This window comes from Pseudonaja textilis, chromosome Z (assembly GCF_049901715.1).
Source record: "Pseudonaja textilis isolate UNSWEBS1 chromosome Z, rPseTex1.2, whole genome shotgun sequence".
NCBI classification, from domain to species: domain Eukaryota; kingdom Metazoa; phylum Chordata; class Lepidosauria; order Squamata; family Elapidae; genus Pseudonaja; species Pseudonaja textilis.
In genome coordinates this window covers 76,741,214-76,813,302 of record NC_142008.1, presented here as the reverse complement: position 1 = coordinate 76,813,302, position 72,089 = coordinate 76,741,214, and the positions used below count along the sequence as shown (strand labels likewise).

At 37.5% G+C, this 72,089-nt stretch overlaps 1 long non-coding RNA gene across 1 annotated transcript; it reads left to right on the top strand.

The window, feature by feature from the left end:
• Positions 1 to 36,854: 36,854 nt before the first annotated feature.
• LOC148124100 (uncharacterized) lies at positions 36,855 to 47,489 on the top strand. Its single transcript, XR_015740088.1, has 3 exons — positions 36,855 to 36,982; positions 46,301 to 46,387; positions 46,494 to 47,489. It is a non-coding gene; the product is annotated as an uncharacterized LOC148124100 (long non-coding RNA).
• Positions 47,490 to 72,089: the final 24,600 nt, after the last annotated feature.

The following is a 72,089-nucleotide window of genomic DNA, read 5'->3' as shown; positions in this document are numbered from 1 at the left end:
ACTGGAGGCTAAAACATACAACGAACGATTGCAGGAACTGGGCTTGGCTAGTCTAGTAAAGATAAGGACCAGGGGAGACATGATAGCAGTCTTCCAATATTTGAGGGGCTGCCACAGGGAGGAAGGAGTCAAGCTATTTTCTAAAGCTCCTGTAGGCCAGACAAGGAATAAATGATGGAAACTGAACAAGGAGAGATTTAACCTGGAAATAAGGAGAAACTTTCTGACAGTGAGAACAATCAACCAATGGAACACCTTTCCCTCGGAAGTTGTGGGAGTGCCATCACTTGAGACTTTCAAGGAGAGATTGGGCTGCCATTTGTCAGAAACGGTGTAGGATCTCCCGCTTGGGCAGGGGGTTGGACTAGATGACCTACAAGGTCCCCTCCAACTTTGATTTTCTGTTAAATCTGTTAAATAAATATTTCTTTCAGAGTATTAAAAGTTTGAAGTATTAAAATAATTAAAACTATAAGATAAATAATCAAAGGTAAAAATTATAATTAAAAGATGGGGAGGGAAGGAGCAGGAGGTGCAGGGAAAGGTGGAATTGCCTCTTAAGTCATCAGCGCTTGTAGTGTGATATATACTTGTGCCCTTCTAAGTTCTGAATAATTAACATTTCAAGAATAATTCATTGAAGAATTAACAGATCCCCTCAAATTTTTTATTTTAATGTATTTTATATTTTAATAATAACTCTATGACAGAAATTCCTAATTCATAAGTTACTATGTTGTCATTTCAATTTGACTTAGATCTTTTAATGTTCTCCATATTTATTTCTTATTTTAAATCTAGTGAGACCCAGGTAAGTTTGACAGGCATCTATATCTTCAATACTTCATGATGTGGAATATATTATTCTGGCATACACAGCCAGAATAGATGTCCTAACTCATAATCTTAATAGACATCCTCAGTACTCATTCCTATCAGGATTTGTGACAATTGGCCTCAGATGCCTGGTCCCCCACTTCATCCTGGCCACCTTCCCCAGTTCACCTATTGTGGTGATCCCTCTTTTGCCATTCTTCCCCCTCTGCTCCTCCCTTTCTGCTTCACCCCAGGTGATTCACTTCAGGATAAATTTCCCTGGCTGATTCACCGCATGAAATAATTAGCCGCATGTCCTGGTGGGAAGCCTCTGCTTCCCATTAGATGCGGTATATAGAGAGGGCAACAAATGGGGTGGGCAATGCCATGTTTTTCCTTTATTCAAAATATTCAAAATTGTTTTGGATTATGCTTCCTCAGCTTTGATTTGTGCCTTTATCTTGCTTCAAGGACTGCTTTTTTAGCTTTGCTTTGAGGACACTAAAAACATATGAAGAATGGTTAGAGGAGCTGGGCATGGCTAGTTTAGTGTAGAGAAGGACCAGGGAGACGTGATAGCATTATTCCAATATTTGAGGGGCTGCCACAGAGAGGAAGGGGTCAAGCTATTTTCTGAAGCACCCAAAGGCCAGGCAAGGAATAATGGATATAAGCTGAACAAGTTTAACCTGGAAATAAGGAGAAACTTTCTGTCAGTGAGAGCAATCAACAAATGGAACAGCTTGCCCTCAGAAGTTTTGGGAGCACCATCACTTGAGACTTTCAAGAAGAGATTGGATTCCCATCTGTCAGAAATGGTGTAGGGTTTCCTGCTTGGGCAGACGGTTGGACTACAACCTACAAGGTCTCTTCCAACTGTTATCTCTCTTGCCTTAGCCTTGTGGATTGCTTTACTTTACTTTCAGAACTGCCTTTGTTATGTACCTCATCAAAGTTATGCATTCTGCCTGATACTCTTATTCTGATATTCTTCCTGATTCCTTTTGGAATCCAGTTTATTTTGTGAATTCATGGCCCAATTTTGAACATAATCTCCCAACGTTTGTTTATTCTTTCCCCACCCTCTCTGACACACACTTTTTCATTCCACCACTAAATCCATAAGTGTTCACCTTTTAAAAATACATAAATAAATAAAGAAGAACACCCAAAGAATTTTCCTCTTTTATAAACTATTTAGTTTCATAAAGTATTTTTTTTCCTATTTGGAATAATAATGATCCACAGTTGTAAAAAACAAAAGTAGAATGATCCAGGGATAGATCATTATGATTTGGAAACCATTCTTCTATTACCATGTAGGCATGAGAAGAAATTTTATGCCATGAATATAACTTTTCTGCAGCAAAAGAATGTTGCAGCTTGTAAAAATGCCAAATAGAACCCATTAGAAACACCCAATCTAACTTGCCCTGGCATGAAAAATGTTTAATTCAAGTTGTTCTTGTCTGAGCAAGATGGATGTTTCCTTTGATCTCCTTCCTCCTATTACAAGACAGTTACTTCACTACCAATTTTCTTTTAAGAAAACTATTTTATGTTTTACTTGCATTCAAATGCTAGATATAAGATTCGAAACAGAAGAAAAATAACTTTAAAATTTCTCTGTATGGAACAGAACCTGGATTGGAACAGAATAGTTTCAATTTAGATTAGTTTTTGTTTAGATATTATAATCAACACTTGTTATTTTAAGCATTTTAGCAGCAGGTGGCAACTGCTGATTTGATACAATATATTATTCTTGCTTGATTTTTAGCACATGCTTAAACATGTAGGTCTGTTACAGTACTTGCCTAAAGGAAGGAGTTTGAAGGCCTAGGTTTTGTATTACATGGAAAAGCTGATGGTGACGAGGAAACAAGTTAGATGAACTATTATACATGGGCAAGCCTTTACCATTCCATTGAAATGAATACAACACCAAATAAATGAATTATTTAATTAAATTTATCACAGGGGTCTATAAAAAGTCAATATTGCACATATAATCCAGTGCTAAGTACTAAATTACAGTAAAAGCAAGTCCACTTGGCACAAATCTGCCCTCAGTCATAGGAGTTCATAAAATGGACTATCAGCCTAAATCTCAGAGTGGTGTTGAGAAAATTAAAGAAGTCTCTTCAGTGCATATTAATTTTTGAAGAGACATATAAGTGGAATAAATAAATAAAGTGATATATTTTAATGCATAAATAGTAATTCTATTAATTTATCCTTGGTTTCTAAATATGTATACATAGCATAGATTAATATTACTGCTTTATATTTATACTATAAAATCTTTAGTTAAAATTATCTTTAAAGTAGATATCTTAAAGATATCTTATATTTTTATTTAATTTTATAGAATATCCCTCTTATATTTAGATTCAATTATTTTAATGGCATTCCCCCCTTTTACTATTTTAACTTCTGGAAAGATGTGTTTGTGCAATCACATGTCAACTCCACTTTGATCTTTGTGACCATAGTAAGTTAATATTTTGGGGGAAACTAACTTGAAAACATCTTGGCAATCCTTTTGTTAGAAAATGTAGGTGGTGAGTAGAGTTGGTATGCCTTAAATGACTTAACAGAATCAGATGAGGGAGTTTTGTTATATGAAGAATTGCCATATCATTTGTCAAAAAGTGTAGATTGATGGCAAATCTTATGAAAACATATCTTGATGTTTTCCCCTAACTGCTGCAGAATCTCCCTTAAAGTAGAAATGGGAAACTATTAGAAAATTACTATGGGTAATTTTAGTTTCTACCCAGCACACTCTCAGTCTTTCCATGCATGTAGTAGATAAGCGCAAACAGGCACATCACTCAGTTCTATTGGCAAAAACATAACCTGAAGTTTATTTATTGAACATCACAAACATCAAAAATAATTAACTTGCAAAAAGAATAAAAGGAAGGTTAAAGCAGGGAACAAAGAGAAGAAATAAAAAGATCATCTATGTTAATATTAACAATCCACATTCTCTAAATATTTGTATCTCTCTTAAGCATCAATTTTCCAGAGTCCCTGGAAACACTAATTGTGGTTAATTGGCATGGATAAGGAATTGATTATTTCAACTTTAACATTTTTGGGAAAAGATGAAGACTGCAAACATGATGGAGTTACATTGTACAAGTGAACACAGTTTAGTTTTGTGGAAAGGTGCCTTTTTTTACTATTTTATTTGCTTTTTAATTGCAGCTTACTTATGTTAGAGTTTATATTATAACTTTGAATCTGCCCCCCAACTGATGATGGTGGAAAAATATGACAGTAATTTTCAGCAGTGAATGGGAATGTTATTTTAAAATTGCAAAAAGATGCCATGTATAGAATTGAACACAATATAGTTTGTATAAAATGATGAATTAGTTTATAAACAGTTATACCAAATTAATTGTTGCAGAATAAGGAACTGGAATAGCCATTATATAAATATAGCAATATTCATGTCTTTTTAAATAGGCATGGTAATAGTGATTAATGCAAGAAAAAATATTGTTTCAGGTGAATTGGATACCTAGAGGTTTTGGAATTAAAGTAATAGATTGTCAAATACTGGAGAAACAGTACTCAAAATACAGCTCCTGTTTATATGATATGGTCCTATGAAAATGTTTTCATGAAACAAGGAAAGCTGAAGCCAGAAAACAATTTGAGGGTTTTTTTCCAGTGGAACCAAGAATGTATAAATAGCTTTTCTTTGGATATTAAGCAGTCCTAGATGACCTCCTGAAAAAGAAGACTATTCTGAAAAGTCCTCAGTAATTAAATGCAAATTGTTGTTGTTAAATCCCTTTGTGAAATCATTTTAATGATTGCTGTATTAATTTATGGTTCTAACAACACGTTATAGTTTCTTATAGTGTAATTATGGATATTTTACAATTTACTACAGACATTTTAATGTGTATAGAGGTTTTAAAAATAAGTCATGATGGAATTAAATAATTATAAATTTGCTTAATAAATAATAAATTTAAAATGCCATAGAGAGAAGGCTGAAGCTGGTGTACCAGGAATCCATGATTCTCGGGGTATAGGGTAGCATTATGGAAGTAAATGTCCCCTAAGGACATTTCCTTCAAGGCAGGAAAAGAGTAACCAATCTCTCCTTCTCTCCCTCTCCCTTCCTCCCTCCCTCTCTCCCTCTCTCCCCTCCCCATCCCTCCCTCTCTCTCACACACACATACAGACACACACAGTTGATTTGATATCATTGTTCTGCAGCAACAGATCTTCTGCATATATGATTTCAGAGTTATCAATGAACACATTGTTGGAAGACCTGAAAGGTCAAGTCTAAGATAGATCATCCTGGAGAAAGTTTATCTATCTTATCAGTTAGAGCTCGCACCCACTTGATACTACATAATCAGTCAAAGCAACTTTTTCAGCAGGGTCAAAAAGTTTCCACTCTTACTGAATATTGAGTTTCTGAATTAGCTTTGTAGTACTAAATGTTGAAACATAGATGATTAGTGTTGATTATTATTATTTTATTATTATTGATCATTGCACGGTCAGCCAGATATTCAGGCTGGATTTGGCATTTTGTATTGAGGACCTGGGATAGGTGGATCTGGATGATTGATGGAATACAAATTAAAGACCCCTTTTCCAACAGTGACCAGAGCATGATTGACATTTGTCTAAACATACATCCACACAAAAATCAACACAACAATGTGATCCCCAATTATAACTTCAAAAAAGGCAACTGTGATCTCTCCACCCACGCTTTCTACAATTTTGTAAACAACAAACTAAAAGAGTCAAGGTCCATCCCACCCCTGAAAGGACCTAATGGTAAAGACTGCAATGATGTCACTATTAAAGCCAACCTCTTTAACACATTCTTCGGCTCAGTATTTGTAAACAGCAATGGATCATGCCCAGTATTTCCTAGTTGAACCACAGACAACTACAATGATCTAATACATATTGATTTTACAGAAGACAATGTTGAAAAAGCACTATGCAATCTAAAATCATCTCTATCTATTGGACCGGATGGAATATGTGCCTACTTCTTAAAAAAGCTATCCACTGCCATAGCCGAACCTCTAAGCATAATCTTTGAAAAATCTTTCAGGACCAGTTCCTTGCCTAACCTACGGTCACAAGCCATGGTCATCCCCATCTTCAAAAAGGGAGACCCCAGCCTAGTTGAAAATCCCTTTATGCTGCATCACCTGTAAAGTCATGGAATCAATTATTAACCAATCCATTATCCTCCACTTAGAGACAAACAATCTACTCTCCAATAAACAATTTGGTTTCAGGGAAAAACTATCCTGTCATCTGCAACTCTTACACTGCAAAAACATATAGACTACACAACTCAATCAGGGCAGAGCAATAGACACAATCTACATAGACTTCTGTAAAGCCTTTGATTCAGTGGTACACGACAAACTATTCCTAAAACTAAAATCTTATGGTATCTCTGGACAACTGCATAACTGGATAGAAGCTTTCCTGTCAAACAGACAACAAATGGTCAAAATTGGGAGCATCCTATCAAATTCTATACTTGTCAACAGTGGTGTCCCCCAAGGCAGTGTTCTAGGACCAACTCTCTTCATACTCTACATAAATGACCTCTGTGATCATATTAAGAGCAACTGTGTTCTCTTTGCAGATGATGTAGTTATTTAACACCACAGACAATACTGCTACCCTTCAAAAAGACCTCAACTGTGTATCAGAATGGTCACACAAATGGCAACTTCAAATCTCAACAAATAAATGCTCTGTCTTACATATTGGCAAAAAAAATCAGAAAATTAAAATAAAATGAATAGTCAAGACCTTGTTGATGATCCAAGCTCTGTCAAGGATCTTGGAGTACTCATCTCTAATGATCTAAGTGCTAGAGCCCACTGTAACTACAGTACATATCCAAAAAGGCATTAAGAGTTGTTAACCTAATTTTACATAGCTTTTTCTCTGGTAATATTACACTACTAACTAGAGCATACAAAACATTTGCAGGACCAATACTCGAATACAGTTCATCAGTCTGGAACCCACATTACATATCTGATATTAACACAATTGAGAAAGTCCAGAAATATTTCACAAGAAGAGTTCTCCACTCCTCTACTTGTTGCAGAATAGCTTATGCCACCAGACTTGAAATTATAGACCTAGAAAACCTAGAACTACGCCGCCTTCGGTCCGATCTAAGTATAGTATATAAAATCATACCTGTCTTACCTGTCAATAAATACTTCTGCTTCAACCATAACAATACAAGAGCAAACAATAGATACAAACTCAAGGTAAACCGCACCAAAGTTGATTGCAGGAAATACAACTTCAGCAACAGAGTGGTCAATGTCTGGAATACTCTGCCTGACTCTGTGGTTTCTTCCCCAAAGTCCAAAAATTTAACCTTAGACTGTCTACTATTGACCTCATCCCTTTCCTAAGAGGTCTGTAGGGAGCATGCATAAGCACACCCACGTGCCTACTGTCCCTGTCCTATTGTTTCTTTTATTTTTCTTATATGTATCCATATATTCATAACTATGTTTTTACTTATATCTATTATCTTGTAAGCAATTGACAAACCAAATAAAACAAAAACAGATATCATTGCAAGATGGAAGCTGTTCCAGTAATGACTCCTTTTACAATTAACTTGTGGTGAATTTGTCAGTGCCAATGGTGTTCAAGTGGTGCTCCAGTGGTTTTTGGATTGTACCCAAGATGCCTCTTATTATTAGTACTATCCTTGCTTGGCTTTGCCACAGTCATTCTATTTCTATTTATAGGTCTTTATATTTTGTTACCTTCTCCACTTCTTTCTTTTCTCATCTGCTATCTCCAAGTACTGCCACATTCAGTAACCAGTCTTTTTTTGTCTTTCTGATCAATGTTTGTTAAGTCTGGGGTGTTATATGGCAGGTGCCTGTCTGTTTCACTTCTAAAGTCCCAGACCAGCCATATTCTGATGTTTTTGTACTGTTTTAGATGCTTAGTTATTTTTTATTTCAATTCTTTTACTTCTTTAGCTAGAGAGCTTTGTTCTTCCTAAGGCAGCAGAGCAGGTGCCTGGCTTCCAAAGGAAAACAATTGTATATCTCTGCTGGATTCGTCTACCTCCAACTCCCCCATTTTGCCTCTACATTCATGATAAATTCAGAATTTCCAGTTATCTTTGCAGCCCTTTGGGTATTGCTATTATTGGTATAACCATTGAATTCTTCCTCCACAATTGCTCAACCTCAATTTGCAAATTGTGGTGTTTCATTCATTTTTCTAGTTGTTTCTCTTCAATTTGTGCATCACCTGTTATAGCAATATAAATGAACTAGACTTTTTTTCTTTATTATCAGGCTTGATGTGGACCAGATAGCTGTCTTTTTGGATTCAAAAGTCCTACAAGTTATTACATACCTTATAAGCAACTGGGTCCTCTTCATTGATGATGTAAAACTATTCATCACCATCGACAATACTGTCCTTCAAAGCAATCTTGATTATGTGTCTGAATGGTCAAACAATTGGCAACTCCAAATCTCAACCAACAATACTCTGTCCTACACATTGATAAAAAACATCAGTGCACCAAATGCAAACTAGGCAGATTTGATCTCCTTGACAACCCTCACTCTGCCAACGACCTTGGAGTATTCATATCAAACAACCAAAGCACCAGAGTTCACTGCAACAGCACTGCCAAAAAGGCTTTAGGAGTTGTAAATCTAATCTTATGAAGCTTATCTGGTAATACTGAATTGCTAACTAGGGCATACAAAACCTTTGCTAGACCAATATTTGAATACAGCTCAGCTGTCTGGAATCCACACCTTATATTGTACATTAATTACAATTGAGTGAATCCAGAAATATTTCAAGACAAGAGTACTATATTCCTCTGCTCACAACAGAATACCCTACATCATCAGGCTTAAGATTTTGGGCTTGGACAACCTAGAACTACGCCACCTACATTTGGACTTAAGTGTAGTACACAAAATTATCTGCTACAATGTCCTACCAGTCAATGGCTACTTCAGCTTCAACTGCAACAGTATAAGACCACACAACAGATACAAACTCAATGTAAACTGCTCCAAACTTGATTGCAGAAAGTAGACTTCAGCAACAGAATGGTCAATGCTTAGAATGTACTACCTGACTCTGTTATTACATCCTCAAACCCCCACTCCTTTACCCTTAAACTATCCACTATTGACCTCACTCCATTCCTAACAGGTCTGTAAGGGGCATGAATAAGCGACAATCGTGCCTACCATCCCTGTCCTATTGTCCCCATTTATTCGTACCTATTTCCTTTATTCATACTCATGTTTATTCTTATACCTATTATATTGTAAGCAATTGATGAATCAAATAAACAAATAAAATAATATCTTGACCTATTCATTTTCAAGAACTTTGTCAATTTGGTATTCCCAGTAATTTTTGCTACATTCAAACCCAAACCTCTGGCGAAGCTTCCAATGTATGATCTTGGCAATTCGATCATGACATGGTAGATAATCCGCTTGTGAGATTTTATTGCAGCAACCAATAAGGTGATCCAATGTTTCATTACTCTTTTTGCATAAACAGCATTTGCTGTTGTTACTGACATGTTGAATTTTTGATTTTGTGGAATTGCTCTGCAGGGCTTGTTCTTGGTCAGCCACACTGAAGCCTTCAGTTTCTTTCTTCAGGACCCCTGATCTCAACCATTTCCATATTAGCTTTGTGTCTACCTTTCCTTCATTTTCCTTCAACTATTGACCATGCATAGGTTTCTTTTCCAATTAGAAACTTGATGCTCAATTGTTTCCTTTTGATATTTTGCTTTCAGTCTTGCTGTTTTCAAGATGTTATCCTTGTTGACCTCCTTCAGCAGAGGCTATTTTGCCCTTTTAATGTAGTTATTTTAGCCATGTTTTTCTTGTTCCACAGTTTGTTTCACCTGTAAGAGTCCTCTGCTACCCTTATATGTAGGCAAATACAATCAATCAATATCACTGTATCATATTACAGGCATGGCCCAGATGTTAATTGCCTTTATGATATTTCCTTCATTTAGCTTTGATCTCTAGATTTCCTGGACTGCTTTATGTAGTTTGTTGAAATAGCTTTCTTGACTTGGTTGTACAACAGGTCCGAGGCTTCCAAAACTCCTAAGTACTTGTATCCTTCTTCTGGTTTTACTGCTTTTATCAACTCTTCATTATCAAGTTTGAATCAATTATCTTCAACAATTTTTCCTGCCTTAACAGCAATTGTTGCACATTTGTCAATTCCAAATTGCCTTTCAATGTATCTGCTAAACTCCTCAGTGACTTTTCAATAGTGAGCTTAACTTAGCTTTTGTTTTTCTGAACAGTTTTAAAATCATCCAACAAATTTTCAACTCTTTTTTCATAGCCAGAGTTTGTTTTGTTCAAAATGCTTGTTAGTGGTGCCACCAGTAATATAAATCACTGAGGTAACAATGAGTCACCTTGGAAGATTCTTCATTTGATTTCAACTTTACCAAGTTCTTCTCTACAGGCCATCAACTTACGCTTGCCATAGCATCATGGAAGTCTTCAGGAATTTCTGGCTGTTGCTACAAATTCCAAAAACATCTAAGCATTTCTCAATCCAGCTGTGTAGAACAGAATCAAATGTTTTCTTATAATCAATCCAGGTCAATGAACAAATTTTTCATCTTTTCTTTGAATTCTTTATTAGTTTATTAATCATCAGTTGGTCTTTGGTTCCTCTTGAATTTCTGCAGCACCCTTTCTGTTCTACAAGCAATAAATCCTTGTTTTTTAGAGATCCGTAACTTTGGTTGGCAATCATGCCTGTAAGCAGTTTGTATGCTGTTGGCAGGCAAGTGACTGGCCTATATTTTTCAGGTTTATTTCCCTTTTCTATATCCTTCTGAATCAAAAATTATTCCAGTTCTTCATTTTTCACTTTCTATTGTTTCCAGAACCTGATTCATTTCGTTTTCTAATCTTGCATGCAAACTTGTTAGTGATTTCAGCCGGAATCCATACAGCTTATCTAAATCAGGGGCATTCCAGTTCTTGACCTTCTTTCCTTGTTTTTGCACCATTTCTTTTGTTATGTGAACATCGTCCATTCTAGTCACTTTTACAGTGCTTTCAACCTGCTTGATGCGCTTTGCATTCCCATTATGCTTCTTGTTGTTTTTCCACAAGTTCTTTCAAAATATCAGGGTATTTTCTTTGTTAGGTTTTTCACTTATGGTAGTACCATGTCCACTTTCAAGGATCTTTTAGAAATGTTGCTTGTTTGCTCAGAAGTGTGAATGTTGCTGAAACTGCCTTATTCAGGTATCATATTTCTTTATTTTCTCTGCAATAGCTACAACTCTTTGTTTCAGTTCTTCAACCACAACTGCAATTTCCTTGTTTTACAGGTCATATTAATTGTCAGGTTAATTCTGATTTGTTTATTCTTCAAGTTTCCTTGCCTTAAATTTTTCAAATTACTTAAATCCAATCAAATTATCTTTATTTTTAATTCCAGATGGATTTTTCCACTTTGGTTTTCCCTTCTTAATTGCTTTGTTCTTTCCAATTTTGAAGCCTTTCTTCAACAGTAGCATAAGCATATATTAGCTGGTTTGTTTGAACCAGTATTTCTGTTGGAATAGTCTAGGCAACTTCATTTTCATTCTTCAGATTTAGTCAGACTTCTCTTACTAATTTGATTCAGTTTTGGCAATCGCATTATTTCCATGTTTTTCATCTGAGTCTTAATTTTTACAGTAAGGTTGGCTCAGGCTGTTGGTTCTTCAAGATCAAATCCAGCTCTTGCTTCTTGTTCCTCGTCCACTTCTCTGATTTTCTTCCTTTTCTCTATTTCTTGTTGCTCTCCTTCTAAATTATCTCTGTTATCAGTTACACTTGAGCCTTGATCTGGCACTTCCAGCTGACGTTATGATGTTATTGCTATGACATAATACCTCTAAAAGCCTGAAAGAAACCAAATCCAGCATAAAGAAAAAGTCCATGAAAAAAAAATACTGCATTTTAAAACTTAAAAAAAAATATTTAATGCAATTCTATGAGAAGAATTGTTTGGTCAGTCATATGATCCAGACTGGTGTTATTATTAAGAAAATTATAAAATAATTCTAGAAGCCAAGTGTTTCCTATCATTTTGCCTATTATAAAAAGGATTAATACATGGTAGTAATCTGGTTGTAAGTATATGACTATATGTGTGGAACCTATTTGGGGAATTTTTTAGTCTTTTATTGCTTTTCTTTTTCATATAATAAACAAGAATAGATGAAGCATATTGTCAGTCCTGCCGTCTTCAGCATACTCTGCTTTGCTGACATTCTGCCACAAAACGCAAGGGAGAGGGAGGCAATTGGGTAAGCAATGGGGAAATGAAGAGAGAGCATGGGAACAGGCAAAGAAAGAGGATGGATGGGGATGATAGATGATAGGAACCAGAGGTGTCAAACTGGAATGCACCAGCTGATCAAGGACAGAACCTCAAAGCCATTCCCAAAACATAAAAAACAAACACAATTGGTCATTGATGGAGTGGTCAAGGAGGGAGGGGCTAGGAAAAATGGGAAAATGCAAGGTTTGGATGGGAGTACTCAGATCCAGCTTTGCTTTGCTTTGCTTTGCTTTGCTTTGCTTTGCTTTGCTTTGCTTTGCTTTGCTTTGCTTTGCTTTGCTTTGCTTTGCTTTGCTTTGCTTTGCTGTAACCACTTGACTTTAGTAAAGAACCCTTCACTTCAAAGAATGGAGTTGAGGGTCTTTCTTTCTTAAATGTCTGAGTTGGGACAAGTTTGACATATATGGAATTATTCAATGAGAAGGTGGTACTTAGGTTAGGTTGAATCTAAACAGTTAGACCTTCTAAGGTCTTCATCAGTATTCTGAATTGTTTTGAAAAATAACTGGCTATCAGTATATCTTCAGGAAAGGAATAATATAACCCTACAGGAGAATGCTCAACATTGCATACTGGATCAGCAGAAATTTCCCAAGATTCTTCAAAAATACTCATATTCATATGTTAAGGAGAGTTCAACAATCTATTCTAGACATAGTCAAGGCATATATTACCTAAGCATATTTTTGCTTAACAGACCCACTGGGCAAATCAGAGTTTGAAGGGAGCTTGGAGGTTTTCTAGTCTAACCCACTGCTCAAACAGGAGATTATATTCCATTTCACATGAAAGGCTTTCCAAACTTAAAAACTCCCAGTGATGGAGCACTCACAACTTTTGGAGGCAAGCCATTCCACTAGTACTAGTTAATTGTTGTCATTGTCAGTAAATTTCTCCTTAGATCTAGGCTTAGTTCCCTTGATTAGTTTCCATTCATTTCTTCTTATCCTGCTTTCAGGAGCTTTGGAGAATATCTTGACCCCCTCTTTTTTCAAGCAGCCCCTCAAATATTGGGACACTGCTAAATCTTTCACCTACTGTTGCATTCAGTCTCTATATAATCATCTTTGTTATTAATTGCTTTACCCAGCATTGAATTCCATTATTTCTTTGTGAAGACGTTAAACTAATAGACATTTGTGGTAGGAAATTCCATATGATATATTGGAATTGCATAAGAAAGTGAATTCTTCTGTTTACTCTGTAGAATTCATCTCTTATTGAATATCAGATCTGAATACTATGATTTAAAAAACCACTAGGTTGCACTGGTAAGGGTGGTCTTGTTTAGCAGCCACAATTAGAAGCAGCAATTGGATTGTGAAACAAATTGGTCACTAAGTAAAACTGCAGCTGTGCTGGCGATCTCATTTCAGTTCTCCTTTACAGAACTGCAAACATCATAAATCTACTTACTTAATAAATTTTGTTTATTTTTCTAGTTTATACAGCATCCTGATTAAAGTAGTTTGTATAGATCCTAAAAAAACACAAAAATATGGGATTTTTCAAGATGCTCATTTAGCTCTGAGGTGAAAAGTTCTTCATATCCTTTGTATAACTAAGATATTTACACACCTACTTTGTTGGGTTTTTTTTTTTACAAACTAGTTGATTACTATACTACTTACTGGTTGTAGTATCAATCTAACAAGTTTAATAACTGGTCCCCAAATAAGGTTGCTGACAATCTTAATTAAAAATGTACATTAGCAACATAGATTCTTGCCTTACTGCTTGATCGATCAAAGAAACTAAGGACACTTATTCTACTTGTAATTAGAATAGAACAGAGCTGGAAGGGACTTGGACGTCTTCTAATCCAGCCTCTTGCTCAAGCAGGAGAAACTGTACCATTTTAGATAAGTGGCTGTCCAGTCTCTTCTTAAAAAGAGACCTATTTCTCTCCATTTTCTTAATATTTTGTTAATTTCATGATGATATTGCTGTTATTCTGTGCTTCCAAATCATTTCCATTGTAAAAATCACTGGATCTGCCCTCTGGTTTAGTTTTCCCTCTTTTCCCTCTGCTGGTTCTTCTTATCTTCCTTTCGGCTGCTCTACTTTCTATCTTGGCTTCCTTCCTTTCATTCCTTTCCTTTTTCTCCTCCTTCATTATACATAAACTGACCCTTGCCTGAACTGACCTAAACCCTATCCATTCTAAGTCCCTCCCATTTTCTACTTCTATATTCCAAAGTTCTAAAGCTGTATAAACATTATAAATATTTATTTAAATTGCACCCAGTGTTGCTGCTCAAAAATTGATTATTTGTGCAATTTTGGAATTATACATGGACTTAAGTTAAAACATTTGCTTGGCTAGCAGCATGAAGACATCTGGTGTTTTGTTCAGTTTCCTTTTTACAGATTAATATCCAGGAAATGCTGCTAATGATAATGTTCAGCAAATTCAGCAAAGCAGGTAATATCATTGCATATTAGCAATATTTCATTTCCCTGAAGTCCTATTTCAAGCTTTCACTTATTTAATGTACTTCATAATTAAAATGCATTTTAATTTATTTTCATAAAATACTGCAAATATATTCCCTTTATTTAATTTTCAATTTTCAAGCCACATTTTTAATTTGGATAGATTTTTCATAAAACAGACATATTACCTATGTAAAGTCTGAAACTATGTAAATACTTTTCATACAAAATACAGTATTTTACTGTATTTCATACAATGTCTTCCATAGAAGAAAGGAAAACAGCTATTGTTGGCTCACCATTGTTATATGTTACAATGAATATTTAATATCAGTGTTGAAACTGTTTTGATTTTATTGGAGTATATATGAATTAAAAGATAATCTGTTACAGGATTATTTTAAAATGAAATACACTTGATCAGGAAATGTACTTTGTTCTCAATATGATGACCACTTAAACTTCCTGTTTTCCTAGAAGCTTTCATCTGTGGAAACACATAGAAACTAAAAATTTCCAAAGTCTAGGCTTGGTCCACTGCTTAAATTTTGACCTGCATTTGTGTCAACATGCTACTTTTCTTTACCCATCAAATACGTTTGTTTTCTTCTTCCATTTCTTCTCCCAATATCTAGGTTTCATTGCACCATCCCAGCTTATTTTGCTAATTGGGGATGGGGTGGGGCAAATTACAATTCATTTACTGGCAAATCATCTGCATGGACAAAACAAATTTGGGATTCTTCCTTGATTCTCACATTTTGCTCAGCTCAGCCAGCATGGCTTTTAACCTGACTCATTTGATATGCCAACTGAACCTGTTCATGGACTAGGAATCCCTTCTCACAATTACACCTTGAAAACTACCTGGAAATTGTAGCTGGTCCAGAATGTGGTGGTAGAAGCAATTATGAATGTGCCTTAAATACTCATGTAACAGCTGTGGTTGTATGACCTGCACTGGTTAAATTCAAGTTGCAATTCAAATTCTGATTGTTAACTTAAAAGCCCATCTTGTTAAGAGTCTGATTATCGGTTTTTGGTCCAATTAGTAAGCATATAGCACTTCTAAGACAGCATTGATTGTGATCTTGGGTGATCTTTGGTAGACCCCAGAATGGGATGGTATAACCTAGCTTTGATAGATTTCTCAGTAGCCTTTGATACCATCAATCATAGTTGGTCGAGGGGTATAGAATCAGATGCAATGTCCTTTAGTGAGTTTCCTGCTATTTTTGTTGGTTCCTGTTTTGTGGGATGCTACAGGGCTTGACTCTCTTCCTGCACCTATTTAACTTGCACATGAAACAACTCAGCTTGGATTAAGTACAATCAATATGCTGATGATACTCAATTGTACATCTCTACACTGGGCTTCTCAAGTGATACTGTCAAGGTGCTTCTCTAGGGCCTAGACACAATACAGGCATAGATGTGGAAGAGTTGGTTTCAGCCAAACTGTGACAATACTAAGTGGCTAACTGTGGCTAACTGTGACAAGACTAAGGTTACTTGTATTTACTAATTTGCCATCTTTAACTCTGATTGAGTGACATTACCCCAGCCACCTGAAAATCTGAAGGTGTTCCTGGACTCTGGATTTCTGCTCAAAAAGTGGGTGGCAAGTGTTGCCAAGGGGACCTTTGCACAGATATAGTTGTTCCTTTTCTACATTGAAGAGGGCCACCACTCTTGGTCATTCATGCTTTAACCATCTCCCAATTGGACTATTGCAATTCAGTCTGTATAGGACTGCCTTTGAAGAGCTTTGGTAGCTATAGCTGGTTCATAACGCAATCACCTGGGTAGTAGTGGGCACACTGGAACAACTATGTAACAGCACAATTACATGAGCTGCATGGGTCCTGCTAACTTCCAGAGACAATTCAGGATACTGGTTGCCACTTTTAAAACCCCACATGGGATGGATCAGATTACTTTTATTTAGTTTACAATTAAAATACTGAAACTCTGTTCCCTAGAGCGACCTTGCAAGTATATATTCAATTGAACAGCTTGGTTTATGGACAGCCTCCTCCCTAAGATATGAATGACTTTGAGCCTGTTGCAGGGGTGGGATTCTACCTGTTCTATCTGGTTCTATAGAACCCCTTGTTAATTTTCTAAGCAGTTCAGAGAACTGGTAGTTAGAAGTAATCTCCTTTTGTTTTTTTCCCACCCTTATTACATGCTTGGCAGAAAGCCTAGACTTACTGTCTCAGGAGCTTTGGGGCTTGGCTTTTTTAAAGGGGAAAGGTTGTTTTAAGATTTTTACACTGCTGTGGGGGAGAAATACTTCCCTGGACAATTATCACTTTGAAGAAATAATTGAATAATGAAGCAAAGCTTTTAGTGACAGGGAACCAAGATGAGTGACATTCAGCAAGGCTTCTTGGCTAATTAGAAAGATTGACATTCAAACATGAGTTTACATACCCTTTCTGACCCTTTTTCTAAAACTGGTGTTTGGTGAAGGTTAATTCTATGCTTGGTGACGTTTAATCCTGTGTTTATTGATGGGATAATTTTCCCTATTCAGCTTCAACAAGCAACAGCTAGTGTTGTGATTTAATTATTTGTATTGTGTTTGAATTTTTTCTTGCTTCATGGTTTATTTTTCTATTTGGGGAGGGGGTCTTCCTTCACTGCTTTAAAACTATCTGGCACTGTCCTTTTGGGGTATACTTCCAAGAGGCAGGATGCAAGCTTGGCACTGATTTTTTTCATTGCCTTTCTGGGGGGGCATGTGACCTTCCCTTAAATCTGGATGATTTCCTTAAGATATGTTGTGAGGTGAGAGAGACCAACTTTAAGTGGTGCAAATGGATCTAAGGATTGCTTTTCCTGGGTCTGCTTTTTCTGGAGAGCTTAAATGACCTCTCTGCTAAAGGGTTTCACTTTTATGAGCAAGAGTTGGCTACTTGATAGTTATCACTGCATTTTAACTATTTTCATTCCTCAAGGTGCTCTGGCACTCTGCCTGATTTGTAACTTTGGCTTGCAGGTATTTTTAATCTAATGATTGGTATTTAGGGCAGCTTTTTGCAAGCAAAGAAGCTTTTTGTATTTTTGTACAGGTAATCCTTGACTTACAACAGTTCATTTAGTGACCTTTCAAAGTTACAATGGCACTGAAAAAAGTGACTTATGACCATTTTTCACTATTGCAGCATCCCCACTGTCATGAGAGGTCAGGCAAGGAGAAGCACTTCTTGACATGAGTGATGTCAAGCTGGCCATGCCCACCCAGTTACATGACCATCAAGCCATACCCACCAACTAAGCCACGCCCACAGAATCGGTTGTTAAAAAAACTGACTCCCATCCCTGGCCTGTTGCCTTTCACCTAACACTGAAGATCTGGCTTTTCCCCAACAAATTGAGACCAGGATATTAATAGAGCTAGCATACAGGGCTTTTTTTCAGTTTATTACAGTCATAAACCAGAGACCAGAACAAATAAAAACACAGTAAACATACAATTAAAAATTCTAGAATAAAATAATAAATAAAAATTAAAATCTATGATAAATCCAATCTGTCAATTATACATGGTCTAACTATACTAAAATTACAATCCATAAAGTGTGTGGCCGATTGTCAGTTTAATACTAAAAGGGAAAGGAATAAGCAGAGCAAAGATTTGCCACATTAATTATATAACATAACTATGGTGGATTAGACATGTGTTTCCAATGAATCTCCACTGCTGTTGTGCAGAATCTAGCCAACTGCATTATAGTTATAGACTGTTCATCCTTTAGCAGCCTCTGGAGATAAGCAGTGTCAGAATGGCCAGGATACCTAGCAATTATTGGTAGAATATGTTTTTTCTGACTCTCTGTATAAACATCTCCACCTCTTGGTTGAGCTTTGCCGTGTGGCGGAAGCCATGTGCATGCGCAGAAGCCATGTTGCATGGCAAAATCGTGTGCATGTGGTGTGTGCACACACACAAGCATGGAAGTTGTGTGTGCGGAAGCCACGCACATGCACGTGCGCACCCTCACATCTTCAGCAACTGGGTGGTAAGATTTTTTTGAAAATGACCACTGGTCGCAAGGTTTGTTTTTCTTGTAGTCCATCTTGAGTATTGAATCTGGGGAGAAGCCTAGTTTTGCAAGGTTGGACTCAACAACTTTGATCCATGATGAGGAGAATTTGTCTTGGAGGATTAATGGAGCAAGACCTTGTGGAAAGAAGTTAAGCTTTAGTCAGAGATTTAAAGATGTTATACAGATTCTTGCTTCGACTTTTGTCAATCCTGCCTCCAGGTGCAGAAGTGCATTTGAGACACAACACAGCATCTGGAGAATTGATCTAATGAATTTGGATTGATATTTTTCCAATGATGAAAAACACAAAGCTGAAGGTCCAATCAAGGTCCCATAAAGAAGCTGTCCTAGAGCCTTGGCCAGAAAAAAGCTTAATTGTGGCAGAGACAAAATAATATCCTCCCTTTGTGCAGAAAAAATTAAGGATGGTGCTAGTTGATCTTTGGACCAAGGCAGCTACATATTCGCCATGTACTTTTCTTGAACCAGTGGCCTGGATGACCATCCCCAGGTATCGTTTAGATACCATGAATAGAGTTTTGGCCTTTTAACAAAATCCCTAATCTTTGTTTTCTCATAATTTATGACCAATTTATTGCAATTACAATACTGGAGGAGGGCTTGCAAGCTTGCGGGGCCTCCTGGTGTCCTGGAAAAGATCACAGTATCATCTGCATGGAGAAAAAGGGAGATGCCTTGATCACCTATTTGGGGGGTTGGTAATTTGGTTTATTTAACCATTTTACCATGTCATTTATGTAGAAGTTGAAAAGCAAGGGGGGCCAGATACACTACTGTTAACCCCCTTTTATGTTTTTACTGACTGAGGAACCCCCTGCATATCACACCTCACCTTGAGGGATGTTTTAATATGCAGGGCTGAGGCAACTTTCAGCTTCTCCCATAACTTAATCCTGGTAACCATGTCAAAGGCTGCCTTGAGATCTATAAAACTGGCGTATAATAATACAGGTCTTTTTGATACATATTTTTTAACCAGATGATGAAGAACTAAGCACTGGTCTATGGTGCCTCTCCCCTCTCTAAACCCAGTTTGCTCTTCAGCAATCAAGATCCAGCCACTCCTTTAAGCAATTTATCTTGCAGGTGTTTGACATAGTTTGTTGAATATATTTAGCAGATTTATTGGTCTGTAATTCAGGGGTCCCCAACCACCGGTCCCTGGACCGGTCCCGGTCCGTGGAACAATTTCTACTGGGCCGCCGGTTTGCTGGGTGCTGCCATCTTGTTTTGATGAAAAAGTGCTTCCGGTGAGCTTTTCCAGGTAGAAAGCGGCGTTTGGGTGCTGAAAGAATCCTCGTGCCTTAGTTTCATCGAGAGGGGGCGGCTTTGAACAAAAGTAAGGCACGAGGATTCTTTCAGCATGCATGGTGTTGGGTATATGGATACACCAACTAGATTTGGGTGAATAAATATATAAACCTAGGTTTAAGTGTTTGTAGCTTTAAGCACCAAACTGCAATGTAATTAGATAATTAAGGGTGCGGTTGCAAGCAGCAATATAAGGCAGTAAGAGAAACGTAACACCTCCTGGTTACTGATTTCTGGTCTCTGGTCTCTGGTCGCTGGTCTCTCTGCTGCCTGCTGTTTACTCCTGTATGAGACGTCTGCTTCTTTGCTACTGTGCTGGATACCGTTTCTACTGAACAAAAGGACTGTTTACTTGGTGAGCTGATATCCTGTGCATACTCAGCGTTGTCTTCGAGAGAAAGGTATCGGGAAGGAGAAGATTTACAAGCAGATAAAGACATTGTACTGATTAGTTAATGGACTAGGTTACTGGATGGATATATTGGAAAATGACATATGGACTGAATGACAATGCTTAAATTCTAAATGAATTAAATAACTATTTAAAACTACAAACAGTGTTTTTGTCTCCAGTGTGTGTATACTCTTGGGCCCAGCCTCTCTCTCATTTGGCTGCCTGGCTTGACTGCTGCTGTGCACTCTGATTGGGGGTTTGTCCCCAAACACTAACATTGGTTATGGGCCCAGCAGTGAGCACAGTCTAATTAACCAGGTTATAGCAGTGAGAGTTTTGGGGTGAGTTGCACATTACTGTACAAACTGTTTGTTGAATAGTTATTTATCTGAGGAGCAATGGCACAAGTAAATTTGCCAAGTCTGTCCATGATATCCAGACTAGATGGAACAAACTATGTTTCATGGTCAATGAAATGTAGTTTACTGCTACGAAGAGAAGGTTTGTGGGACATAATAACAAACCCACCAGATGTATCTAACTTAGATCCTAATGTTGAAGAGGATGCCAAAAAGATACAAGACTATGAACGTAAGAATGAGCAGGCTTTATGCATCATAGGTCTGACTCTCTCTGACCAGCAACTCATCCATATCCGTGGAGAGGAAAATGCTGCTAACTGCTGGGAGAGTCTCAAGAAGATTTATGTTCGAGACAGTGTAGGAGCTCATATATATCTTACACGGAAGCTGTTTAGAACACATCTTGAGAAGAATGGAGACATGTTAACTCATTTAAATTGTATGAAAAGCATTTTTCAGGAATTACAAGAAAAAGAGCTTATATTTAATGAGTTGCAACAAGTATACATCATACTGTCTTCATTGGATCGAAGCTATGATGATTTTGTGACTGCTTTAGAGGTATTGCCAAAAGACAGTTTATCAGTAACTGAGATTACCGGCAGGCTATTAGAAGAAGCCAGAAGAAGGTGTGAACGTGACCAGCTGAGAGAAGATAAGCCTAATAAAGAAGAGAAATTATCTTCAAAGCTTGAAAGAAACCAGCTACGTAAAGTAAAGCACCCGGAAGAAGAGAATTTATCTTCAACGGCATACACAATTAAAAAGTGTTTTAATTGTGGAGGCAGAGGACATTTGGCAAGATTCTGCAGAAAAGGAAAAAGCCAGAATGTAAAAAAGCCAAAGAAATCCTTTGAACTAGCCATGTTTAACAACTGTGATGTGAAGAATGATTTATGGGTGGTGGACAGTGGAGCATCCCACTGCATCACGAGAGATAAGACAAAATTTATAAAAATGTCTACAAGCTCTCAACGTATATCACTCGCAAACGGCTGGAACCTCAAGGCCAAGGGTGAAGGTATTGCATATTGTCCATGCTTAAAACAGAATATAAAAATGTTATATGTACCACAGTTAAAGATGAACTTACTTTCTGTAAGAGTATTAGATAAACTAGGTTATGTAGTTACATTTAAGAATAATAAGTGCATACTTGAAAGAGATAACAAAAGGGTAACTGCAGCTTTAAATGGAACATTGTATGTTTTACATGATAGTAAGAAAGTGGAGGCACAGACTGTATTTAACAATATAAAGCCTCATAATGAATGTATCCATTTATTGCATAGGCATTTGGGGCATGTAAATTTTAAAATGCTAAAACGTACAGTAGAGTTATCTGAAGGAATAAGGTTAAAACCTTGTGATAAATATTTGCGTTGTAATGTCTGCTGTGAAGATAAGAGTAAAATATTGCCTGCAAATAGGCTAAATGGTTTCAAAACTAAAGAACCTTTAGAAGTAGTATTTGCAGACATTATAGGTCCAAAGAAACCCAGTATGGGGGTGCTCGATATATACTGAGCATTATGGACCATTACTCTAGATATGGGTTTTGCTACCTAATGAAAAGCAAAACTGAAACATATCAACATTTCTTCAACTGGTTGAAGTTTGCAGAAAGAAAGACTAAACGGCAACTGATAACCCTGGTGACAGATAATGGCACGGAATTTGTTAACAGCAAATTCCAGAATAGATTAAAGGTAGCTGGAATAGAGCACAAGAAATCTGCACCATACAGACCACAACACAACGCATTTATAGAGAGAAGAGGCCAAACACTACAGGCAATGGTTAGAACAATGTTAACTGATTCTGGATTACCTGATTCTTTGTGGGGGGGAGGCTGCAATGTGTGCTAATAACTTATTGAACAACGTGGTTAACTCAACTACTGGTGAAATACCATTCACCATGTGGCATGGCAGGAAGCCTGATCTGAGTTACCTGCACACATTTGGTGCACCAGCATGGGTGCATATCCCTACACAACTCAGGCGTAAAGGGCAACACAGAGCTAAACAATTCTTCTTCGTTGGTTACCAAGCTAACCATAGGGCATATAGATTTTGGGAGAAAGGCACATCTAAGGTGTTATGTAGTGCCAATGCCCAATTTCTAGAGCACGTAGGATGGGATAAGTTAGAGCAGGATAACAATAAAGAAGTGATTATTGAATCCTATAGAAATCCCATTAAGTATCCCTGTAACTTTAAAAATAAAGTAAAGACAGAAATACAGGATGAGATAGAGCCCATAAAGGAAGAAATAGCTGAGCAAGCTGAGGAACATGAACAGGTAGTAATTCAAAAAAGTCCTCATACAAGCCCTGTAATTCCCAGAAGAACTACACGAATATCTAGACCGCCTGATAGATACCAGGCTAACACAGTGTGCCATGAAAATAGGGTTCCATATACTGTGGATGAGATAAAAAAGTATCCTCCTAAAGATAAGGAAAGTTGATATGCAGCAATGAATAAGGAATTGAAATCCTTGAAAGATATGAAAGTATATGAAAATGTCAGATTACCTGTTGATATAAAACCCATTGGCTGCAAATGGATTTTTAAGATAAAAACTGATAAGGATGGAAATATAATCCATAAGGCAAGATTAGTAGCCCAAGGTTTTAGACAAAGTGCCAATGACTATGATGAAGTATTTGCACCTAGTCTTAAAGCAGCTACATTAAGGGCAGCCTTAGTGTGGGCAGCAAGCAAGAAATATATAGTTAACCATTTAGATGTGGAAACTGCTTACTTGTACGCTCCACTAAGACATACTGTATATATGAAAAAACCTAGTGGATTTAAAGGTGAAAATAATAATGATTGTTGGTTGTTAAAGAAGAGCCTCTATGGTCTTAAACAATTGGGCTATGAATGGAACCAGTATATTGTAAAGGAACTGAACAATATAGGGTTTAAAGCTGGTTTAGCCGATCCATGTCTGTTTAAAAGGGAGACAAATGGTAAAATATCATTATTATTGTTATTCACTGATGATATTGCCTTGATTACTGAGACTAATGATGAAGCAAATAAAATTATAGCATCATTAGGTAAGAAAATAAAAATCAAGCAATTAGGGGAGATAAAGAAATATCTAGGTTTGAATATACTGAAAACACAGAAAGGTTTTAAGATATCTCAGGAGGATAAGATATCTAAATTGCTAATAGAGTATAAGATGGAACTTTGTAAGCCTGCAAAGACTCCAATGAGTCAGGATATTTGCAAAATGGATGCTCAAAGTCCCAAGTTTGATAAGGCAATATATCAATCTTTGATTGGTAGCTTATCATATATTAGCAATTGGTCAAGGCCAGATATAGCTTATAGTATTGATCAATTGGCACGACATAATAATGATCCACTTCAATGTCATTGGATAGCATTGAAGAGAATCTTAAGATATCTTAAAGGAACATTACACCATGCACTGTATTTAGAACCAAAAGGTGATCTCATACTGAGTGCTTATGCAGACGCTAGTTTTGCATCAGAAAGAGACACAAGAAAGTCGACTTCAGGAACAGCCATAATGCTGGGTAAGACATTAATAGGTTGGAAGTCAATTAGACAACAGCATATAAGTTTGTCTACTATGGAGGCAGAATTCTCCTGTTTATCACTATTATGTACTGAGTTAATCATGTATAAACAAATGATGAATGATATGGGTATAACTGTAAATTATCCTATAATTGTACATGAAGATAATCAGGCAGCAATTCAAATGGCCACAAATATTGCAGTAAAAACTAGGAGCAAGCATACAGATTTAAGGTATCTAAACGTTAGACAATCTGTACAGAGTAAAATGATACAGCTGGAGTACTGCATGTCGGAGGACAATATAGCTGATAATTTTACTAAAGCCCAAGGTGCCATTAAGCACCTAGAGAGTTGTGAAAATATGGGTTAAGATTGTAAGGGTATTATATATTTATATCACCCAAAAGGGGAGAATGTTGGGTATATGGATACACCAACTAGATTTGGGTGAATAAATATATAAACCTAGGTTTAAGTGTTTGTAGCTTTAAGCACCAAACTGCAATGTAATTAGATAATTAAGGGTGCGGTTGCAAGCAGCAATATAAGGCAGTAAGAGAAACGTAACACCTCCTGGTTACTGATTTCTGGTCTCTGGTCTCTGGTCTGGTCTCTGGTCGCTGGTCTCTCTGCTGCCTGCTGTTTACTCCTGTATGAGACGTCTGCTTCTTTGCTACTGTGCTGGATACCGTTTCTACTGAACAAAAGGACTGTTTACTTGGTGAGCTGATATCCTGTGCATACTCAGCGTTGTCTTCGAGAGAAAGGTATCGGGAAGGAGAAGATTTACAAGCAGATAAAGACATTGTACTGATTAGTTAATGGACTAGGTTACTGGATGGATATATTGGAAAATGACATATGGACTGAATGACAATGCTTAAATTCTAAATGAATTAAATAACTATTTAAAACTACAAACAGTGTTTTTGTCTCCAGTGTGTGTATACTCTTGGGCCCAGCCTCTCTCTCATTTGGCTGCCTGGCTTGACTGCTGCTGTGCACTCTGATTGGGGGTTTGTCCCCAAACACTAACACATGGCAAGGCGAGCCGAGGGACCGCCCCGAAGCCGTCGCGAAGCCCATCGACACAGGTACAAAGGAGGAGTTGAAGGTGGCGGGGAGAAGCAGGGGACGGCTGGCTGGCCGGTCGCTCGGCTCGCCTTGCCATGCATGCTGATGCCGGTACCGGGCCGCGGATGATTTTGTGATGATGGTACAGGGCCGCGGATGATTTTGTGATGCCGGTACCGGGCCACGGCACAAAAAAGGTTGGGGGCCACTGCTGTAATTGACAGGGTCATATCTCTTTCCCTTTTTAAAAAGTGGGACAACAATTGCCAAGCCCTAATTTTCTGGGACATGGCCAGTGGTGTCAATATAAGTGAACAGCACTGCCAGAACTGGTATCCACCACCCCAAATTGTTCTTTAATAATTCAGCAGAAATGAACTAAGCTCCTTCCCAATCCTGAATTGGCCAATGAGCAATTTAATTTCGGACTCTGAAACTGGAGGCCATTCAGGTTAATCCTTCATTGTATACCTTATACTCTCAAAGGGAGCCTGTGTTAATGCTTGGAGTACCTTAGGGAGATCCCAAGTTGGAAACCTATGGACCCCTGGAAGTCTGATATTGGATGCTCCCTTTAGGAACCTGCAAATAGTCTGATTGAGGGACAAGGATCCTTTTCTGTGAACAGGAAATATGGAAGAGAGGGCCACCACTTGCCTACAAAGGGTGTTGACTGTCCAGGCCATCCTGCAGGAACACTAAGATATTGGCTATTGAGGCAGTCATAGGGTGAATACCGTCACACCACTCACAAAAGGTCTTCCAGGTAACATCATAAATGCGATTAGTGGAAGGTTTCCTCGCCACTAGAATCATGTGGATAACCCTCTCTGAAATGTTCTGCTGTCTCAGAGTGCCCCGCTCAATTGCCATGTGGTCAGCTGTAACCACTGAGGCTCTGGATGAACTAGGGCCCCCTGGTGCAATGATATCTTGTCTGGAGGGAACTTTCATGGATTGGCGACGGAGAGATTCACCAGGGATGTCAGGGCCAATAAGGAGCAAGAAGTATGATCTCTGCTCCCTCCTCCAGTATCTTTCTGTTGATTGCTGGCAGGAAGAGGAGGGAAGGCATACAGGATGTCCTGAGGCCACCTGCTCCTGAGAACGTTGGTCCCTTCTGCCCCTGGAGCCATGAGCCTGGTGAAAAACCTGGGTAGCATTGCTTGGAAAAGCAAACATGTCCACTACCAGCTGGCTGGCCCTCTGTGTCAGCTCCTGAAATAGAAGAGGATGAATACTCCACTCTGAATGGTCATTCTTGCCCTGCTAAGCCAATCAGTTTGCACATTGTCAACACTCAATATATGTTCTGCCTGAATGGACAATTGATTTTGCTCTGCTCTGCCCAGAGGCCCAGGTAGTGTGCCTCCAACATCAAGAACCTGGACTGGTCCCACCCTGCCTGTTTATGTGGGTCATTATCTGTCATAATCAAGACATGGGATCCTTGTATCAAGGAACTAAACCATTTGAGAGCTAATAGTACTGCTCTCAACTCCAACCAATTAATATTCCTCTTTTGTTCTAGTGCCGACTATTGGCCTTGTGCCATCTGTGACTGAAGATGAGCCCCCCTCCATCCAAAGAGACTGGCATTAGTAGTGATGATAAGTTGAGGGGGGCTCTTTAAATAGGTGTCCCTTGTTAATTGCTTGGGATTGCCACTACTTAAAGGATTTCACTGACCTGGGAACCCTGGCCTTACATGAAGAGTAGCTCCTGCCCACCTTCTGATAAGGCAAGAGGAACCACTGCAGTGTCCTAGAATGCAGCTGTGCCGAAGGCAAGATGGAGATAAAAGACACCATCTTCCTCAGGAGCTGAGATAAGAGGGCCAAAGGTGTTGTATCTGCCCTCTGAATGTTGTCTGTCAATGCCTGCAAACTGTCTCAGCAATCCTGGGAGAGAAAAACTTTACAAGAGACTGTGTCAATATTGGCCCCCAGATGTACTAAACACCTAGTGGGTATGAAGTGACTCTTTTTGGTATTGATTGAAAAGCCATGTTCCTGTAATAGAGAAACTGTCAGTTGTGGGTCTGTCAAGGCCTTGGTCTCTGAGGAGAATTGAATTAAAATATCATCCAGGTAGCATTGCACCCTTAGTGGAATAGCCTGTAAATGGACAGCTAGTGCTGCCAGTATTTTAGTAAAGACCCTGGGGGCAGAAGAAAGCCCCAAAAGCATGGCCCTGTATTGATAATATCTCCCAGAATAAATAAAATGCAGGAAACATCTCTGTGACTGACAAATCCTGATGTGAAGGTATGCTTTGGTTTGTTTGATTAGATTAATTGAAGTGAGGAAATCACCCTCCCGGACGCTCTCCAAAATCATTTGCAGTAATTGCACCTTGACCTGCTTGTAGAACAAGTATTTATTAAGCCTTTTAAGATCTAGAATGGCACACCACCACCCCGAGGCTTTGGGAATGAGAAAAAGCCCGGAGTAAAATCCCTTTCCTTACTGACTCAAAGGAACTGGTTGAATGGCTCTAATATTCAACAAATGCTGCATAACCTTTTCCATAAGTTCCCTTCATGATGCCTCCCTGGATACAAGACAAGGCACATAAAACCTGGGGAGTTGGGATCTAAATTTCAAGAAAGGGCCAGATCTAACTGTATCAAGTACACAAGCATCAGATGTTGTAGCCTCCCACTGGTTGACAAAACAAGATAATCTTCCCCCAAACTATCACTACATTTAGTGAGAACATTGGAAAAGTGACTTCCTCTCTCTCGAAAGGGCCACTTGCCTGAGTACTGGATTTGGTCCTTGGCAGCTTGTTCTTGTGGCCGCTCCTGGTGAGGGAAATCTTGCCTCTGCGACCCTTGTGCCCCCAGGCTGGCTTCTGGTCTGAAAGAAGATCTACAGGAGTATGGAGCTGCCCTGTAAACAGAACGCCTAGACAGAGAAGGGAAGATCTTCCTCTTGTCCCTAGTCTCAATTAGGTGAGAATCCAAAGACTCCCCAAACAACTTATTCCCATGAATTGGGGCAGACCCCACCTTCACTTGCACCTGCCATCTGCCTGCCAATTCTTTAGTCAGGGGTGGGCCACCACTGACAGGGGTGGGCCACCACTGACGTCACTATGGCCTTAGTGGTGAATCTGGCACTATTTAAGGTGGCATCTGCCATGAGCTCCACTGCTGCTACCAGTTTGTTGATGTCCTGATGGGCCCTGATATCAATAATGGGGATCCTATCCTGCAGCTGCCTGAGCCAATGCAAGGAAGCTCTGGTAAAGAAGGATGCAGCAGATGAAGCCTTGACTGCCCACACAGCTGCTTGATGCGTTCTCTGAAGGCATTGCTCTATTCATTTATCTTCTGCTTTGAGGCCTCTTCTGGATCTGCTGGATTTGAGGAAAAGGACACCAAGGCTGCCACTGGGCTGTCTACTGTTGGCACCTGCAGAGATCTGGTAAGCTCAGATCCATAGTAAAATAGCAACACTCTTTAGCAGAAAACATGGGCGCTGTCCCAGGGATTCTAATTGTTTATGTACTACATTCAAAAATAGTCTTGGGGCCAGAACTATCTCTGTGTGTAGGGTTGGCTCAGAGAAGAACTGATCCGGAGCGGCTGGTGTATCTCCCCAATATCTGCCTCTGGTCCCAACTGAGCTGTGTTCTTAGCCTTGAATAACAAGGAGTGAAACTGAGTAAGCTTGAACAGGCCAGGGAAGGCTAGTCGATCTGGAATCATTCCTTTATCTTCAGAGAGATCTGACTCTCTCTTGTCTTCTTCTGCAGCCATAGAAGAATGGCTGTGCAAGGATGGATCAGACAAAACCTAATCCAGCAAGGCCTGTCTACCTCTGAGGTGAAGAGATGGGTCAGGATCTGACATGATAGAATGATCAGAAGCCGCCGATTCAGGCCTTCTTAACTTCTGTAGGCTTTTCACAATGCCTTTCTTTTTTTTTTTTTGAACAAATTTTATTGATTTTCCAAAACAATACACAGACAAACAAAACATAAAATATAATGACATAAGAGTTTTTTTTCTTAAAAGGCCAATACAACATCTTATTTAAAGACAGAATTATTCCAAGTTATCACATTTCCAAACAAGCACAATTTAATATATCTATTTACCTTATCTGTTCATCTTCATATCTTATCCCAAACTTCTCTTTATTACTTCCTTTCCTTCTATTTATTCAAATTATATCTCTTTAACTTTAGATTGTGTGCATTTTTTATATCCATCTGTCTTATACATTTTCATTATTCTCTTCCAATAAAAAAAAAACAAACAAGACATAAAACATAAAAACATAAACATCTTTTCTGAAAGTTGCTTGATCCCGGTTAAAACTCATCGTACAGACACCTCTTCAAAAATCATGTTCCTTTTATATATCATTCCACATCTTATTACCGTTTCCCATTTTCTATATAGCTTCTTCCTTTTTAAACTCTCTTAGTTTTATTCTACTTATCTCAGTTCAAGTCATAATATTTAACATTCTTTGTCTGTTCTCAGCTATCCATTCATTTTTTCTCTTTAAACAAAACCTCTCCTGTACACTAATTAGAGTATGACGCCTTTAACTCTTTCCCCTAACCTAATAATACTTAATATCACACATAACTTATATTGGGATTCTGTTTAGCACATCCTAAAGTCACACCATATATTATATAAAAGAAAAAGAAAAAAAAGAAAGAACGACAACAACAAAGAAATTTATAGATATATAATATAGGTAGTACCCCTGTCAAAACCATTTTAATCGTACCTATTGATACTTATTTATATATTTATATCTTAAACATTTTATTCTATAAATGCCTATAATAACACAATCTTATGTACTTTACAGAATCCCTTTTTCAATTAAATTTACCCATTGTCTCTGAATAAATTTTGTTTCCTCAGATCTTGCTTCCCATCATTGAGACTTCTCACCCCTTCCTTTCTCCCTTGCTTATTCTTTTCCTTAACCTTTTTCCCCCTTTGTCTTTCCACCTCCCTTTTCTTCTTGTGCTTTCCCCCTTCCTGTTGTTTTCCAACCTTATATCTACCCTTCAACTCATTTTTATGTTTTTTGGTTGTTTTTTTTAGGTTTTAAAATCCCCTTTTCCTCTTCCTCCTTTTTCTCCCCCAATAGGGTCACATGTTCATCAAAAATGGTTTCTTCTTTGTCCCAATTATCCTGCTGCACAATCAATTCTCCATAGGAACGCACCGCCATTTCTAGAGATTGAAAAAGAATGTCCAAAGTATCTTCCCAGTCTTGTTCTTCCTTTTTATATTTTGGATATTCAGTTTTAGATTCATCCAAGGATGATGCCATTATAAAGAGGAAAAAATTTTCCCAAAACAACCACCGAGTGTTTTTAAACAAAGAAAAAAATTTCCCAAAAGATCCAAAGTCACCAAACAATCCAGATAGACTATTTCTTTTAGCACTTTTCCCTTCTTCCATTTCTTTTTCTGGGGTTGCTATTAAATCACAAAATTCCAATTAAAATATATCTTTTTGAAGTCTTATTAATGTTCAAATGGCTCTTTAAAATTCTAGGCAGTCTGCTCCTTATTTTCAATTTCTACTTCAATTTTTTTTCCTCTCCCTTCCCACTCACAGCAGAAAAAAAATTTTCTTTAAATATTTAGAAATCCATATCCCTTTGGCATTAGCATAGTCTTTAGCATTTAGCATACCTTCAATGCGGGTTTCCGATTTCTCTCAAAGCTGTTCCGTTTGGAAGGAGAGTGAAAAGAAAAAAAGTTTTCCCTTTGATATCCATTCGCTGCTTACTCAGTCTGGGAGCAATGTGTCTTTAGTAGGTGTTAAATACCAGGATACTTTCACTGTTCCTTTGTCCCGGTCAGCAAAATCAGTTTCATTTCTTCACAAACCCCTCCAGCACATTCCTTTCCCCGGCTGGGCTCTTCTAAATGGTGGCCAGAGACCGCCGTTCAGTTGCCATCGGAGAGGGAGATTTAGCCGGCTAGGGAAGAGAGATGCGATGTCTCTCATCCCTGCCAGAACCCCCCAGTCTTCACCACCTTCTACAAAGGTGGCTTAGCCCCGAAGCCAAATGGCTCGAGGCACTCAGGCAGTGAACACAGGCAGAAACCGTGCAGAGCCACGGAATCCTGCCTGCACCGAAGAACCACAAGCCGGAAGTGTCCCACAATGCCTTTCCTGATAGCCTTAGAGATAATTGCCTCCATGTGAGCAAGCACTTCCTGCTCATAAACCTCAGGATCATGCAGGCCTGCAGCAGTGGGTATAAATGTGTCCTCCACCCTGGTCTGGGCCTTCTAGGGGATTGCTCCCACGATTCACCTTGAAAGGCTACCTGAGGTGCCCTTTCATAATCTCTACCCACTGCCATTAATTGTAGATCTGCAGATTCCAATGTCTCATCAGGGGACCAGGCTTGCAAGCAAGGGCTACATGCAGAGGCAGCCCCAGGCTCTACTTGCAATACAGGGTCCTGTGCAGAGAAGCTGATTCATCCAGGGGAGGTGATCTGAGGCTCCTCCCACCAGCAGCACACTGGCTCTTTCTATCTGTTTCTCCAGGGCTCTTTGTCTCGTCATGGCATCCTATTCTTTAACTTTGGAAGGCTTTTGGGGAGCAGGGGCCTTCCTTGACTGTCTGCCCTTGGACCTGCCCTTGGAAGAGGAAGAACTGTGACCTCCTTCCTTCTGTGTGTCTGCCATTTTGTCCTGAACGATAGGGACAGTTGTGTCACCAGAGGGAGAGACTGTTAACTGGGGGGAGCGGGTAATGGCCTCAATTAAGCCCTCTTTTCTTGATCCCCAGGCCCCTTGTTTTTATCATGGTCTCTCTTAAATCTATCCGGCTGAAGCAGGCCTTCCTAGCCTTAATGCTGGGCTGCAAGCATTCCCTGCCGGTTTTCCCCTACCTTCAGGCCAAGGGCGGGCTCGTGACTACTTCTATGCCTGAAGCAACCTCCAACCTGTCTTGTTGCAGGGGGTCCTGGGAATGCCACTCAATTCTCTGTCTCAACGTTTGGTGTCCTACCTCAGCGCTGGCACCCGTGGCCGATCTCGCACACAACAGCTGATTTGGGGGGCAATTTTCCCACCAATTGGCTGGACTGCTACCATGTGGTAATGGCCTTCATGCTAGGGCCACTGTCCTTAGCACTCCACCTTGGCTGGGAGTGCTGGAAACCCCTATTGGCCAAGCCGTTGGACCGTTCCTGGGGAACGGTGGCCTCTGGCACTTTTTTCTTTCTTTTAATCACTGGTTTTGATCCTTTTTAAAAATGAAATAAGTCCACTTCAGTAAACTGAAAGTGGAGCCCTCCTGAACATGTCCGTCCTGGCTGGGACTGAATTGAAAGCTGGGGCTAGCCAATGGCGCAAGGTGGAGCTAAATTCAATTAGGCAGACTCAGCCCAATCAGCGAGGGCAGGAGTCATCCCCACTCTCTCTGGACTCTCATAGCCACAGAAAGGAGAACTTCTCACTGGTCCCACCCATCTATTCTCTGCCTCCGAGTCCCAGCTGATCGGCTAGGTCTTTTTTTGTTGCCCTGCACAGGAGAACGGAGCTGGAAAGCAGGTTAGTGGGGGTGGGGAGGGAATGGGGATTTTGCAGTAACCTTCCCCTGCCATGCCCACCAATCCACATCCACCAAGCCATGCCAACCTACTACGCCACACCCACAGAACTGGTAGTAAAAAAAATTTGAATCTTTGATTCAAAGTCTAGTTAGATTTTTTGCATTTTTGCATTGGTTTGGCTTGATCAGTTCTAACAGCTCATATTCCCAAAGCAGAAATCCAGATCCAGAGACTGAGTCAAAATAGCATTGTTGCATAGCATAGCATAACATAGCATAGCTGTGGGTTAATCACATGCTGTGCTACATTTCCACTTTTCCTTTAATTTGTTCGTTTTCTGACTGTGGTTTTATTATGATGTTCTTCTGGGAATTTTCTTTGGCTCTTTGAGGGGGAAGAAAGATATATGAACAATTATTATTTTTTATTATTTTTTAAACTTCTCTATTTAAATTTGAAGAATGTATAGCTTAAAAGAACAAAGATTCTGTACTATACCTTTCAAAATTTGCAGGTCATTTAAGATAACAGGAAATTGTAATCTTTCCCTTCCTTTCCCTTCTTCCAAGTTATTCTTATATTTTATACAAATATGAATCATAAAAATTGAGCAAGATCTATTTTAGCCCTTTCAAAGCTTTTCTGTAGTGTTTAGAGTTCATCTTTGGTGCCAGTCCAGTGATCTTTCCTCCTCCTATGGGAACATTTTCTTATAAGAAACTAATTCACTCACCTTTTATTATAAGGTCGCAGGCATACAGCATTTGTTTGGGAAACTGTACAGATAGAGTGTAGATAGGATGGATATAATGAGATTCAGATGAAGGTAAGTAAACAGGTGATCGGATAATTGTTAGTAAGCCATTCTCACATCAGGGCAAGGAGGCTGTATGAGTTTGCCCAAATATAATAATGGTAGTTGTTAGATTTTCAATGGTTATTTACATAACAATAGATTCAAATGTAATCAATTCATATGCACTTACATTTATTTTAATTAATAAATATTAATTTAATGTAATGTAAATAATTTTTTCATTGCCAAAGTCACAATATGTGAAATACAACATAAATGACATATACAAATTATAATACATGAAACTGATACAAACATTGGGTCCCTGGTTCTGGATAGCATTTATAACCAGATCAAAATATATTGAATTGTTGTCTAAAATGTTGAAATGATCCTGGAATCTGGATTGGTAATATATTTGTTTACACATCACAAGCAAGTAAGGAACATTAAAATATTTGTAGTTCTAGTTCTACTTCTTCCTCTGCTTCCTGGATACCAGGCAAGCACAATGAAGGAACAAGTCTTGTAGCAGTGAAACAAAGACCTTTTTCACAAAATGTTATGTGATGCAGATGTGATGATATTATTACCCTTCTCTCAACACCCTGAAAATATAATTAGCTCAGAGTCTTACAGAGGTTTACATATATCAAATGTTTCTGAGTAAAAGAAGGACAGGGGGAGTGAATTATCATGGACTACTGTAATTAGTCCATAGTCTAATATTTTTTCCTATACTGTCTCTTAATGTTATTTCCCAGACTATGTGAAACCTAGCAGCATATGTCATATGGGCAAGATTCCAAAATTGATGTCATTACACCGGACATCCTGCCTTGCCACAGCAAGAACTTGTTAAGCCAGCTGGCCTTGCCATGTATCGCCTACTGAAAATGGCAAGTGTCCTTACACAATCTCTCTGCTCACAGAATAAAGCAATCAGATCCTCTTTTCCATCCCTAGGGACAATTTTGAGAATTGAGGAGGAATTATGCTGACAGATAAAAAAAAGAAACCATGTGACAAAATGCAGCATTTCTGAAATCTTAGTAGTATACTATAGTGATAGTTGAATTAATCCAAAATAATATGCTCCTTGAAACAAGAATATCCCACTCACCTTAAGTATTATATATTAATACTCATTTTACATAGTGAAATCAAGAAATCTAGCAGCTAAATTATATGTCCAGCCTGGCAATGGGCAATATTTTTTTGCCGCACATAAGACAACCGATTGACTCAGAGACACAACACTTCTGAGCAGTGGGCACATTGCCATGCCTAAGAAAAAGGGGAATGGTACCCTGTTTGCAGAAATTAACTTTCCATTTGGGAACTGCCAGGACTGTTCTCCATTTCTGGATTTCATATTGCACAAACATTACAGAAAGAGCATTAAAAATAAGGTTTTTTTAAATATATAGCTGTGTTACATTAGATTGTTGATTTTGCTATTTAATTTTAAGAACATGTAAAAGCAAATGTTTGAGACTTACTACAGAATCTGTTCTTTCCTTTGTGCTTTCTTTCTTTCTCTTTTTTCAAAATTTGAAATATGCCAGTGATTGCAGGGAGTTTTACTCAAAGGAAATAGAATAGTCTCTCATGCAGGAAACTTCTCCTCTGACCACAACCTGACTTCTATATATGGACAATTTGTTGTTACTAAATGAATGAGAAGGGCATCTCATCCATCCTCCCCACCACCAGCACTTCTTTCACCCCAGTGTAAAGAAGGAAAGCACTCTGTTACTTTATGCTTATTTTGGTAATTTCTCCCTTGCCCAAGTTTCTGTTCCTGCTTCACCCACATTTTTCAAATAGCAGCAGAAGTGGTCTTCTTCTCCCCCGCTCCCCCCAATTTTTAACATTTGCAGCTGCTATCAAAGTATTGCCTAAAGAAGCATAAGGTCTGAACTCCAAGTGGGTCCATCTGACATGGGTGGTGGAGTGTCTCAGCTAGTAGCTTTACTACCTATCAATGCCTGTTAGTGACAGGAAGAACATGAGAATGGCTAAAGAATGAGTCAGAAAAAAATTGTGGCATTTTCAGTTTTCAGCCTTGTAAGAAGCATTGGTGGCAAGGAATCCTTTAGTTGCCTGAATGCCCATTTGAAGAACTGGTTTTGTTACAGTAATCAGTATTGTCTAATAAACCAATGAATTGCATAAGGTATTTTAACATAAATTAGACAAATTAATTAGATAAATCAATACTGTGTTGTCTATTTTGTTTTTATTTTTCCTCTTTTTTTCTAATACAGAAGAAAGATGAAAGTAGTACCGGGAAAGCACTAAAATTACAAAATGATTTCATTAATTTATTTAACTCCATGAAGATACATTGTTACACAACACAAGCCTCATCTGTTGTTGTTTGTTCAATATGAAAATGTAAAATAAAAAAAGGATACATCTTCTGGACAGAATGGAAGCACAGATGTCTGTAATAGTTAGATCAAAACATTCAAAATTGCAGATTGCAAGTGTGCAATCAAAATGATGCCCTATTTTTATGTGCATCATATGGTAACATATCAGGGGCATGGCTTTGATCACATGGTGAGAATACCTTCTTAATTTTTCAAACCCAATCTTGGATGTCTCAAAGTAAAAGCAACAACTGGTCTCTTTTCACCTAACAGAAAGAGCATTTTGGTTCTAAGAAAGGCAGTTGGACTTTAATCATATTTTTCTAATACCTTTTAATAGTGAGAATGATTACTGTTTCTAATAAATTATTATCATATTGTAAGACAAACTAACCATTTTCAGAAGTTTCTAGCTTTCAGAAGTACAACAAGCATCAATCAGAGTTCCTAGGAGACTAAGATTTGACCACTTTTTCATAATGAAAATAATCTCTCTACCTTTGCTTTTACTCTCATATTACTTTGTAGCCATACTCTGAGAGTATATTTATGCAGTTAGTTTCTGTTCCCTGTCAAACTAGTTTGACAGGCAATATTTGGGTCAACTGAGGTAAGTTTAGCATTGCCTGAAACATTTACCTCAATATCTATATCCTGTATAGCATTACCTCCTTTTAAAAAGAAGTTATTTCTGTAGCCTCCAGCAAATTATGGTAGCTAATAATCACAGCAGAGGAATGAACATATACACCCTCTTGTCAGACGTCTGTTGATAACCATAAGGTAATTATGAGATAATATTGTGTAATGAATTGACAACTTCAGTGACTTTTAATCAGCAGACATTTTATGCACTACTTAAGTTCATAATTAGCAGTTTTGTTTTGCTTTAAAAAGATGTAAATAGAATAGTTAAATGGCTTTAAGATCTTAATTGGTAAATTCAATTCATAATTCATCTTATGTTTTAAATTTGGGTACCAGAATTTAACAACCATTTAAAATACATTATATGTAAATACATTATATGTAAAAATGTGCACTGAAAGTCCTAATCACTACAACTTTATTGCAATGCTAGAATTAGAAAAGATATATTTAAATTTATCCAAGTATCATTCTTGATGGCAAAAATAAAAAACAACACCTTCAGAATGCAGTAGCCATCCACATTTGCTTCCTTTATAAAATACACATTTCCGTTCTTGATCCCCAATAATCTCAACCGCCTCTTTCTTCCTTGAAGACTGTCTTAAAGTACAAAACTTAAGATAATCTTGGCAACACTAAAAGATTAATGGTTCTCTGCCACTAAAATCAGACAAATGCAATCCAGCAATAAAATAGTATGATGTAAACATTTAAGGAGAAAACATTGTCAGTAGAACCGGAGTTTTTTCCATATGTCAAAAAAAATTACAAACTGAAAGTTACTAACAAAACACAACTTAAAAACTATTTTCAAACCAATGAGAAAAATCCATCAATTTGATTAGTTAAAACTGGCAAAAGTCCACTGTTTGTTATCATCATAGTTTGGTGCCCAGAAAAGATATTCAGAATAAAGAGAGTTTAAAGATTAACACCTGGTTTCTAGTTTTACTTCAAAATAAAAGACTTTAATTAACAAACCATTTAGAACTCTCACTTGACAAATTATAAGCAGCAGTATGTTTCAAAGAAAGTCAATAAAAGCTAGTCCTCTGGAACTTCTTTAAATCAGATCAATTACAAATTTATTGGGATGAAGAACCAACCAGAAACCAGTATTTCAAAATTCTGATGACATGGTCCAATTGATTATTAGTTCTACTATAAATAAAAAGACAGTTCATTTCTGCTTTTTTTCCTGTGAATTGCCAAAAAGTATATCACAGAGCAAACAACATTCATCTTTGAAGATACCCACTACAGTTGTGGGTGAAATGTCGGAATATGAGTCAAGAGGCTCATCACTATTGTAGTATATTTTTTATTATATACAGTATGTATGCTTTATAAGAACAACAAATAATGTTTAGAAAAATTAATCACAGAATTTTTATTTAATGAGAACCTTCTATTTTTCAGCATAAAGCTAAATCTATATATATAAAACCGAAATACCACACACGCATCATCATAAAATCTCCAGAACCATAAAGCCTACAAACTTGAAATTTGGCACGTATGTTCCTCTTGGGTTCTAGGTGCTCACTAAGAAAGGATTTTTCGAAATGATCATCAGAGCATTAGTATTTCATATATTATTATTAATACACTCTGATGCTAAGGAATTCTACTCTCCCTCCCCACCTGAAAAGAAATATGTTCCAAATGCAAAACACAAGCAAAGGAGAAGAGTTTCAGTTTCAGAGCACCAAGCAGCTTTAGTACAGAACAATTGAGCTAAACCACGCCCAGGTTCCTTGCTGTCTCCTTGCTCATACAGCAAATACTGTTTCAGTTTCCAAACAGCCTCAACTTTCTCACTCACTGACAGGACGCTAGCCAGATGAATACTGATGGATGCTGGTAGGAAGAGGCACAATTGTTCCCTTTATTTTCTTCCCAGAAAACTAAGCCCGATCATATAGTTTCATAGTGAACCACGGTATGGAGCTAGTATATAATAAATATTATCATACCATTTCTGCAATGCTTTGTCCTATGCCTCTTTTAACAATTAAATGCTCTTTATTGTTCTATTAGTGCTGTAGTTTCAATTGAATATAAATAACAAGGGTAAATGAATTAGATACACTCTACTACTACTAGTAGTAGTACTATTACTATCACCAATAAGCCAGAAAATCACTTATCCCAGCAATTTGTTACTCATGCCAGTATCCACAAACATATGTTTATAATTATGTAATTATACAGGAGGAAGTGTAAACGATTTTTCTCCCTCTTAGATGACTATTTCTCATATTAAGACGTCTTCCTTCTCCTTAAAAATGGTTCTTCCTTGAACTATTATGGTAGTTAAATAATTAGTAATAATTGAACTCTGCTGACCTTGCCCACTTTCATAGTTGATTATGTTTTGGTGTGCCCAGGTTTTTTCTTGAAAATAATTGTAGAGATGGTATGCATTTATCTACTAGTCTGTACTTTGCTAATATTGTTGCATTCACTCAATGCTTCAAGTCAGTTAATCTCTTTGTTTTATTTATTTTATTTATTTATTTGATTTGTCAATTGTTTACAAGATAATAGGTATAAGTAAATACATAGTTATGAATACATGAAATGGGTACCTATAAGAAAAAGAAAAGAAACAATAGGACAGCGATGGTAGACACGTTGGTGTACTTATGCATGCCCCCTACAGACCTCTTAGGAAAGGGGTAAGGTCAATAACAGACAGTCTAAGGTTAAAGTTTTGGGGGTTTGGGGAAGAAACCACAGAGTCAACCACTCTGTTGCTGAAGTCGTATTTCCTGCAATCAAGTTTGGTGCAGTTAACCTTGAGTTTGTATCTATTGTGTGCTCTTGTGTTGTTATGGTTGAAGCTGAAGTATTCATTGATGGGTAGGACATTGCAATGTATGATTTTATATACCATACTTAGATCAGACTGAAGATGGTGTAATTCAAGGTTTTATAGGTTTAGAATTTCAAGTCTGGTGGCATAAGGTATTCTACAACGAGTAGAGGAGTGGAGAAGTCTTCTTGTGAAATATTTCTGGACTTTCTCAACTGTGCTAATATCAGATACATAATGTGGGTCCCAGACTGATGAGCTGTATTCAAGTATTAGTCTAGCAAATGTTTTGTATGCTCTAGTTAGTAGTGTGATATTACCAGAGAAAAGGCTACGTAGGATTAGGTTAACAAATCTTAATGCCTTTTTGGTTATGTAGTTACAGTGGGCTCTAGCACTTAAATCATTTGAGATGAGTATTCCAAGTTCCTTTACAGAGCTTGGATCATCAACAAGATCTTGACTATTCAGCTCGTATTTTATTTTCTGATGTTTTTTGCCAATATATAAGACAGAGCATTTATTTGTTGAGATTTGAAGTTGCCATTTGTTTGACCATTCTGATACATAGTCAAGATCTTTTTGAAGGGTAGCAGTATTGTCTGTGGTATTGAACAGCTTTACATCATCAGCGAAAAGAACGCAGTTGCTCTTAATATGATCTCAGAGGTCATTTATGTAGAGTATGAAGACAGTTGGTCCTAGAACACTGCCTTGGGGGACACCGCTGTTGACAGGTACAGAATTTGATAGGACACTCCCAATTTTGACCATTTGTTGTCTGTTTGACAGGAAAGCTTCTATCCAGTTATGCAGTTGTCCAGAGATACCATAAGATTTTAGTTTTAGGAATAGTTTGTCGTGTACCACTGAATCAAAGGCTTTACAGAAGTCTATGTAGATTGTGTCTATTGCTCTGCCCTGTTCGAGTTGTGTAGTCCATATGTTTTTGCAGTGTAAGAGTTGCAGATGACAGGATAGTTTTTCCCTGAAACCAAATTGTTTATTGGAGAGTAGGTTGTTTGTCTCTAAGTGGAGGATAATGGATTGGTTAATAATTGATTCCATGACTTTACAGGTGACGCAGCATAAGGAGATTAGTCTGTAATTTTCAACTAGGCTGGGGTCTCCCTTTTTGAAGATGGGGATGACCGTGGCTTGTGACCGTAGGTTAGGCAAGGAACTGGTCCTGAAAGATTTTTCAAAGATTATGCTTAGAGGTTCGGCTATGGCAGTGGATAGCTTTTTTAAGAAGTAGGCACATATTCCATCCGGTCCAATAGATAGAGATGGTTTTAGATTGCGTAGTGCTTTTTCAACATTGTCTTCTGTAAAATCGATATGTATTAGATCATTGTAGTTGTCTGTGGTTCAGCTAGAAAATACTGGGCATGATCCATTGCTGTTTACAAATACTGAGCTGAAGAATGTGTTAAAGAGGTTGGCTTTAATGGTGTCGTCATTGCAGTCTTTACCATTAGGTCCTATCAGGGGTGGGATGGACCTTGACTCTTTTTGTTTGTTGTTTACAAAATTGTAAAAAGCGTGGGTGGAATTGGTGCATAGAAGGTTTTCCTCTTGTTTAATGTGATAATTGGTGCATTCAGTCTTTATCTGGTGGCATAAATTTTTGTATCGGCTTTTGAAATTGGCAACGTGACCAGATTTGTTTTTTCACCAGAGTGATCTCTTTTTGGACCGAAGTTTCCTTATTGTTATGGTAATCTGTTTCTTTTTTGTTTTGGGAGTTGTTGTTGGTACATATAGTTTGATGACTCTTTTGACTTCAAGTAAAAATATGTTGTAATGGTCTTCAACAGTATTGCATCCAGTGAATAATGATTGCCAATCAAGGGATGAGAGATCGTTGTCTATAAGATCATAGTTGCCTTTGTTGAAGTTATAATTGGGGATTATGTCATTGTGATGATTTTTGTGATTTTGTCTTATAAAGTTCATTTCCACAACAAGTAAAGCAAAATACTGGTGCATGTATTTGAAAAACTAAATGCAGTATACCCAAGAATCTGTTTATGTTATTTGATATGAAGTTTTTCCTGACTGATCAATCTTGAAAAGTAATCTTTTTCTATTGATCAAATTTAAAAAACACCATTAGAGTCAGAAGTATCTTTTTCTGTTGCTTACTTTATTGAAACTTCCAGAAAAATTAATGCCAATGAGTATACAGGAATTATAATTTATATAGGTAGACAAGATAACAGAATAACCCAATATTGGATCACAGGTAAGCTTAACAATCAAGAATGACAATAACCAATATACTGCAGGTTTATCAACAGAAGTTGATGTACAATATTCATAGCTTTTTGACACTTAAAGAAGACACTTACTACTTGGCTTAAAAATGATTCTAGAATAGAATGGCAGTTACACTGTAATGATCAAAATAAATTAAAACTTTCTATCATTTAATTTATTAAATATATATGTTATCTGCTTCCGAGATACCCTGGATGGTATTTGTATTCAATAATATAAGAAAATATTCTTTAAAATGGTTTTGGAGTTCAGTTGATTTATGAAATATATACATCACACCAGTCCAAGTAGCCAAGTAGGAATAGCTAGCTTGTTAGCTTCCATAGATGGAGGTACAATATTAACTATACCAGATAAGAAAATAATATATATTATAAATCTAAAATCTAAAAGTTTAGATAGGGCTTTCTGTTGCAAGAGTAGTGCAGGTCTTTCCCCTGAATTCAGATTGTGAAAAAACATTGGGGAGTGGGAGGAGATTCTCATAGGATCCCAGCTCTCATTTAAAAAAAAAATGGTGTAAGAAGAGAAGCTACAGGTGAATGCAGCCTTTGTTATCTTGAAACACAGAATCTGATCTTGATTTCAAGAGCAAATTTCCCAGAGAATCTTATTCAGCTTGTACAGAATTCATTTTAGGCAAATCTACTGACTAACCTTTCACCAACAGGGACACCCTATGGATTGATTCGCCTTCTTATAAAAAAACAACCTCATTTCTAGTTATGAACTTCTTGCAACTGATATTATTAGGAAACATCTTACATCCACAAGAGCAATGTAACAAGGTACATTGTTAGTATAATAATATGAATATCACTAAGGTAGTATAATAATATGAATATCACTAAGCCACTGAAAATATGAACAAATCTCTCTGGGTCCTGTGATAGTGGAGAGGGACTCCCTTAGCATTAGAACTAGGCATCTTCTTTCACACAGGTATACTGCATATCAAAACCATTTTATGTATTCAAATAATTTCACCCTTTCTTCTTTTGTACAAAGTAATTATTGCTAAAAGTCTCATGTGTTGTAATGGTCTGTGGGATTGATTTTGGGAAGCAAGTGTAAGAGATGCTGCCTAGGGGAGGATCAGATAAAAAGGTGTGGGAGAGGAGAGAATAATGAACAGAGAAAGAAACTTATCATCATATATGATATGATCAGCCCTGTGAAAAGAGACCATGGTAGATTTGTACTTTCTGACTTGCATTATAATAGAATTATCATGTTATGTTTCATGTCTGGTCTACTTAGAAGGTTGACAGGTTCCATTACTTCCATTACTGCTAAGTTCCTTCTCTGACATAGGTCTGCAATCTTTCTAGTTTGTTTTAATTTTCCTTGTAACCCTAGAAAGCTCAGTTCTCCACCCAAATCCCATGATCAATTCTCTCAAAGGTGAAACATTTAGTTTTTTAATGGTCTTTATGATTAAACTGCCAATCAAAAAAGTTAATTTTTTGCAAGCCATCCTTCACATTCTTACTGCCTTTTTGTTGTTGTTGTTAGGTGCAGGATATGAAATTCATCTCAACAAAAGATTGCTGGGAAGAAAAGAAAACTAACTTACTCTTATTCTTTATTCCTAAGTAGCCTTCCTCCCTTTTGCTGGTTTCTAACAGTTTTCTTTTCTTCTTTCCCTCTTCCTTCTTTTGCTCTATCACACCCAAATTGGGATTTTCTATGTAATTCTGAACTAGCTTTTCTATTCCCAAAACTGAATATTTTCATTCAGACCCCCTTCTATATTGATCTCCAAGTAAGCCATAATTCAGAAAGTGTCCATCCACACTCTCCAGCTTTTATTTTCCTGCTGCCATTTACCTATTATATAGGTTCCCATTTCTGCATCCTGCAATTTTAGCATAGTAGGTGTTCCTGGCTTGCAATAAGTTTACTTCAACCTACATGAAGTATTTGAGGGCAATGACACAGATAACTTTCTGTCAATGTGCTTTATGTGATTGATTGAAAATTTCTTTGGCTGAAAATGTATTTTGGCTGATCATTTGGCAAATTACACTTTCCACAGGACTTTTCTACTCAAATAGGCCAGAGCAATAGAGGGGGCCACTTTGACTCTCCCTGTATTTAAAATATTGAAGCAAGAAAAACTTCGTTGTGTAATTTTCAATCTGCAGAGTAGTATGTAGTACATACCAAATTTTGACTATGTTTTAGCCCTGCCCCTTTTGTGACATTTTGTCTACATTGTAACTCCTCCCATTTTGTGATATCATAGATCCACCCCTTACCATGGAGGATTGACATCATAAGCCCACCCTCATTACCCACAAACCCATGTTTCCCAGAAGAACTGTAAAGTCATTGCAAGCCACACCCATTGCCCCATAATTCCTCTCACCCTGTAGTTGTGACATTGCCACACACCGTTCCCCCCTCTCTGACCCCCAGGACCCGTTACCTGGAAGCGCAATAACAGCAGAAGACCCATTTCTCCCTATCCCACTAACCCTTTTGTTGGGTATATGGATACACCAACCAGGTTTGGGTTGAATAAATATGTAAACCTAGGATTAAGTGTCATGTAGCTTTAAAGCTAGAAACTGCAATGTCATTGTGGGTGCGGTTGCAGGCAGCCATATAGGTAGGAGGGGAAATGTAATAGTCCGGCTTCTGGATGCAACTGTATGAGTCCGGCTTCTGGATGCACCTGGTTACTGTTCCAGGTCTGCTGTCTGCTGTGTGTTGGAACGTCTATCTGCTTACTCTGGATGGCTACTGTGCCAGATACTTCTCTCAACTGAACACAAGGACTGTTTATTGGTGAGCTGAGGATTCAGCATAGTACTTGAGAGAAAGGTATCATATGGAGAAGATATACAAGCAGATAAGAACATTGTATTTACTGTTTAATGGACTTGATAACTGGACTTGATAAACTGGATACTGATATATGGACTGAATGACTATTCTTAATCTCTGTATGAATTAAATACCTATTTAAACCACAAACAGTGTATTTGTCTCAAGTGTGTGTATACTCTAGGGCCCAGCCTCACTCTCATTTGGCTGCCTGGCTTGACTGCTGCTGCACACTCTGCTAGGGGGTTTATCCCCAAACACTAACACCTTTCATCTTGAAGTATTGCAACATATTAATTATTCACTGGGAAGCTTTCCCATTGGCCCATATTTGTAGAGCCAGAGATTGACAGTATCAGCCTGTGATGTTGCCACTCCGGTTCAGAGGTGCAATCCCATTGATTGAAAGGAAATGGCTGACAAACTGAGCACATAGAAGTAGCTTGCCTGCCCAGAAAGACTGTCCGTTGCCGTAATCAAAATGAATGAATGAATGAATGATGGCTAGAGCACAGGTACTGCTAATGCCAAAAAAACCACAACGGAAGCGTTTCCGAAGGGGTCATTGGCAGCATGCTCCTGCCAGGGACCAAAAACCTGGTGCTGTGTTTACACAGGCCAGGAAATAAAAAGCAATATTGAGCAAAGTAAGACCCCTTGCCCCCCCATTTGCAGTTGTAATGCATGGAATTCATCATTGCCTTTTCTTTGTTCTTGGTGGGGTTTTACTTTGCAGAGATGTAAAAAAAAAATTAAGTACTATTTTTGTAAAGAAAACTTTTTGTATGTGATTTTTGTATTTATCAGATACTGATGGGCAATGGGGTGATGTGTAAGGCATGAAAAATAAAAGTGAGAGTAAAAAATTAATTATAAAAAGTTGGGGTTATGTGCATGCTTATTTATGACAGGAGGTTGCAGGACAACTGGGGCATGCCCAGGTCAGTGGTGGCGTATGGGCATGGGCTGCATATGTTTGATAGAGAGCATGAGCACAATGCACATGGTGCCATGTGTGACAACCTTGGTTACGGCAGGGTCGAGCCTGTCTCAGGCATGGTCTGCAGATCTTGGCCTGATAGAAGAGGGGGGCCTTTGCAGAAGAGTGGCAATTCAGCTGCTTAAAGCATAAACCACATTTAACAACGTCATGGCGCCTTGCAAAGAAAATAATAAAAGCATTGTAGACCCTTCTACATCATGACCTGAGTCAAGGCCCATTTTGAATGATTGCCATAAAATATGTTGTACTATATTTGATGAAAACTTACATAACTTCAGGCCTATTTTGTTTGGATGTCATCTACCATGTTGTAACATACGGGATGCAGTACAATGTGAAGAGGTGGTCAACCACGTCGGTTCTTACCTGGAGGGCTGGGAAATGACTAAGAGATTTTCTTTATTGCCAGTCCAAGGAACAGACATGAATAAATAAAACCCTGTTATATATTTAAACGTGTAAATAATGATCTCAGTTATCGGTATGATAGGTAATGAATTAATATATTTTCCAGGTTCTGTTCCTGGTTATAGCCCAAACATCAGTGCCTCCTTAATAACAAACCTCTCAACCAGTGAAGAGACTGCAGAGGGATGCTAAGGTAAATGGAACTAAATTGCCTTTTTACTACTGATGATAATGTTATATAATAAATGGAGAGTTGGTGATAGCTATAGTAATGTCCTATTTTTTGTATATTTAAACAGAAACCGCTCCTGGATATAAACATGACAGCAGTCTGGTTTTTTTAAGAAGTATCTCAAGCAAGTCTGAATCTATAGCTGTCGGTGGAGATTGTAGGAGCCCTACAACATCTATTACCAAAATGTTTACAGCGGCTGTTAATGATATTAATGATGGTGTTCTGAAGAGTTATGATTATCCCTATTGTTTACTGGGGGACATTAAAAGAGACATTTCTAATGAAGATAATGTTGCTGAAGGATGCGCATGTGGTGTTGCTGATTGTATATGTGTGATGATCCGGAGTGTAACACAAATGTAACAAAATCCAAAATGTAAATAAATGTCCTTTAATGCCTCCAACTTGGCCTCACTGTTCAATAATTCTCAGTTGGCGATAAAACGTACTCAAAAATAGTCTTTAAAAGCAAGCAAGTCCAAACTTAATGAACAAATAGAGGTGAAATTTTTAAAAAAACTACAATGAAGGAAAATCTACAATGGACCAGGATAAATAATTACCAAATTCAAGGAGATAACAAGGCACAGTCTATTGGAAGGATGCCAACCAAGCTAACTTCAACCCAAAATAAAACACACTTTGTTTCTGGCAATGCTGTGTTTTAACAGTCTCTCTTATATACGATTCTCCCCAGCTGCCACCAATGTGGGGGATCATGGCTGCTTCCTCTCTCATAAGCCAAGTTGTTTCCTTCTCCGTTCTTCCCTGCATGTCCTAAGATGCAGAGGGGATGGGCATGGTTCTTCCTCTGACTGCCCAGCCAGCCTCTGTCCTTCCCCAGCCTCCTCCACAACACCCGGAGCCACACCTCCACTCCCTGTTGGCTGTTCCTCCTCTCCCTCAGAGTCCGACTCTACCAAGGGCATGACAATATGTTTGATGACTACTATCTTGATGAAGATAGTGATGCCAGTAATGATAGTACTGATGAAGGCTATTATTCTGCTGATTAAGGTTGTGTGAATGCTCTGTAAATTACAAATAAAATGGTTGTGCTAAAGAGCAAAGTGTGTTTATTATACAGATTAAATGATGCAGAATGAAGTATGAAAATATTCTAAAGGAACTATATTATACACCTGAATGCACTGGAAGCTATGGTGGTGTAAAAGCACTACTTAAGGCTGGGAGGAAGCACTTTAAAAACTTAACCTTGAAGTATGTCAAGACATGGGTTTCTGGACAAGATGCATATAAGCATCTTGCATATAAGATGCGTATAAGCACCTTCATAAACCAGCAAGAATAAATTTTCCTAGGAATGCAACAATAGTTTCTTGCATAGACTGTCAATGGCAAGTAGACCTTGTGGAATTATCAGGATTTGCCTCTGAAAACAATGGCACAAAATTCATTTTAACAGTGATCGATGTACTATCCAAATTTGCCTGGGCTGTCTGTTTATCTGATAAGTCTGGGAGTGGGGTTGCCGATGCTTCACAGACTATCTTCCAATCAGGAAGAGCCCCCAGAAAGTTACAGACAGATGCCAGAAAAGAATTCTTAAACAAGCCTCTGAAGAATCTTACACCACAAAGAGTTTAAAAACAGTTTTGCAATCTGCCTTTTAGCAGGATTGAATTCAATATGTTCCCTGCATAAGTGGACCCCCTCATTCTTTTTATAATCCTGAACATAAGTCTCTTCCTCTGTTTTGCACCAATCGGGATATCCACTAGCCTCCTGCTTTTGACGGAGATGCATGTTAATATATTCTGAAAACAAGTTTTTTCTCTTCCTTTCAAAATGCCACACTTCATAGATCTCTGCAATTCTGTAGTCTTTCTCCACAGCAACATTCAATTCTACAGTGCACCACGTATCACTTAGGGCTCTTTCTTCATTGTTGTGGTGACACTCAATAACTTGTTGTTTTTCTGTGCAGGTTGCAGACAGACTAAACATTAATTCCCCTCCCCCCGAAACTTGTGTGGCAGTACCGGAAACTAGAGGCCCCTTGGTGTGTACACTTTAATTTTTGCGAATCCAAAATATTGCTTTATATCCCCAAAGTTTTGGTATATGATTTCTGGATGGCCTATCAGATACAACTTGTTCTTGTTCACAAAAGATATAAACTTGTAAAATCATAATATAAGATTTGCTCCCCTTGCTTTGGTTTATAGTACAAACATATGACATTTGGTCTACCTCCAAAAAAGGCATCTCTGGGATTCAATGGAGTGGGGAGTTTACGATCTGCTAGAAAGCGTTTCACACCCTCATCGTTCTACAACATATCGTTCCATTCATGTTCCAAGATGCAGCGTACTACATAACCTTCACTCTTCAGGTATTCTTCCCTTGTCCTATTGCAGGCGTACAACACACCATAGGTTGAATCAAGCAGTTTGTTGAAGTCCTGGGCCTTGTAGCATATAGGGCAACCATGAAAAAAAAAATCCATAAAATTCAAATGCCGTGAGGACCCCATTTATGACCTCGAAGTAATCCAAAAAGTAAATACCTACTTGTTTTTCACTGTAGAGCATGTTGGATGTTGATCCCCTCAGTATGCTCTATATACATCAACCATTGTATAGAGCGAGAAAAAAGGGTTTTCTTGCTTTTCTGGTAATTGTCCAAAGGGGCTAGTGCAATGGTATCCTTCTTCAAAAACATGAACCGGTACTGTGCCATGCAAATAGATGCTAATGTTACATACTAGAAAGAATCAATGCAATGAGTTTCTCTCTTTTCAAGAATCTCTCCAACCCCTGTGAAAAAATCCCTCCCTGTCATTTCCATTACTTGTTCCCTAAACCTATTACAAGCATCTCTCAGTATCTTAACATCTTGTTTGCAGTAGTATGCAAGTTCTTTTCTGAGGTTAAACGTTGTACCTTTATTAGCAGCATGCCATTTTTCAAATTCCTCTCTCTCACTGGGAATCATGGTTTCAGGGCTGTAATATTTGGCATCTGGCAACATGCCCACATAATCTTGATTCTCTGCAGTATTGAACAAATGAGGAAAATAACCCTTGGATACTCGAAAGCCCATAGCTTTGGGTAATTTACTCAGTAAATCATGGGTAAAAAAGAAAGACTATCGATAAAACATATATGAAGGAGCAGTAGGGTTATGCATAGCAGTTTACTCCCCTGAGTTAAGAATTGTACCTTTACCTTTTCACGAATGAGTTGCCACGCCTACCAAGCCACGCCCAAAGAACCAGTAATAAAAAAATTGAATCCCACCACTGATGTGAGTGATATTGCATGAGAAATCGAAATTCTAAGTTAATGTCACTCTACTCCAGTTCAAATGCAGCACTATCATAAAAGAGTTATCTTTGTATTGCCCAATCTGCATAATTGGGTTCATAGACAATGTTTCTGATGCTGTAGTTGAAATATCATAAAATTCCAGTTTAATGGAAGAAAATATCACTAAATGTGCTGCTGATTGTATGCAATTTGAATTACTAGCATATAGAAAGAACTTGCAGGTCTTAATTTGAGATACATACTAGACACAGAATGTGTCAGTAAAGCTTGATATATATACTACAAATATATAAAAATCATAATATAAATATTTTCAACATTCAGCAAAATTAATGTGTCAGCTAACATTTTTTTTAAAAATTTGGAAATACAGATGCTGGTCCACTGCTTATGAAACAGTATAAGTGAGCAACTCTTTCTGAGGATGTGAAAAGATGAACACATTTACCTAATGACTTGGGAACTGATGTTAGTTATTTTAATAACATGCTTTATGTTTTCCTACTTGTAACAGTATTTAATTATGAGAAATAATACAAAACCAAAATATGTTTTATAAGTTGATCTAACTTTGCATATGGGTTCTATAATGCACAATGATTTAAGCTTTAAAAGATGTCATGCCAGGTCTTGTTGTTATTTTAATTGTTTATTTGTTATCTTGTTAATTTGCCTGTTGATTTTTTAATGTGTCTGCCCATGCATTAATTTGGAGGGGGGAAGGCGGGAGGGAGAGAAAGAGAAAGAGAGATCATTTAAAAAACCAGTAGATGGCAGTGTGCCATGTGCTAAGAACAATACATATTACAGTTCTACAAAATATTATTGTGTATTTCTGATTAATTGATGAGAAACACTCAACACAGCATAAATAAGTAAACCATAATTCTTTGTAGAAAGATTTACAAATATTTTAGTATCACTGAGCAGAACATGTAGTTCCAATATTGTTCCATTTGCACTGGATGGCAATGGATTTTCTTTCATAATACCACTCGAACTTTCACTTCCTGTCCAAGACTGTACAATGGTTGGCCTGCCAACAACATGAGACATGCATGATGATCCAGTAAGAGAAACAGCATTTTCAGACATGTTTTAATGGCAGATAACAATAACTGTGCAAAATAGCTGAAATTGTTGTAATGTTGCAAAAACACCAGACAATTGAAGAAGAAAAGGCATTGGAAGATTATCTGAAGGACAGTGAAGAAGATGTATGGAAGCTAATATACCATGAAGGCTTACTGAGTACTGGAGAGATCAAACTGGCCTACATGAAAGCTCAGATGAACAATAGAAAAGATACATAGCAATACATTACATGGGTAGACACATTAAAAAATCAACAGGCAAATTAACAAGATAACAAATTAATAATTAAAATAACAAGACCTGGCAATGTCTAAGAAGAGAAAAGTTGAAGAAAGAAACAAAGGGGCAAATTATGGCTACACAAGACCAAACCTTAAGAACAAATGGCTATACAAGACCAAGCCTTAAGCAAATTATGGCTTCACAAGACCAAGCCTTAAGAACAAAAAGAGAATTGAGATGAGAAAGCAAATGCTGCCTCTTCAAAAAAAAAGCTGAAGAAAGTTAATACTGCAAGAAGATGGCATAGACAACGGCATGGTAATGATGGTGCATTGGAAGATCAGCAAGAAATACCATTTGCCTACAAGCAAGAACTAATAGGACCACAAAATAGACCAAGTAATAGAAACTGAAGAAGCAAATGTTTACTGGGACTTTAGAATTTAAACAGACAAGCACCTGCCAAAATTAACAACTTAAATATAAAATAAACCAAAAAGTCTGGATAATGGGATGCTACAGTGTGCAGAGATAGCACAATAAAAAAGAGGAAATCACAAAATTTCCCAAGAACCTGCTATTGGATGTAGAATAATTGTCAAAAAAAAAGTAAATATACTATCAGTACTAATAGGTCCATTGAGCACAATTCCAAAATCTCTGAAGTCCCACTTGAACATATCAGCCTTGACAAAGTCGTCATCAATTTATCCATTGCAAAAGGCAGCTTTATTCAGAACAGGCTACATTCTGCAACCACAGCTTTAAGCCAGTCACACAGCAGCTGCCTATCCCAGGTCCTTCAAAAGGACCTGATAGGTGGATAAAAATGCCACATCCATTGTAAACATCTTGCTAACTATGCGTCAAACTATAATGGCAATAACATTAAGTGCTTGGGGAGGACTTGATAGATGGATAACAATGCCATGTTCAATGTAAACATCTTGCTATCTCTGTCAAACCGTAATAGCAATAATATTAGCTACATAGGAAGGACTTGGTAGGTGGATAACAAAACCAAGTCCAGTATAAGCATCTTACTAACTGTGCATCAAACCATGATAACAATAACATTAGGTCCTTGAGAAGGACTTGATAGATGGATAAAATGCCAAATTTAATCTAAATACCTATTATGCAACCAGCCATAACAAAGACAATACTCTGGCACTGACTCTGTTCCCTCCAGCCTGATTATTTTTAAAAGTTTTTTTATGGAATGAGGAGGAAGTTTTACACAGGATTATTGGTGTGAGAATCACTGTGAGTGTCCACTGTTTCTTATAATTCCATCTTGATTTCAGGTGTGGATTTCAGGTGTGGAATTAATCATGATTAAGAATACACTTTATATTCTTATGGTCCTTCTGTTAAAAGTACCTTGAATGATTTGAAAAAGTATACAGTATTTTCCTGAGATTTTATGTATTTTCAAATGGTAATTTACACTGGTGGGGGAAAAAAACAATATGATATTTGCCTATTTTAATATAGTTTACAGAGTCAGCATATTGCCTCCAATAATTTGGGTCCTCATTTTACCCACCTCGGAAGGATGGAAGGCTGAGAGAATATTCGGTAATCATATTATCACCTCATTTATCAAATCTGATAACATTTCTCCTCCCAGCATGATGCATTTGTTAACCTTATTTAAAGATTCAGTGATAACCCAAAAAGAAAGTGAAATGTCAAATCCAAAAAGGACAAATTTTTATTTCTCTGGAAAAGGCAGGTTTGGGTCATGATTGGCATTGACTGGGAAGGAAAAGCAATCCACTCACCATTATAGCTGACCACAGGGACACTGAAATGCCTCTCCATCTATCCTCCTCCTCATCCCACCCAACTGGATCCCACAGGCCTTGGATTTGCTTTCCATCTTACTGGGTCCTGCACTGTCCTCCCCACATCATGCTTCATTTCATTTTCATTTTCTGAAGATCACCTTTAGGAAGGAGAATTGGCCAATTTTTCCTGCAGCCTTCCTATGCGCCCTGAAATTTTCCACTCCCAAAATGGCAGTGCTTCTAGGATAGTACCACTTGGTATATAGGAATATATAGGAAGGCTGCAGGATGGATCAGTTACTTCTTCTTCCTGAAGGTGATTTTCAGAAAAGTGGATTGACACATGATGACTGGAGAGGAAGTCAATGGATGTGGGAGAAGTGGAGTACAAGGTGTCTCAGGGGATGGGGAAAGCTCTGGCAGCCCCAAGACAGGCCATGTGTGAACTGGTGGGGGGTTATTGTGTGCAGGCCTTGGCCTGGTTAAACCCAAGAATTAATATTGGATTCAAGCAGTGATCTGAAGAGCCCTAGGGGTAGAAGTTTGTCAGTGTACTAGAAAATGTCCTTGACAAATTGCATTATTTTCCCTTTCCTTAAAAGGTGTAGATGAGGGGAATTACCATATATATACTGATATACTGTTAGTTCACAGCAAAAATAAGATTTGAGACACAAATAAAGGGAAAGCCAATATGTGGGAGAGAGAGTAAGCAGGGACAAGTACATAGTTTTATTTTGGTTGCCATCTTTATTATCATCTCTTCAAATTTATGGAAGCAAACATATGCAGCTTTATTCATACAAAATTTAGACTGAGTGGATATATAAAAAGTCTAGACACCCTGTTTAAAATGCTAGGTTTTTGAAATGTAAAAAAAAACCAGACCAAGCTAAATCACTTCAGAATTTTTTTCCTCACATTTGATATAACATATAAGGTATACAAGTAAATTGAAAAACAAACTGAAATCTTTTTTGGGGGAAAAAATTACAATAATATGGTTGCATAACCAGGGGTGGTATTCAGGGGGTTCTGACCGGTTCGGGTGAACCTCTAGGGAAAATTTTAAATCGTTCATAGAACCAGTAGGGAAAATTTTGACTGGCCCCGCCCACCAGCTCCCACTCTTACCTCTCACCTCTCCGATAGTCTGTTGTTTATTAGATCAGCTGATTTGAGCAGCAGAGAGGATTGCCGCAATTCGGCTAAGCTAAGAAACAGCTGATGGTTGGTGTTTGTGTGATTTGCGTGTATGTGCACAGTTGATTCTGGCTCCCAAGTAAATGCAGGGAGGCCTCTTAGACTGAAAATGGGGCATGGGCAGGAGCAATGCCTTCCCCACACCCCATTTTGGCTCTCCTGGGGCTCCAGGGAGGCTTCCTAGGCCCAAAACAGGGCACCAGGGAGGGGTGCGATGAAAGAAAGAGAAAAAAAAGAAAGAAAGAAAGAAAGAAAGAAAGAAAGAAAGAAAGAAAGAAAGAAAGAAAGAAAGAAAGAAAGAAAGAAAGAAAGAAAAAAAGAAAGAAAGAAAGAAAGAAGGAAGGAAGGAAGGAAGGAAGGAAGGAAGGAAGGAAGGAAGGAAGGAAGGAAGGAAGGAAGGAAGGAAGGAAGGAAAGAAAGAGAGAGAGAGAGAGAGAGGATGTGATGGGAGAAAGAAAGGAGGGAAAAAGAAAGAAAGAAAGAAAAAGAAAGAAAGAAAGAAAGAAAGAAAGAAAGAAAGAAAGAAAGAAAGAAAGAAAGAGAGAGAGAGAGAGAGAAAGAGAGAAAGAGGAAGAAAGGTATGGAAGGGAAAAAGAATGAAATGGAGGGAAGGGAGAAAGAGGGAAGGGAAGGGAAAGTAAATGAGATATGGATGGATGGATGGATGGATAGAAGGAGGAAGGGAGGGAGGGAGGAAGGGAAGGAGAGGAAAAGGAGAGGAAGGAAGGACCACAAACCCTGGCACAAGACACAACTTCAGAGGATGCTTTGAAATAGCACAGCAATCCAGGGCTGGAAGGGACCTCGCAAGTCATATAGTCCAACCCCCTGCTCCAAGAGCATTGTTAAAGTGAGTTTCTCTCTTTTGACCCACCCAGTCACATGACCACGTAGCCATGCCCACCAAGCCATGCCCACAGGATTGGTAGTAAAAAAATTTGAATCCCACCATTGAGGGTGCACACTGCTTACAAGAAGGGATGTTACAATTAACCATCCCATTCAAACTAATGACAAATAGCAGCCAGTACATAACTGACATCATTTACAATGACTGATCAAGCCCATATAAAGTTCAACTATTCTAATAGGATTTTTATGACATTTACTCAGTTGCCTCTTAAAGAAAAAGCCATGGTCTGCAAAAGATCTAACAATGTATCAACTAGATCGCATTGTTGGAAGATGTCAGTCAGGAGAAAGGTACAAAACAATTTCCAAAACATTGGATATACTAGGGAACACAGTGAAGATAGTCATCAACAAGCCCACTGCTCTGGGCCTCTGCTCCTCTGTCACTTAGTTCTACACAGCTGTTGCTCAGGGTCCACCATGCTCTCTCTGCTGGTCTGCTGCTACCTTTGTTTCCTTAAAAAATGATGTCTTCAACAGAACTTATGTTTCCTAGACCATGGTCTGCATTACATACATGAAGGGCTACTGGCAAGGGATGGATTGAACCTCACATGAACTGGAAAGAATATATTTGGAAAATGTTTGGCATCTTATCAGAAAGACTTTAAACTAAAATTGAGGGGAGAGGGGGGTAATGTTCAAGACCTTTAGAACCTGATTCCAAACAAAAACCAGTGGTTAATCAATCATATAAGGAGGTAGGGAGTAAAGAGAAAGAAGAAAAACTGAAAAACCACTGAAGTAAAGAATGATGGAAAGGATGGAAAACCAAGATACAAAGTGGGAGATATAAGAAACATATCCCAAACCCCAAAAGGACTCAAATGTCTATACACAAACACTCAAAGTTTAGGGAACAAACAGGGTGAACTTGAAATGAAGGTAAATATGTACATGGAGGTAAATATTATATAGTTGCCATTACTGGAACATGGTGAAATAAAACTCCTGACTGGAATGTACTGTAGGAAGGATACAAATTATTGAAAAGAAATAGATCTAACAAATGAGGAAGTGCAGTTGCATTATATATAACAGATCACTAAATCTGTACAGAAATACCCCAAACCCAGGATGGAAATTTCCTAGAATCCATATGGCTCAATATAAAAGGAAAAAAGAATGACATTGCTATAGGTGTATATTACAGGCCGCCCTACCAAACAGAAGAAAGATGAACTTTTTGCAAAACAAATGTATGTAGGAAATATACCACGGTAGTAATGGGAGACTTTAATGACTCTGATATGAATTGGGAGACAAACTCTGCAGCAAGTGGGACATCAAACAGATTCCTAACCAACCTAACTGATAACTTTATTATCCATGATAAAGGAAGAAAAGCTATAGTAGACCCAATTCTTACTAATAGAGAAGAAGTGATAGAGGGAGTTGAAATTGCCGGAACCTTGGGCGAAAGTGACCGTGCCATATTGGAATTCAATATAATGCAAACACAAGCAATAGAATATAATCCAACCAGTGTCTTAAAATTTAAAGGAGCTATGGATGAATGGGGAAATAGCAAACGAAATAAAAGAAGTGGAAATTTTGCCCAATGAATGGGCAGACCATAACCCAATACAGATAATATGGAAGGGGTAGGGCAAAACCAAAGAAAAGGTGGACATTAAACACTCAATTAATAAAAGAGAAAGAATACATCAATAAATTAAAGGAGGAATTAATTTTTTTATAAAAGAAAACGATAATGGAGAAACTACAAAACAAAATATATGAGATACAATGAAGGCGTAATAAGAGGTATAACAATCTCTTATAATGCCAAGAGAAATAAAGAAAAATATTCCCAGCAAAATAATCTACAACAAAGAATTAAGGAGCTAGAAACTCTACTACAGAATACTCCAAAAGATACAAAACTGCAAAATCAGATAAATATAGCTAAACATAAATTGAATTTAATCGAACAAGAGAAAATGATTACAAATTTGAATTTGACCAGACAAACCTATTTTGAACATGCCAATAAGCCAGGAAGATGGCTATCTTATAAATTAAAAAGAAAGAAAGAAAAGAGAATGATATATCAGTTAATATATCAGCAAGGGAGATATATATCAGGAAATAGAACAGAAAAAAGAAATCATTCATAAATACTTTGAAGATTTATACAAAAAAGAAGAGGTTAGTGAAGATAGAATAAGGAATTATTTAGATGAAGTTAAAGATAAGGTAATTGGGGAAGAAATGGCAGAATTATTAAATAAAGACATTACTGAATCAGAATTGAAATCAGCAATAGATAACCAGAAAAATAACAAAACTCCAGGCCTAGATGGAATCCCAGGGGAGCTCTATAAGGTTATAGTAGAACAAATTGGACCATTTATGTTGGAAGTTTTTAATGATGTTTTACTAGCAGCCAGGATGCCGGACTCATGGAGGGGGGTGTTGATTTCGTTGATCTTGAAGGAGGATACAGATCCTAGATATATAAACAATTATAGGTCGATTTCACTTCTAAATACTGATTATAAAATATTTACTTCTATTATAGCAAACAGATTAAAAAGACTGCTAAACTTGTATATACATGAAGATCAAAACGGATTCCTCCCAGCTAGGCAAATAAAGAATAATCTAAGAATAGTATTAGATGTACTAGAATTTTATGAAGCCCACCCTGAGAGACAAGTAGCACTCATGTTTTAGATGCAGAGAAAGCTTTTGATAATCTGAATTGGCAATTTTTAATTCAAAAATTATAATTTGAATCTGGGTACCAAATTTGAAAATATTATAACAACTATTTATGACACACAACAAGCTAATATAATAATAAACGGGAACACACCGCCCAATAAAGATAGAAAAAGGAGTGAGACAGGGCTGCCCACTATCGCCACTGCTCTTCATATTATCATTAGAAACATTATTAACGCGAATTAGGCAAAAATTCAGATATAAAGGGATTAACGGTTAAGAAAGAGGAATTTAAATTGCAAGCATTTGCAGACGATATGATCTTCTTTATTGAAGAACCAATAGATAGGGGACTAAAATTGATGAAAGAACTGGAGAATTTTGGAGCAGTAGCAGGACTTAAAATAAATAAGAAAAAAACTAAATTAATGACCAAAAATTTAACAGAAAAACAGAAAATAGAATTAGAAGGAACAATGGAAATACAAGTGACAAAGAAAGTGAAATATCTAGGAATTTGGTTAACACCACACTGTAAGTCACTTAAAGAAAATAATTATGACAAATTGTTACATCAGGTAAAGAAAGATTTAGAAACATGGAGTAAACTTCAAATTTCACTATTAGGCCAGATTGCCACCATTAAAATGAACATTCTCCCCAAATTTCTATATTTATTCAAAATGATTCCAATTAAATTACACAAAAAGTTCTTCGAAGAACTCAACAAAACAACCTTCAAATTTATTCAGCAAGGGAAAAAACCCAGAATAAATGTTAAAGCAATGCAAGATACAAAGAGCAGAGGAGGGTTAGCAGTCCCAAACTGGGAGTTATATTATATGGCCACCTCATTAGTTTGGTTGAAGGACTGGGTGAAGTTAACTAATAAAAGAATATTATTTCTAGAAGGCCACGACTTACAAAGGGGGTGGCACGCATTCTTATGGGATATAGGGAAAACCAGTCAAAAATATTTTCATAGACATTTAATTAGAGACACGCTACTAACAATTTGGAAGAAAATTCGGAAAAAACATTACATAAAAATACCAATATGGATTTCAACAATGGAGGCGATGATTTACCCAAACAATTTGGAAATTACTAAAATGATTAAATATAAAGACTTATTGGACTCACAAGGAAATTTGAAATCGAGGCAGGAAATTCAGGACCAGGGACTAAAAATTGATCAATGGGTTTATCTTCAGATTCAAAGTAGGTACAAACAAGATAAGAAAGAATTTGGAATTAACAACAAACTTCAACAATTAGATAAGATTTTATTAGGACCGGACAAAAAAAGCATAACAAAATTTTACAATTATTTACTAGAAACAGAATTAGAAGAAGAAATTGTAAAAGGGAATATGATTGCGTGGAGTCGGAATGTAGGACGTAGTATTACACTAGCAGAATGGGGAAAAAGTTTGGGGCAGGAATAATAAGATCACAAAATCGGTAGCATACAAGGAAAATCTTTATAAAATGTTTTATAGATGGCATCTCCCTCCTTCGAGGCTAGCGAAGATGCACCCCAACATGAGTCCGTATTGTTGGAAATGTAAGAAAAAAGAAGGAACCTTTTTCCATATGTGGTGGACATGCACAGAAACCCAAAATTATTGGAAGAAAATCCAAACTTGGTTGGAAGAAATTACAAAAGAGCAGATCGAGTATAAACCAGAGTCCTTCCTACTAGGGATCTTTGACAAACAAATTTCCAAAAAAGCTAAATATATAACAATACATATATTAACTGCGGCCAGATTAGCCTTTGCACAAAACTGGAAACAACATCAAATTCCATCAGATGAAGTGATTATTGATAAAATTTCAAAATGCGCAGAAATGGACAAACTGACTCTGACACTAAAAAACAAAGATACTTCACAATATTATGATAGTTGGAATTGTTGGTATAATTGGATTAATCATAGATAAATTATATATCATAAGGCATAAGAGGAAAGTTTTAACTGATAATAATGAGATAGTGATATATGTATAGAATAGGTGTATATATGACATAAATCAAAGGCTATAAAAAAAAAAGATCTTGCAAACTGTAAAATAAATAAGAATGTTTTTAATTTTCCTTCTTTCTTTTTCTTTCTTTTTCCTTTCTTTTCAATCTTTTCTTTTCTTTCTTTTCTACTTTCTTTTTTTTTCTTTCATTTATTTGTATATGTATTGTTTGCTGTTTTTAACTGTTAAAACTAATAAATTGTTTTAAAAAAAAAATTAAAGGAGCTGATTTTAACTCAGAGTGGGCCTAAGAAAAATTCCATGGATGAAAATTGTAAATGGAAATACAACTCAAGAAGCATGGATTACAATAGGGCTTACTTAGTTACATGATCTGAAGGGCTTACAATACTAGACAACACAATATCAGTAGAGATATTTAAGTTTCTAGGTTCTATCATATCTCAAGCCTTAAAATGGACATTTAATATCAAAAACGTCATCAAAAAAGCACAACAAAGAATGCTCTTTCTGCACCAACTCAGAAAGCTCAAACTGCCCAAAGAGCTGCTGATTCAATTCTACAGAGGAATTATTGAGTCAGCACCTCTATAACTGTCTGGTTTGGCTCTGCAACCAAACAAGACAGACACAGATTTCAACGGATAATTAGAACTGAAAAAAAAAAAAAAAACTATTGCTACCAACCGCCTTCCATTGAGGACCTGTATACTGCACGAGTCAAAAAGAGGGCTGTGAAAATATCTACAAACCCCTCACATCCTTGACATAAATTGTTTTAACTTCTACCCTCAAAGACTCTATAGAGGGGCTTCCGGTTTGCCAGGCTTCGGTGGCGGCGGGGATTCGCGACTGTGTGCGATCCCTGTTGTGCTAGCCATCTTGGTGCCTCCGATCCTGATGGGTCTGGAGGATAAGGCTGCCCTGTAGAGGCAGCCGAAGATAGGGAGGATCTGGGAAGGGGTTAGGGAGTGTCACAGACCCCCTCCTCACCCAGCTTAACCTCCTTTTCTCAAGGCGGTGGAGCGGTGGTCAGCAATGGCCGCCACAAAGAAGCCGGCAGCTGGAAAAGATTGTGCTGGAGGAAGAAGGAGAAAGAAGAATCAGAAGTGAAAGTGTTGGCTGAGCCGGGAAAATAACAACCTTTAAAACCCTGGAACGGAATTGTTTGAATTGCCTGAAAGATACATTGTATTCCTAAGAAGAGAAAAGCGGCGGAGAAAGCTGTCAAGGGAAAACTTTTTTTATTCACTCTCCCACCCCATGGAAATAGCAGACGGAAACTTGAAAAATATATTTGGGCACCAAAGGTAATTCAACTTGAAAGTTATAAGATAAAGGATTTTTGGACTTTGGATTTAACAACTTCAGAAATTGGAAAACCCATATTTGAGGTATGGATTTCTGAGTGTTTAAAGGGAAATTGCTGTTGTAAGTGGGGGGAGAGGAAAAAACAATTTTTGGAGCAGAGCTTGAAAAAGGAGGAGACTGCCTAGAACCTTAAAGAAAGATATACTTTAATGGGAACTTTTTGATCAATCAGTAACCCCAGAAAGAGAAATAGAAGAAGGAAAAAAAAGTATTAAAAGAAATAGTTTATCTGGATCTTTTAGTGACTTTGGAATTTTTTGGAATTATTCTTGATTAAAAACACTTGGGTGGTTGTTTTTGAAGAAGTTTTTCTCTTCATGATGGCATTGCTTCTGGATGAACTAAAAATTCAATATCAAAAATATAAAAAAGAAGAGCAAGATGGAAAAGATACTTTGGGCACTCTTTTTCAATTTCTAGAAATGGCGGTATGCACTTATGAAAAACTGACTACGCAGCAGGATGACTGGAATAAAGAAGAAGAAGAAGCCATCTTGGATGAACAATGGGTTTTCTTTGGGGAGGAGAAGGAAGAGGAAAAGAAAAAGGGGATTTTAAGGTTTGAGAAAACAATCCAAAAAGAGAAAAATGAGATGAAAGGTGGATATAAGGTTAGAAAACAACAGAAAGGGGGTAAGCAGAAGAAGAAGAAAAGGGAGGAGGAGAGACAATGGGGTAAAAAAGGCAAGGAGAAAAATAAACAAGAGAGAAAGGAGGGGATGAGAAGCCTTAATGGTGGGAAGCAAGACTTAAAGAAACAAAATCTATTTAGAGACAATGGGTAAATTTAATTGAAAAAGGGATTCTGGAAGGTATATAAGAGTGTGTTTTTGTATGTGTATTTAGAGTAAAATGTGTATTAATATATATGATTAGCTTTTTAATGGTATCTATGGTGGGTTATATGCTTTTATTTTGTAATTGTAGTGTACTTGTTTTTCTTATAAAATTTATTGTGTAATTTTAAAATGTACTAATCAGAATCCCAGTATGATGTAAGTGTTATATCAAGCATTATTAAGTTAGGGGAAAGATTCAAAGGCGTTACTCCAATCAGTGTACAGGAGAAGTATATTTAAAGAGAAAAGATGGATGGATAACTGGAAAAGAACAGACAAAGAATGATAAGTATTATGAATTGTATTGAGATAAGATAAATAAAATAAAACTAAGAAAGATAAAAGAGGGAAGAAGCTATATAGAAAATTGAAAATGGTAATAAGATATGGAATGATATATAAAGTAAATATGATCTTTGAATTTGCGTCTGTGCGAAGAGTTTTAACCCGGGATCAAGCAGCTTTCAGAAAAGATATTTTTTATGTTTTATGTCTTGTATGTTTGTGTATTGTTTTTTGAAAGGCAAAAAATTTTAATTAGTAAGAAATATAATCTGGACAATAGAATGAAAAGGAGAAATTGGGATAAGATATGAAGCTGAGCAGATAATGTAAATATATATATTATAATCTGGAAATATTTTGTATGTCCTACTGGTTTTTCCAGAAAGATCTTTTATGTTATTATGCCTTGATTGTCTGTGTGTTCTGTAAAGTTAATAAAAAAAAATTTTTTTTTAAAAAAAGACTCTATAGAGTACTGCACACAAGAACAACTAGACACAAGAACTATTACTATTATTACTAAGAACTATTACTATTATTCCTCTACTACTAGATTATAATAACACTTCCTAGGACGTATCTCTTCCCACTTATGACTATAACCATGTGGCTTGTATCTTTACAATTTATATTGTTTTATTTGTTTCCTAGTATGATTTGATTGCTTATTAGTAAACTATGACTATCACTAAGTGTTGTATGATTCTTGATTAATGTGTTTTTTTCCTTTATGCACACTAAGAGCATATGCACCAAAGACAAATTCCTTCTGTGTCCAATCACACTTGGCTAATAAAGAATTCTGTTTTGTTGTGTTTTGTTGTGTTCTATTCTATTCTATTCTATTCTGTTCTGTTCTGTTCTGTTCTATTCTATCCTATCCTATCCTATTTTTCAGCCCAGTTCAGCACAATACCACTGAAAAAGAAAAAAAAGGAATCTAAAAGAAACCATCAGGGTTTCACAAGGATCTTTCTGATAAACGGAAAGACAAAAAGGACAAGTACAAAAAATGGAAAGAGGGACACATAACTAAGACAGAATATCTGCAGATAGCCTATATCTGCAAAGATGAAGTCAAGAAAACAAAGTTTCAATTGAACAAAGACTTGCAACAAAAGCAAAAATAAAAAAATTCTTTCATCATCTGAATAACAAGAAAAAAAGTCAAGGAAACAGTAGGTCCACTTAAGAGAGATGGCAAGGAAGTAACAGGCACTAGAGAGAAAGTAGAGCTGCTTAATTCATTCTTTGCATCAGTCTACATGTAAAAAGAAATTATAGCCCTACCTACCAAAAACCTAACTGTAAAAGACAGACTAGAAATAAAAATTAAAATAAACAAGAAATTGGTTAGAGAGTGCTTATCTGATCTTGCTCAATATTAATTGCAGGGACTTGATGGATTACATCCCAGAGTTCTGAAGGAACTGGCAGATATAATCTCAGAACCATTGTACCATCTCTTTTTAAAAATCTGGAATACTGGGGAACTACCAGAGGATTAGAAAAGACCTGATCATCTTCAAAATGATCATTTTGTCTGATCATTGATGGCATCTTCATCTGATCATTGTGCCATCTTCAAAAAAGGGGGAAAAAAGACCCAGGAAACTATAGACCAATTAGCCTAACATCAATAATAAAAAAACAGATCTGCAAATATCTGGATACAAATAAAGTTATAACTAGCAGTCAGCATGGTTTTTTTAAAAAAAGGTCATGCCAAATCAATCTTATTTCATTCTTTGACAAAGTGACTAAAGTTTAAACTAGCGAAATGCTGTGGACATAGTATACTTAGACTTCAGCCAGGCATTCAACAAAATAGACCGCAACCTACTTCTTGGTAAGTTAGAAAAATGTGGGATAACAACATCACCACCGGATAGATTAGTAACTGGCTGACAAACTGTACTCAATGAGTGGTTCTTAATGGGACTACATCTAACCAAAACCCTAACCCTAACCAAACCAAAGATACAAGTACAGACTAGGCAAAACCTGACTCAATAACTCTGAGAGGAATCTTGAAGTCCTAGTGAACGATCACTTAATTATGAGTCAGCAGAGCCAAAAAAAACTAATACAATCCTTGGTTGTATAAACAGAGGCAATCAAAATCATGTGAAGTATTAGTACTGCTTTATAAAGCTTTAGTAATATGACACCTGGAATACTGCATTCAGTTTTTGTCATCACATTACAAAAGAGATGTTGAGACTTGGAAAAAAGAGTTGCAAAGAAGAGCAACTAAGGCCTGGAGACTGAAACATATGAAGAATGGTTGCAGGATTTGGGTTTGGCTAGTCTAGAGAAAAGTAGGATAAGGCTGACATGATAGCAGTGTTCCAGTATTTGAGAGGTTAACCCAAAGAAGAGGGGATCAACTTATTTATCAAAGAGCCTGCAGGCAGAATAAGAAACAATGGATGGAAACTAATCAAGGAAAGAAGCAACCTGGAAATAAGGAGAAGCTTCCTAACAGTGAGAACAATTAATCAGTGGTACAAGCTTGCCATCAGAGGTTGTGCGTACTTCATCATGGAGGTTTTTAAGAAGAGACTGGACAGTCACTTGTCTGGAATTATATAGGGCCGTGATGGTGAACCTTTTACACATTGCATGCCAAAAGTGTATGAGCGTGCATGCACTCACATGCCTGCACCCATGATGCAATGCGCATGCAAGTCCCCCACCCCCTGTGCATGTGCACATGATCCCCCACAGCATGCTTCTGCACATGTGCATGCAACCCCCCGCACATCATGTGCCTCTACACATGCACAAACATATCCCATGTGCGCGTCTCCCCCCGCACATGCATGGCAGATACCCAACAATCAGCTGGATGTCAGGGGGCACATGCACAGTGAGGCTTTTTGGAGGAATCTCTCGTGTGCTGGCAGAAATGGCATAGGATATCACGGATAAAGAGTCTCCTGCTTGGACTAGAATATCTCCTTCCAGCTCTATTCTGATTCTGATTCACTTGCTGTTGGTTATGGTTTTATGCCTTGGGTCTTTGCTACCTTCAAATGTATGTCCTCCAGGTAGCATTTTCTTACTTTACATGTTCTAGGCATGATATAATTGTGTAGCTCAACACAATAGGAAGTTTGCAGTTCCCTCAATGAGAACATCAAATCAGATAAATCCTTATCATTTCATTTTAATTCATTTCCCTTCATTTTTAAATAGCTGCCTATGTTACAACCAGTTCTGCTTAACTCCTGATTAAAAAGAAAAAAGACAGATAAAATCATTTGTAAAATGTTTAAAACAATATAATTTTTTTAAATGGGCACCAATAATTTCTAATGTGAGATCATCTAATCTTCCAGTGCTGGAAGGAAAAGCCGTGTCTATAAAGCCTTTTGGAAGGCTAAAAGGTGAAGGCCTACTGAATTTCAAGGGGCAAGATGTGCACAGGGCAGGGGTGCCACAGAAAAGTCATGCTTCCTCAATAGATAGATGTCCTTAGCTAAAGGGAGATAGCCTGGCCCTGTACCATATTGACCTTTAAAGGTAAAGGTTATACAACAATCTGAAGCCACTATAGCTCATGCAACAGAAGTATTACATGGGCAAACCCAGGGGTCTCCATTACCGTGCATAATGCTACATTCTGGACCAGTTGAAGGTTCTGGGTGGTCTTCAACAGTAGCCCCATGTATAGCACTTGGCAGTAATCCAGACAGGGAGTGACCAAGGCATAACTGACTGTGAGCAAAGTCTCCAGATCCAGGAGAGGGTGCCACTGGCACTCTAGACAAATATGTATAAAGAGCCCCCCTAAGCACAGCTGACACTTACTCCTTGAACAGGAGTTGGGAGTGCAGGAGGACCTTCAAACTGCTTACCAACTAACTTCAGGGAAATGCTATCCCACCAGAGTCAAAGATAGCCAAAATTAAGTTGAAGCTGGTTCCTCCTCATTCCAGCCCTCATAGCCTCCAGATGCTTAGCCAGCACTGCCACTGCATTATTTGTCTGGCCAGGAGAAGAGATATATAATTGAGTTTCATCAGCATACTTATAACACTCAACTCCATACCAACAGAGGACTTCCTCTAGGCTTTCATGTCGATGTTAGAAAGGAGTGATGAAAGGCACCCACATTGCAGGGGCCTAAGGCTCGGCCTCTCCTCTGCTCTCCTACCAACAGAGACTGGAACTGGCCATGAAGGAAGGAGGAGGAAAATGACTAATACAGTGCCTCCCACTTCCAATCCCCAAAGCCAATCCAGTACGACACCATGGTAAATAGTATTGAAAGCTGCTGAGAGATCCAGGAAGACCAGAATAGTTTCAAGAAGAACAAAGACGTTATCCCTTACAAAATTGGTTGAAAAAAGTAACAGAGCATTTGAGGAGGAAGATTTTTAAACTGGGACACTGACAGAGATAACATTTAATTTTGGATTGTGTTATATGATATTTTAGTTTTGTAATATTGTAAGCATAAGTAGCTTACAGATTATTCTAACTAACAAACACATTTGCCTGCAATTTTCAAATTATCTCAAAGGGTCATGATTTTGTGAATATGGTTCATGATTCTATAATATCTTCAAAATATGCCTCACGGTCTTTAATACCAGAAGAACAATAATTCAGAAACAGAAAATAGCTGTAATCATGATGTCAAAGGGAACACATAATAAATTTGTGTATAAGCAATCTTTTTAGGCAAAACAAAACTTGCTCCCATCTAATGCATAATGTAACCTGGTTTACTTTGCATGATTGCCCCACATTCTATGATCCTGATTCACGACATATATAAAATGCCTCACCTTCTCAAGATATTTCATTATTTAACTTTGCTTTTTATATACAAATTAAATAGAATTTGAAAAGGACTCTTTGATATTAAAATCTATGTGTGAGTGTATGTGTCTCATCTGTCATAGTTTAACAAATTGATATGTTGCTGTATGACATCAAATTATTTCCAAACTGATATTGTATGAGGTTTCAATTGCCAGGATATAGATGGTCAGACCTTCGTGGACAGTAGCTTTCTTTCTTATGTATCAGTCCAGACCAAGCATTTAGGACGAGCATAAATCAGATTGACAATTTAGCAATTACCTGAGTTAAATTATATTAATATTAATGGGAATTTACAAAGATCTTAGCTTGAATTCAGATTTATATACTTGTAGATATATTGTTCTATGAAACATTAGCATATTCCAACATACAACAAATTGCAAGGAACTTAGAATACATGAGGACATGTTACTGAAGATGCATACTATCTTAATGCAACTTCTAAAATAACCGCAGTTATCTATGGCAGGGGTCCCCAACCACCAGGCCCCGGACTGGTACCGGTCCATGGATCATTTTGTACCAGGCTGCAAAGAATGAAAGTAGGGCCTACTTTGCTTGGGTGCCGCCATCTTGTTTTGACGGCGCTTGAGAAAGTGCTTCCGGGTGAGCTTGTTGGTCATCGGTTGGAAAGCGGCGTTTGGGTGCTGAAGGAATCCTCGCAACTTAGTTTCGTTGAAGGGCGGGGGCGGCTTTGAACGAAGAGCCATCCTGATGGCAGTGGAGTCTCGCGTTACTCAGGAAGAGATTAAGAAAGAGCCCGAAAAGCCCATAGATCGCGAGAAGGTACAAAGGAAGAGTTGAAGGTGGTGGGGAGAAGCAGGGGACGGCTGGCTGGCTGGTCGCTCAGCTCGCCTTGCCTTGCTCGTGCGTGCCAGTCCGTGGACCATTTTGTACCAGGCCGCAAAGAATGAATAATCATGAAACTGGTCCCTGGTACAAAAAAGGTTGGGGACCACTGATCTATGGCACACCAAGTACTGATATTTTTTAGTATTTGGTAGTATTTAGTATTTATTTGATTTGTCAATCGCTTACAAGATACAGGTATAAGAATAAACATAGTTTTGAATACATGAGATAGATACTTATAAGAAAAATAAAAAGAAACAATAGGACAGGCACGGTAGGCACGATTGGTGCGCTTATGCACGCCCCCTGCAGGCCTCTTAGGAAGGGGATGAGGTCAATAGAAGACAGTCTAAGGTTAAAGTTTTTGGGGTTTGGGGAAGAAACCAGAGAGTCAGGTAGAATATTCCAGACATTGACCAAATATTGATAAATATTGATGTGTGAGCCCCTACATCTTATAACACAAGAACTATTTTTGGTAGGATGATATATGTCCCTGCATGTCAGAAATAAGGCGGTTGGTGACAATAAACAACTGAGGTTCACTCAGCTCTGTACTTTTTGGCATTTTGAGAAATATATATTTATTAAATGGAACCTAGGTTGTTTCCAGAAATAATCTGCATTTCAATTGTTTTATTTTGAACTGACAAGCAGCATACAATGTTTTCAATGAACAGAAATATGAACAGTTTCACAGAAATGAGGGCATCAAGTACTTTTCTTACAAATATGTGCATGAATCTCCTAATTTTAGAAACAAATGCGTTCTTTCACAAACTACTCCAACAGTAATGGATTGTATCAGCAAGTATCTATTTTCTCATAAGTTCCTGTTGGGTGAGGTTATTTTACTATATAGAGCGCTCAAATACTGATCGAATGATCACGGGGCACAATCGCCTGACAACAAACGCTACAGGAGTGCATAGGGGGGGAAAGATGGAGCGTGCAGCTGAGCACGAGCTCCTGACGTCTGAGAGTTCTGGAAAAGGAAACGCGAACTACGCGGGGTAAATGGAGTAAAAGCATCAATAGACAGGCAGAAGCGGGGCGTGTTAAAACTGAAGTCGCGCGCCTCCTGGATCTGAGGAAAAGGGAAGAGGTAAAAAGCTTTCTGGGGGTGGCAGTAATGAAAACGCCGCGTTAACCCCAGACCGACCCGCATGAATCATATGCTTCCCAGCCGCTACTCTCAGGAGCGTCGGGAAGAGAGAGAGCAGAACGCAACACATCAGGCAAATCGTTTTTGTTTGTGTTCCTGGCATGACAAAGCGGCGGTTCAACTATGGCGAGGGATGATAAATTAAGTCAGAGATGAATAGCATGTCCCTTACTTTCAGCACGTAGCTTCGATCTCATCTCTGACATTGCCCTGGTCTCTATTCACCTCCTCATTTTCCCAGGTTCTTGGTAAACTGGTTTTTTTTAATGAGCATTGATCAAGTTTGCAACTGATCTCAAGAAGTGAAGCTATATCTGACCTGGAGGGTAATACTTGGATTAAAGACCATCACGAAATCCTATGACATAGACTGAGAAATTGAACAAAAAAAATCAAAGAGGAAGGCTCTTACTTAGAGGAATAAAATATAGAATATAGTAGTTTATAAAGCCCATATTTCAGTTCAACTCAGAAATTGTCTCTTTGGAATAAGTGTGTTAGCTTCTGCCCTGCCCACACCTCTTTCTTGACATCAGTCTGCGTGAGAAAGTGCAATATCTTCTTAGCCAACTTAGTCAAACCTTTGCTCAAACAAAGTTAAAACATATAGTCTCCAAAAATATATGTCTGAAACTATGGTAGATTAAATATTATCTCCAACCTCCTTGGTAAAATATGGGGTAGAAGAACTTTTAAAATGCTCCTTACATCTGTAATAATTTCCTGTCATAAACATTGAGCTCTAAAAAAAAGTCATCCCAATTGTATTGAACTATAATACCCTTAGGAAAACCGGAAATGCATAATAACCACATAGTTCTATGCCAGATCTTTTCCACACCCAGTCCTAGAATACTTAAATGCTAATTAAAGGAAAGAAATATTTTCAGTGAATCCTATTATTTTCTCACTCTATATGATGCCATCTTTGAATTTGATTTTAATTTATGGCAACTCAAGTGAATATGATACATTATTGAGAGTAATGTTCTTTTAAGCCTAGAAACTTAAAATAAGTTTATTGTAAAGAATTTCTAAACATCCAGATTGCCGGGAAGCACATGAATCAAAGAAGACAATCTTTTGACTCTAAACTGGAAGTTTTCACAGTTTTCCTGATACTTTAATTCCACACATATTTCTTTGAAAAACAATCTGAATGGCCCTCTTCAAACGTACCAGTAATATAAATGAAAATTCCATGACAATCAAAATTACTCTTTATATAAATCACAAATGGGCTTTACAAGTCCAGATAACCACTAGATGTTAGCACAGAAAGAGAGAAAACTTCTCTCTCCTTTCTAATTAGAGGCCTTGGGATTTTTATAACTCAGATATGAAACACTTACTTTCTCTTTCAACTCCATCTTCATCATTTTTAGTAACTTTATGGGAATTAATGTATTATTAAAAGATCCCATACATTCTTTACTTGAGTAGGGTATTTCCTTTTATTTGCTTCAGACTTTAGATAAAACTGAATATTGTTCACACATTACATTTAATTCTGGTCATTCATGAATAACCTATTATTCCATAATTTTATTTTTGCCATTTTATTATCTGTGAAACTGGACATATTTGGGGAAAGGGTTGTCCATGGAATATTTTATCTTTGTGTTTAATAATGATATCTTCTGGCATCAGACAAACATTTAATCTATTTTTTAAAAAATACCTCAATTTTCCAAGGTTATTATATAGGATATTTTGTAGTCATTTCAGTTCTAGGCCCTAGCCACATATTTGCAGCAAATATTTATAAGCCGCCCATAATCATCTTATCAGTGGGACAGGCAGCATATAAATTCAATAAAGAAACATGCATACTCAATTTTGTTCTGTTCCAGAATCGTAACTTATAATTAACAGGACCTTGATTTTACTAAATTTCAACTGTAGGACGTAGAAGAGGGATGAAAAACCTGACAAAATAAGGTTTGTACCATAATTTCTCTCCAATTAACAAGCTTAAGAGATGTAACATAGAGATTTTTACAGAAAAGGATTTCTTTTTACCAAGGCTTAAACATTATTTGGCTAAGACGGGTGCAATGATCTGTCAGCACCTTATTTTTCATTATTATAATTATGATTAATATTCAATTCAATTCAGTCTTGGACTGATAAAAAATTAACAGTTGAAGTCATAACCAAGGACCTAACAGCTGTTAAGGTAGTGTCTGAGTATATAGGCAGTTCCAAATAATAAGGTGGGTTGGTCTTTTTTTTTTTTTTTTTTTGCAAAGCCAGGATATTCCGGTCTAATAAGTTCAGAATTTCCATGCATCTAGGCAGCTCTTTGGATATTACTCCAAGAGCTCCTATTACTATTAGTACAACCATTGATTTCTTTCTCCACAATCACCCAATTTCATTGCGCAAATCATGATATTTCGTTATTTTCTCTAGCTGTTTATCTTCAGTTCACGCATCACTTGGTATTACAATATCAATGAACTAGACTCTTTTTCTTTTCCATAATAGTGATGTCAGACGTATTTTGAGCCAGATGTCTGTCTGTTTGAATCTGAAAGTTTCAGAGGATTTTGACCTGTTCATTTTCAAGAATTTTGTCAATTTGGTATTAGTAGTACTTTTTACTACTTTCAAACTCAAATTTCTGGCAAAGCTTCTAATGTATGATTTTGGCAACTTGACCATAACATTGTAGATAACCAGTCTGTGGAATTTTGCTGCAGCCACTGATTAAGTGATTCACTTCTGATAGCATAAGTGCCATTTGCTGTTGTTACTGACATGTTGACTTTTTGTTTTCATGAAATTGTCCTTGGGCAGCCAAAATGAAGCCTTCATTTTCTTCCTTCAGCACCCCTGATCTCAACCAACTGCATGTTAATTAGTATCTGCCTTTTCTTCAATGTCCTTCAGGTATTGGCTGTACATAGGCTTTCTTTTCCAGTTAGAAACTCAATGCTCAGTTGTTGCCTTTCAATATTCTGTTTTCAGTCTTGTTGTTTTCAAGAAGTTTCCCTTATTCACTTCCTTCAAGTGAGGCTCTTTTGCTTTTTTATGTAGTCCTTTAAACCAGGTTTTCCTCTTCCATAGTTTGTTTCACCTGTAAGAGTGTCTGCCACCCTCAAATCTGGAAAAGTACAATAAATC